General features: G+C 32.6%; 6 protein-coding genes across 11 annotated transcripts in view; 4 read left to right on the forward strand and 2 right to left on the reverse strand.

Annotated features, from left to right (window-relative positions):
- The window catches only part of LOC114173970 (Early-responsive to dehydration stress protein (ERD4)), a 5,636-nt gene extending 5,362 nt beyond the window's left edge, over positions 1-274 (reverse strand). The window contains exon 1 of the mRNA XM_028058680.2: positions 1-274. This exon is cut by the window's left edge and continues 134 nt beyond it. The gene's annotated coding sequence lies outside the window, so the exon portion shown is untranslated.
- Positions 275-13,808: 13,534 nt separating this feature from the next.
- Positions 13,809-21,268, forward strand: LOC114173836 (vesicle transport v-SNARE 12-like). 3 transcript variants are annotated; one of them, XM_028058478.2, is made up of 10 exons: positions 13,809-14,078; positions 14,171-14,278; positions 14,962-15,020; positions 15,113-15,301; positions 17,578-17,684; positions 17,979-18,008; positions 18,254-18,355; positions 18,744-18,851; positions 19,735-19,789; positions 20,780-21,268. In XM_028058478.2, the coding sequence occupies exons 2-10, from the start codon at positions 14,179-14,181 to the stop codon at positions 20,846-20,848; spliced, it is 819 nt and encodes a 272-aa protein (XP_027914279.2). In that variant the 5' UTR covers positions 13,809-14,078; positions 14,171-14,178; the 3' UTR covers positions 20,849-21,268. The 3 variants fall into 3 exon arrangements, with proteins under 3 accessions (XP_027914279.2, XP_027914280.2, XP_027914281.2); XM_028058479.2 differs by lacking the exons at positions 17,979-18,008; positions 18,254-18,355; XM_028058480.2 differs by lacking the exons at positions 13,809-14,078; positions 14,962-15,020; positions 15,113-15,301 and having other exon boundaries at positions 14,165-14,278.
- Positions 21,269-23,051: 1,783 nt separating this feature from the next.
- On the forward strand, positions 23,052-28,526 carry LOC114173821 (vesicle transport v-SNARE 12). Its single transcript, XM_028058447.2, has 6 exons — positions 23,052-23,285; positions 23,371-23,478; positions 24,163-24,221; positions 24,314-24,502; positions 27,703-27,873; positions 28,131-28,526. Exons 2-6 carry the CDS (start codon positions 23,382-23,384, stop codon positions 28,281-28,283), a joined length of 669 nt encoding a protein of 222 aa, XP_027914248.1. The 5' UTR covers positions 23,052-23,285; positions 23,371-23,381; the 3' UTR covers positions 28,284-28,526.
- A 915-nt stretch (positions 28,527-29,441) lies between these two features.
- Positions 29,442-31,662, forward strand: LOC114172137 (plant/protein). Its single transcript, XM_028056800.2, has 5 exons — positions 29,442-29,901; positions 30,272-30,371; positions 30,466-30,604; positions 31,200-31,295; positions 31,383-31,662. The coding sequence occupies exons 1-5, from the start codon at positions 29,613-29,615 to the stop codon at positions 31,518-31,520; spliced, it is 762 nt and encodes a 253-aa protein (XP_027912601.1). The 5' UTR covers positions 29,442-29,612; the 3' UTR covers positions 31,521-31,662.
- Positions 31,663-33,142: 1,480 nt separating this feature from the next.
- LOC114173063 (serine/threonine-protein kinase VIK-like) lies at positions 33,143-39,723 on the forward strand. Of its 4 annotated transcripts, none has more exons than XR_003602449.2 (12): positions 33,145-33,624; positions 33,744-33,818; positions 34,091-34,210; positions 34,642-34,736; positions 35,024-35,144; positions 35,253-35,332; positions 36,883-36,942; positions 37,094-37,215; positions 37,760-37,845; positions 37,951-38,066; positions 38,647-38,946; positions 39,239-39,723. XR_003602449.2 is itself a non-coding variant. In XM_028057280.2 (11 exons), the coding sequence occupies exons 1-11, from the start codon at positions 33,355-33,357 to the stop codon at positions 38,671-38,673; spliced, it is 1,164 nt and encodes a 387-aa protein (XP_027913081.1). In that variant the 5' UTR covers positions 33,143-33,354; the 3' UTR covers positions 38,674-39,230. The 4 variants fall into 4 exon arrangements, 2 of the variants coding, with proteins under 2 accessions (XP_027913081.1, XP_027913080.1); XR_014991271.1 differs by having other exon boundaries at positions 39,345-39,722; XM_028057280.2 differs by lacking the exon at positions 39,239-39,723 and having other exon boundaries at positions 33,143-33,624; positions 38,655-39,230.
- Positions 39,724-40,078: 355 nt separating this feature from the next.
- On the reverse strand, positions 40,079-41,900 carry LOC114174676 (transmembrane emp24 domain-containing protein p24delta9-like). The gene is made up of 4 exons (XM_028059503.2): positions 41,670-41,900; positions 41,030-41,245; positions 40,627-40,703; positions 40,079-40,536 (listed from the first exon to the last, which is right to left on the reverse strand). The coding sequence occupies exons 1-4, from the start codon at positions 41,883-41,885 to the stop codon at positions 40,392-40,394; spliced, it is 654 nt and encodes a 217-aa protein (XP_027915304.1). The 5' UTR covers positions 41,886-41,900; the 3' UTR covers positions 40,079-40,391.
- Positions 41,901-62,476: the final 20,576 nt, after the last annotated feature.

Raw genomic sequence — 62,476 nt, forward strand, 5'->3', positions numbered from 1 at the left:
GAGAGTTGGAACGAATAACTGGTACTATGTGGCAAGTTTTGCTGCGTTGACTAGAAGTACAGAGTGAGAAGAACAGAAAAATTGTGGGAAGAGAACAAAGATTACTTAAATCTCGTCGTGTTCACAGAAGAGTGGAGAACACGCGTCAAAATAATACGTGTGTGAGAAGAACTTTGGAACATGAACCGGTTATGCCAACTACCAAATTAGGAACATCCTCTTCCATCATTGTGCAACTACTTCCACCGATAGTTTATTTACCTTAACTCCACCAAAAATAAATAGAGTTTCGTGAAGATTCTTTACCTTAGCACAAAAAACTAGACTCTTATATGAACAAGGAAAAAGAATAAATCTAACAAAAGATGCACGTGTATTATTTGAAGCAAATTAAAAATACATTTGAGAAATGAATACAAGAGAATTATTCATTTAAAGATAATTTTTAGAAAGAAAAGTCGAGTCGGTACTCAATTATTAGCAACTAATTAACCATATTGCAAATGTCACTCTCAACATAGCATTATAAAAACATTAAATTATACAAAAATTTAAATTATAACTTTCAACGTAACATTGTAAAAAAATTAATTACACAAAAATTTAGAAAAATTTAGATTACAGGTAATGTTTTAATTAATTAATACTACCATATGAAGTTTGGACATCTCACATGTTAAATATAAGATAATTTACGTAAAGTTCAGTCAAATCTCAGTTTAGTTTTGTAAAATTAAGTTACATATAAATTTATTTTCTTGATATGATATCATAAGTTATTAAGAATTCATTTTATTTTATTTTTAAAATTATTATATTATTGGTTATCAAATATTTCTCGATTTCCATATTTGATATCTTTAATATAAAAATATAAGAGTGTGATGAATATTTTATATAGATTTAAGGTAAAACTAATTTATAAATATGTTTGAAAGACTTACATGTCATTTGATATCAGATCTCTTTCGTTTTCATCCTCATTATCATCGTGTTGAATATCTAATTAGTTAAAAATAAAAACCAATTTTAGAAACAAATCTTATTTCATGTATATAATTTTTGAAAGGTTATTCTTAAACCCACTATCTTAATATCAGTTTATGAAAAATTAATTTAATAATATATTTTACCATTTTATTTTTTTTCATGAATTTTACATGAAATTTTCCTTTTTTTTCAATTTTTAACTCAATTGTAATTTAATTGATCATAAATACATGGAAATTGAAATAAAATGATGCTAGAAAATATTGAAAATTAACTAAATTGAAAAACTTTAAAATAAATGATAAAATAAATTGTTGAAGGTCAAAATTTTGTTGAACATAAACTAATCATGTATGACAGTGATGGACAGGTTTTTAATTCCAAGTTGGAAACGTTATATGATTAATTGATTATACATTTGCGAATTCATATTTTATTTTGGGTTGAAAGGTTGTTATTATAATTATGGTAGAGCGGTCGACCAATGGCTTCCAATTTTCACTCATTGACTGTTTGTTTAAATGGTTTTTGCAAAATTGTCATTTTCATAATTTCTGACATTTTGTGAAATTCACTTTTTAAATGTATGATTTTTTTTTTTATAATTTTGGTGGCTTAATTAAAAATAAAAAACAATTTATATAAACATACATTAGAAATTAGGTTGCAAGTGTGAATAGCTTTATGAATCTCTTGTTTGATTTCACACCTCAACTTTTTGAAATGTCTTATTTTATTAATATTCTTACACACAACCTTCGTTTTATTGTTTTTAAATTTCAATTCTAAAACTACAAAACAATTTGACTTTCATCATTTAAAATTTGAAAATTAATATTTTAAGATTACAAAAAGTTCACGTTTCTTTAGTTTCGTTTTTGGACTAAAGTTGTATTTTTGGTTCCGATTTAACACCCAAATCGAAGATCAACCCAAAACAAAATGTTACGTGAAAGGATATTTTATTTATTTATTTATTTATTGTGAATTGTTTTCTTAGACTAATGAGATTAGTTGGTAAAAAGGGCTTCTAGAATGTTAAGTATAAGAAGATTGAGTTTGAAAATGGAAAAGAGAAAAAGAACCACAAAACATAATTATAATTAACATAAAATACATTGTCATTGGCCCTGAATTATTTGCTAGAATAATTAATGTTCTAAAAAAAACGGAATACGAAACGAGATGACATGCAAATATATTTAGCTAAAAATAATACTTTTTTAATTAAAAGTTATTTCATTTCCTCTTTTTACAACATTTACTTATTATCTTCTTATAAAAATTAAAAGAAAACTTCTAAGAAGTGATTATTTTATTGAAAAAATTCAAAAAAAATTACAAAGAAATTCATTATCATATTTATGATAATATTCACTAAAACAATAGTCGATAAGCTTGTGCTTCTTTCATTTTTTAAGAAAAAAATTTGTTTTATCTAACTTGATTCATTTTTTAAGAAAAAATTTTGTTTTATCTAACTTGATTGTCTTTTAGTTCCTACTAAACTATTGATTAAAAGATAAAAGGTAAAGAAGAGTACATATATGAAGATAAAAATCACATATTCATCGACGAAAATCATTCTTAAGACATTTGGTTTCATTATTCATGTTAACTATTAATAAAGTTGAAAAAGACAAAAGCTAAAAAATATTGATACAGGTCACGAGCCAACCCGTTTTACTTGATGTTGACGGGCCATGGGCCAACCGATAACCAGCTTGTCTTGTAACCCAACGGGTTAACGAGCCAAATAGGTTGGGTTAAGACGGGCTAAAGGTTAAAAATCCTGGCCTACTCAATCCATTTTGCCAACCCTAAACACATTGCCATAACATTTTCATAGATCTTATTTTTGAAAAAAAAAACTCCTTTTTTGTTGGTTACACATGAATTACATACAATATGAAAGATATAGAAGTATAGAAAAACATTTAAACTATATGTTTTTATAATGGTTCATCACAAACTACATTCAACTATTGATTAACACAATCAAATTTTTACTATGTAGATTACTGCTACAAGATACAAGGCGACTATTATTCTTTACACCCTAACAGCTCCTAGCTAAATACTTGGTATTATTTAGACCACAATTTATTCTTGGATCAGTTTGGATATTATTTGGAACACAACCACTATTTACTAAGTGATAATGTTAATTTTTACCATTATCCAAGCTACATTTTCATAGCAAAATCATCTCTTCCAAAACTTTTAACCTATTTAATCCTCAATTTTACTTTACTTTTGTAAACAAATACATTTTGGGTTACATTGATCTAAATATACCACTAATCCCCACTTTTGTGTCCTTTTTGTAGATGGAAAGCTTTGTTCCAACAATCTAAATTAATGAGTGACCTGGAATAGCAAGGAGAAGAAGGAAAATGTCAACAGGAAGTGTCAGGCGACACAATGCCAGCGCCTGGCGGTAGAATGACGACGCCAGGCGACAGAGTGGCTCACCGCCTGGCGGCACCCGTACACTATCGGGCGGTAGATGCAGAGGTTGGCCACTGTTTTCTCGCTAGCGCCTGGCGGTGAGAAGCTTCCGCCAGGCGCCAGTTTTCGCTGATGTGGCAAGTTGGCTCTTTTTCTTCTGTTTTCGCGAGGGGAAACTCATCTTTGGCATTTTGGAGGCACGAAGAACACATTTGGAGAGCTTGGAGGAGTGCTAGGGCTTGTGGGAACAACTCCATCTTCCTCTTTGTATCTATTTCTCTTCCATCTCTTTCATTTGCATGCTTGAGCTCTCCATGACAATGGAGAGCTAAACCCATTTTTGTTGGGGTTAGATGTAGCCACGAAACTCTTGTGTAAATGCAAATGTTTTGATTATATATATGACTCTTTCATTAATTTCTAGTCTTCTTGTTTCTTCACTTAATGCTTGCATTGATTTAGCCATCCATTGCATGAATTTTGGTTCATTGGGTGTGGAAATATCTTTTGAAACCTAGATTTGGAATAAGAAAACTCAATGGAGCTTGTACCTAGGAATGGGGCTTGACCCATTGGTTGTCTTAAACCTTAGTGCATAAAGCAAATTAGCTTATTAAGAGTTCAAGGAATTGACTTTTAATAAGGAAATTTAGGCTCAATCCATTAAGGAATTAGGGTTTGAGAAAAATTGTGGGTTGACATTAGCATATTAATGAAGATGATGTTAAATTGTAGTTGCATGAGAGCATAGTTGGTGAATTCTAATCCCGGCAATATCAAGTCATTTCATTTCTAATCTTTTCCATTCACTAAGTGCCTTTAACTTCCAAAGTTCAATTTTAATTATTTAAAATTTAATTTCATACATTGAAACTCAAAATATGGATTTATTCATTAGTTTAAATTAGTCACTAATTACGCAATTAATTAGTATACACGAGTCTCTTGGAAAACAATATCCCGGTCTTACCGGTTATTACTTGCGCGACTTGGTACACTTGCCAAAGTCTTAACACTAAGATCAAGTATTTTTTGGAGTGTTGACACCCTTGCCTAAAATCAAGTGTTCTTTGGAACAATGTCACTCCTGGCTAAGATGAGGTATTATTTGAAACATAGTCGTATCTCTCTAAGATTGGATGTCATTTGAATATAACCACTTCTAACTAAACAACTACAGTTTACAAAGAAGTGTAATCTAAAATATGATAGGGGTTGCTCATCAATAATACTAGTTATTTCATTCTTCTTTTCTCTCTTCTTCATGAAACATGTTGAGTCTGAATTACTACAATGTATCTATAGTCTACAACTATCTTTAGAAGTTTTATTAGCTAACTTTCCAGTTCATAAAATTTCTTTTCACTATCATATTTTTCAACTACTGAATGCAACATACTTCTTTTCATTTGATTGCAACATACTCGGAACATACATATATTAAGTATAGTATAAAGTCCAATTTTTTAGTTATTAAGGTAAATTCTATAAAAAGTCTTTTACTAATTTAATGAAGAGTGTCCTTTAACAAATATAACAACATATAAAAAGAGAGAAACATTATTTATTTTATGGGTGCTAATGTATTATACTTACAAATTCTTCTAACTTAAACTATATTACAATAAGGCCAAGGCATTCAATTGGTTGAATTCATTTAGAGCTTTTAAGTATAATTAGATGGAGTAACAAGTTCACGTGTTTCATAACTAATGTATTTTATTTTATTAGAAGTTATGACATGTTAAGCATCATTATAAGACAAAGACATATCAAGTAAGTTGACACCTTTTAATTCACACATCACTTTGCAATATATTAACATCGAGCAAAGAAAAAATAAATACAAGCATGAGGGACTAGACTACGACTCACGTAATCGAGAACAACTTTGCAAATCTAACAACAACTAAATCAAACCCATTTCTAAAACAAATCCATATCTAATGAAATTTGACAAATTATTCTACGAAATAAAGTTTTGTTTATAAGTCACCTCATAGTTGACTAATAAATCAACATAGACATTATCTTCCCTACAAATACAACCTTTTAAAATGTAACCAAAGATAACAACATTACAAAAATATTTTATAACCCCTAAAATTTCATAAAACTACAAATTGACCCCTATATATTTTCTAATGATTGCAAATTGATTCTTAATTATTTTTTAATCTTTGTAACTTAGTCCTTGAATATTTTTCATGATTGCAATTTAGTCCTTTACACATTTATGATATTTGCAATTACGTATCTAATAAACTAATTGTATTACTTTTCTTTTTGCAAAATACTTCAAAATTTCAATACAAATTATTCAATATACAATTCTTAAATTTATAATGACCATTGTTCCTTATTTGATTTCTAGTATGAATTTAAACTAAAATTTCTAATATTTTTGGATTTTGTCGATGTTAGTTCATCTTATATCTTTAAGAGTGTATGATGTTTGTGTTAATGTTGTTTGAATCTACAAATTTTTATATACAATATATTTATTATTTTATTTTTCAATATCTCTTTTATTACAAATATAAAAGTTATCTGTTTTTTTTAAATAACAAAATTATTTGTAAAAATAAGTTGTGATGATCTTTTGAAAATCCTAATGAAAATTTAAACTTATATGTGATAATCTTTAGACATGAAGATTAAACTTACACTAACCCATCTTAAATATTACACCCTTAACTCTGATACCAAAACATTCAAAACCAAGAAATCCTAAAATCGTTTTTTCGCAGCAAAATTGATAACCCAAGATTGAGAGCCCAAAAACCATCGTTGTCCACTCCACTCGCAGTTCGCAAGCACATTTTGGTTGTTTAAAGTATTTCGTCACCATCTTCTTTTTGCAGGAAAATTGATAACCCAAAATTGAGAACCCTAAAATCAAGAACGCCTACCATCTCACACCAAGACGTGCTCACCCTCATAGCCATTCATCCTCAACCAGCCGTCGCTCAGAGATATTCGTCAAAAGCCACCATCGTTGTCCATTCTACTCATAGTTCCCAAGCACATTTTGGTTGTTTAAAGTGTTTTGTCACCGTCTTCAAAGCAGAACGGCGTGCAAGAGCAAACTTTATCTAGATTGGGGACAAAGGGGGTGCGTGGGACGTCAGGTATTTACCAGCTCTACGTTCTAAGGTTTTAGGGTAATGTGTGTTTAGTATTTTGTTGAATGTTTTATGCTTTGTGTTTATTTATTAATCATCCACTTATCTATGAATGTAAAGCACGAATCTTTCCTTTCTTTCTGGATATGAAATGCTTAATGCTTATGTATAAGAAGATGGTTGGAAATAGTTATGCAATTCAAAATTTCATTTTTGGATAATCGGGTTGTTGGATTGTGTAATATCTAGAACCAATAAGACATCATCTACAAGAAGCTTAGGGATGTCAACATCGATTACCAAGGGGTTAAATTGATGGTCTAGAATTCTTTCATCTTAACAATATTTTCATGTCTCACTTACACTTACACTGTAGCTTAGAAACACTTAGATTGTAGCTTAGAAATGCACATCCTTTGCTTCCCTCTTTTTCCCTGATCTGGTTCCATAGTTATTTTTATTTTCTGATATATTCCATAACCGTCAATGCAAAAAACTTCAATGTATTATGTAGGGCAAAGTGTTATGGTACCATTAGCAAACTTTTCAAAGAACTAAATTCTATGTTGGTTTTAACTGGTATCATTATTCACAAAAAGCAATTTGATGTATGACATTGGTAATTAGTTGAATCATCCACAAGGACAACAAGAAAGAATATTTCTTTGGTGTTACTATCAAAATAATAAAGTAGAATGAGATATTAGTAATATAATGATAGTTGAATTTTCTTTACATAGACAATGGTGTGCCTTTGGGTTGTATTGCTGCCTCAACACTACCGCAGCCAACTCAATGTCATGCGTCAGGTAATTATTCTTATGCACCTTCAACTAATGAGATGCATATTTCATTAACCTCTTTTCTTGTAACATGTTATAAGTACAATAACAATGAAAATGAACAATATTATCATTATGAAACACATTCAACATGAGTTTAAAATTACATCAAAACTAAAGTGTAGACCAACTAACTTAAAAACATGTTCAACGACAACAACAACCTGTAACTCATCTTCAAAGTTGAATAAACACCAATATAAGTTGAAAAACATGTCACAAACTCACTTATAGAAACATAGAAGATGCCTTAACTAGTCTCACGTATTGGATCAACTTTTTGAAATTCCATTTGTATTAGATATAAAGATACATGATTTCATTAATCACAAACTAACTTGACTGCACTTGGAGGAAAGTTTTGAATATGTGTTGATCAATAAATATTTCAAAATGCAAAGTTGTAAATCCAGCCACCTACATGGCCTTTTAAAATGTAACCAAAGATAACAACATTACAAAAGTTTGTTATAACACCTAAAATTCCGTAAAACTACAAATTGACCCCTATATATACATTATAATGATTGCAAATTGGTCCTTAATTATATTTTAGTAGTTGCAACTTAGTCCTTGAATATTTTTCATGATTGCAATTTAGTCCCTTGTCAATTTCTGATAATTGCAATTAGGTTCTCAATAAACTAATTATGTTACTTTTTTTGCAAATACTTCAAAATTTCAAGACAAATTATTCAATATACAATTATTTAATTTATAATGTTCATTGTTTCTTATTTGATTTCCAGTATGAATTTCAACTACAATTTCTAATATTTGTTTATTATGTCGATAATTGTGTTGCAAAATCCATTACTAATGATGTTAGTTCATCTTATATCTTTAAGGGTGTAAGGTATTTGTGTTAATGTTGCTTAAGAAAGCCACAAGGAAAAGTTTGACTAAACATTAAGAAAAATCATTAGTGTGTCTTCAGATTAGCAACTTAAGCTTTTCGAATAGTTGGTTCATGATAGTAACTGTATTACCTTTAAGGCGATTTAAATGAAAATATTTTGGTCAAGGGACAATTCTCAATTTTTTGATCTTTCAAACTGAATAAAAAAATCATACCTTCGGAGACACTTGTCTTGCAAACTTTGTTCCACAAAGCAATTACTGCTCTTTTCTTTCTCTTTAGTAAGGTTTATGACCATATGAAACTATCTCTCTCTCTCTCTCTCTCTCTCTTTGTAGTATCTTCAATGATCAGTTATCTATTTTTTATTTTTTTTAAAATGGTTTTTTATGAAAATAATGCAAAGTGTTTGTTGTAAACATTATTTCAATAGATTTGTTCCTTGTCTTCCATACTTGATAAAATGCTCAAATGAACCACAAGTTAGGATATGTTTATCTGTTATTTGTTGATTGGTGTTGGGAATTTAAGCATGAACATATGTGATATTGTGTGTGCATTTTACTAATATAGCTTACAATTTGTTGTTGGCCATTCCTTTACTCTCCTTTGCATTCTATTTATTATTTTGAAACAATGTGTATGAAATGTTTGTCTTACCAAATGTGTTTTTTTATCAATAACCTAAATCCTTTTAATGTGAAATTTATTTGTACATAAGCTATATAATTAATTCATTCTGTATAATAAGTAATTTATGTGTGTTTTTAGGTTTTTTTAGGTCTAAAATTTAAGTCTTTGAAAATGGATTTAAAGTAGTTTTATATGTGCATGACTCAAATTGTGCTAATGGTATTTACTCATTTTCTAATGTCTTTATTTCAAGGACAAGGTTTTTGAACAACAAAAAATTTTGTATCCTTTTTAGGTTCTATGCATGCAACTGGGATCAGTTAATAACCTTGTAAGACTGAAATATCAACACAACAACTTTATGTATCATTTATTTCTCATAAAGTCTGTAGTAGTATTGAAAGTTCAAATCATGTAAATCTTAGTTATAGGCTGAACTAAATTGGTGATTAATCTGCATCTAATGACTAACACCTAGAGGTCAAAACAAATTTTTACGTTGTTATATCACTTGACTTGTTTAGTAGTGCTGATATGCGAAGAAACATTGAAAACCTAGAGAAGAATAGTGTAACCAGTCTAAGAACTTTGGCCAATATTGGGTCTGAAGTATACCTGCAGGAAGAAGTGTAAGTCATTACAATTTTAGTTTTAGCATTGGCTACTAATAATGTTATTTTTTTCTCAATTTATTTTTAAATTTTGTTATGGGGCACTTATATTTTATCACCAGTCCATATGAATCATGATCAAACATGTTTTTCAATTGCATATCTTATCTTTGTAGTCAGTGGTCATAGACATTTTTGATATATTATCATCATCAACATCAGTCATCATCATCATCATCTTATCAACCATTAGGATTTGTGCTATATGGCCAACGTGGATGCAGACACCGTTCTACTGCCACTCCCCTCCTTCTCTTGGGTACAATCAATGGACAAAGATTTAAACTCAAGGAAACCCCTCACCCAATAGTACAACTAGTTCATTTTATTTGTGCATTATAATTTGTGCATATTTGTTTTTGTCTTAAGTCCATTGAAATGCACATCTCTTATATTTCATGTATTTTATTTACACTTTACAGGCCAGATACGCAACGCAAATTTGTGGATGTAGGATATGGATTCCATGTGGAGTTTACCTTGTCTGAAGCTTTGAATTACATAGAAAAAGGGAAGAAAAGATAACCAGGTACAAGTTTCGATGCAACATAATTTACTCAGTTCAAACTTGAAAACTAGTATCTTTATTATGACTTTTCAGTCTATTTGTTATGTTGAAACTTACTTTAGTCAACTCATTGTCAAGATCCGTATATTTCCTGTTGACATATTATGTATCATTATTCTCCATGAGTTTCATTCATCCATGTACATGTGTTTTTCAAAAATGAACTGAAACACTTTGTTTTCTTTAGTTGTAGTTTGGTATTTCTTTGGCTAAGAGGTATAGTAAATGATCGTATTCTATACTTTTGTAGAATTCTTATCTTTCATATGATTGAAATTAGAAATTTTTTTTGTGGTTTTCCTTTTTAATCTCACTGACTTCCCCTGCATGTGTTTTGGACATGGATAGGCTTAGAGTTCATGATTGATGTATGTGTAACTTAGGTTAGTGAACTTTTAGGATGGTTTGTGGGTCATTACACTAAACAAATTTGACTAGTATAGAAAGATAACATAGTTTAGGAGGCTTTATTATAATTATTAAAATGTGTGCTTAAGCATTTTGGGTTATATGGTATTAGTCCATCAATTGGTTCTTTGATCCATTATGAGATTAAATGTGAAGATACAACTATAGAAGTTTTGTCAAACGTCATTATGGAAACAGTTAATAGATCCTAGTTTAAATTATGCATTTAGCCCTAGAATTGTGACTAGGTCTTGAATTTTTTGGTCTATTTTTTATCTTTTGGCCATGAGGGTCAAAGTTATTTTCATTCTGTTCTTCTTTGTCTATCTTTCTACACGTGGTCATGTAATTTTCTTTTTGTTTATTTCCTATTCATTTTAAGATTGAAACATGAAAATAATGTTGCATGTTGAAACTTAAGGCATGCTTATATGGCAGGCAGATATAAGAGTACATTCGGTTGATTGCATCAATTAAAGCCCAAATCAAGCTTGTATGTCCTTAATTCCTCTGCTTCTTATAATTATTCCTGCGTAAGTGGTGGTGATTGGTTAGCATATCGTACACAGCCTAAGACCACATGAGACAGATAAGAAGCTCAAGCCAAAGAACCCTTAAAGGATCTAATGTCCTTGAGGCCAAAAGCCTATAAGGCGTGTAGGTTATGACTTATTTATGGGTAAGCTCAGTAAGAAAAATAAAACACCCTACCTCAAACTGGGTTTGCTTTAGCATGAACTAGTGCATACCAAGAGAATTAACTATGGACATTAAAATGTAATCTACATTACCAAATATGTTAATTGAAACAAAATGCATGGTTTTGTTTTGAATAGTAGTGGTAATGTGTTGCTACGCTTAAAGTTTTATTACCACTCGTGTATTCTTGTTTGACTACGTTAGATTAATTGTCCAAATAATGTTATAATTAGTTATAAATTTAGACATCCGTATTGTGAATTTTCTAGTCATGGGACATAAACACATAGACAATAGAGTTTAACATGCATGAAGATCAAGTTGAAGTCAACCAAGGATTATTATTTGTTGTCCTTTGTGAAAAATATTTATATTGTTCGACTTGGAAATGTTGAATTAGGTGTTTAGATATAGAGATAAGCTATATGCATGGTAAAACTTCACCTTATTGTCCCCAAGTTATGGGCCTTACTATCATTTCATAGGATTAGCATATATGAGAAGTGAGCTAATCTTTAATGGACTGGACTCAACCTATTTAGGTTTGTCCTTTTTTGCGTTGACCATTGTAGGTGAGAGTTGACTCAGTTGAGTGGATTTGCCCAAGTTAGGTGATGGTTTTTTCTAAAAAAAAATGTTGGGTAGTGTTAAGATAATTTAGTACTAACCAAGGATTGAAATTTCCATCAAGATATATTAGGAAATGTTTTATCTATTTCTATGCAATAAGAATTCTTTTATTGTAGAGTTCCATGAACTTTAAACTCTTACAATGCAGGTTTGTGAAGTGATTCTAGAATTACTTCAACTTCCAGTTGAGAAATCCTTACCACGATAGATATTTTGATGTTTAACAACAAGTTGCTCATTGTAGTGATGAGAGCCATAAATAGATGGTAGTGATGAGAGCCATAAATAGAAGAAGAGTCATGTAACTAGTCCTTGAGATTGGTGTGGTGGCAATGTTTTAATAATGGGAAAAAAAGAGAGAAAAGTGGAGGTAGGCTTGAGTTGCATTAAATGATAGGGTATATAATGTGAGTTACCAAAGAGGTATTGTCTTTATGTAGTTTGCAATTTGTTTGTGTAAGAGTGTATGAGATGTTAAGGGCATTTATAGCATCTTACATAGTCCTTCACTCATTGTCAAACACTCTAGTCTAAAGCATCATCATCCTTATGGTACCATTATCAATGTTGTATTTATCTCTTACCCTTATCTGATTTCTTTTTGTTATGTTACCACAAAAGAAAAAAAAAATTTCTTTTGTCTCATTTGGCAGTGAATTGATTATTATAATTTTTGTTAGTAATTATGTCTCTCAATTATTGATTATATTAGGATAAATTATTTTTTAGTCTTAAACTTGTTTTTTAAATAGGTATATTGACGAAAAACAAAAGAATAAATTTATTTTTTATAATTGATAAAAGATGAGTGAAGATCAAAACATGACAATATGGTTGCTCATCGCATAACAATGAAATAAAATGCAACTTTTGAATCGATATGTACACATTAGAAAAATAGAAAATGAATATTTTGTAGATAATGTGATTATTTATATTGAAAAAAAAAATATCTGAAAAATTTAATTATGATTGAATTATTTGATAAGTTTAAAAATATAAAAAAACGATGGACAATCTGTTAGATAGTGTAGTTTGTTTTATAGTTATAACTATACTAGAATATTATTCATTTTTATTGAATGAGTGACAATAATATTAAATATGTACATTTTAAGTATATTATTTTGACCCCTCCAGAAATTTTGGTGAAAATCCACCACTAACTACTGTTAAAAAGATTAGAAGGTAATGGATAAAAAATTTATCGCTTTATCCGTGTTATATTTAATGAAAATAGTAAGAAAATGATTTAATTTATTATAGTCTTTTAATTTTGATATGTTTTTTTTATGTGTCATATAAAAATATTATTTACTTTAAAAATTTTAGATAACTTAATTTATTAATATTTACCAATTTTAACTTTTTAACAAATAAATATACATAATTTTAATTTTAATTTATTAATAAAAATAATTAATAAACATCTAAAAATCTAAAAAATAAAAATATATAAACAACATATAATTCTATAAAATTTGAAGAAAAGAAAATATATTTATTAAAAACGGTTACCTATATTATTAACAAACAATCAAATTAAAAATATATTCATAAAAAAAATGTATACTTCAAAGATTTAAAAACAATATATATATATATATATATATATATATATATATATATATATATATATATATATAAATAAAGCATAAATAAATTATTTTTCTCGTAAACATTAAATTAATAAATGTCAAATTTAATTTTATACCAAAATATTTTATTATTTATTTTCTTATAAATAGATTTTTTATTATTTCAAAAATAAAAATTAAATAAATTATTTTAAATAATTTTATATAACATTTTATATTATTTTTAATATTAAGGATATTTTAATAATCTTATTTTTTCATTTATTACATATTTTACGAATTTTACTATCTAATCTATCCTAAAATCATTCTCTAAACCCTTAAAAAACAACATCAATTTCGATCCTTTCTTTCTCTCATGGAAGCTTTGGTAGAACCAAAAATTGACTGTTTACTATCATCCATACCAAATCGTTCGAAGCCCAGGCGATCCTTCCCTGCGGTTGGTGAAATTACAATTCATTCAGTGCAGAAGGAAACTTGTTTAGTCTTCTCCTTCCACACCTCACATATTCCACGAACATATTTCACTGTCAACACCAACAACACACCCAAAGCCTCAATCTTGTTCAGATCCCTCGCACCCTTTTCCATTCAAATTAGGGTAAAATCGAATCATCCACCACTTTGCTCTCATGCAGTTTCTATTTCTGTTTTCCAATTCTCAATTTTAATTTCTTCATCTTTTCGATCAAGGGTTTGGCATGATGAGTGAGGTTTTCGAAGGGTACGAGCGTCAGTACTGTGAGCTCTCTGCTAATCTCTCCCGCAAATGTAGTTCAACCTCGCTTGTTTCTGATCAAGGTGCCTTCAAAATCCTAATTTTATTTTCGTTTAATCCACCGCTTTTCTCGTTTACCACTTTTTTATGTGGTGTCTTGAACTGCCCCTGTTGTTTTCTAGCTCTGATTGGCACGGAGTGCATCATAGGATGCATATCAGGATCTAGAGTTTGTCTTGGGAAGTAGATTTTCTCATAGTTGAACCCTTCATAAACCATGTCTATGAGAAAGGAATTTAGGTTTTATAATTCAAAGGTTGTTGTACTTGGTTATTTAAGTTTCAGGATTTGGTCAAAGCTAGTAAAAGTCGTTGTTTTTTCGTGTACACTGATTTTTGTGTGACTGCTATGTGATTTGATCTATGTCATTCGATGAAGTTTGCTATATTGTTCGTCAGTTAGGTTAATTATACTACCGAGACTAGTCATGTTCTTGGATTTCTCAGATGTTCGCTTGTTGCTGTTGTCCTAAACGGTGATCCTTGGTGACATCGATGGTTCGCGTGTTTCTTTTGTTGATAATAGTGTTTACGTTACATGATGAAAGTGAAAACTTAGACAAATTTGTGGAGAAGGCGGAGGATTTTATTTACTGTGCTTCGTGCTAGACATTTTCTGGATTCTGTTTATGTAACATGAAGATGTATGATGACTTATTGTTTAATGTTAAATTTTATTTACTGATTTTTTAATCAACACTATTCAGAACAGAAGCTGCAGAAGTTTTCTGAGATCAAAGCAGGCCTGGATGACGCTGATGTCCTGGTACTAAGATGATTGTTTCTTATGTGTTCGTGGTTTACTTTTATTGGTATTATCTTCTATTCATTTTTTATATCACTCTTCTCCCTCTCCAGATTCGGAAAATGGACCTTGAGGCAAGAAGTTTGCAGCCAAGCGTAAAGGCAATGCTTCTGGCAAAGTTGAGGGAATACAAATCTGGTCTAAGCAACTTGAAAAAGGAATTTAAAAGGCTAACATCACCTAATTCTGATGAGGCTGCCCGTGAAGAATTGTTGGAGGCTGGCATGGCAGATACTCATTCGGTATATTTGGGGCCCTAGATTGTATTACTTTATGGCATTCTTTTCTTAGAGCTATGAAATATCTTCATTTAACAGTTTAAACTTTTTGGATAGTTAGTCCTTCCTTGACATGCTATCAAAGCTTTTATGACCAAGTGGTCTAGAGTTTGATAAAAAAAGTTTAGTTTCAGGATGAGATAGTTGCATTATCTTTGCTTCAAACCTGAGGGAATATGTTAGTAAAATATAATGTAAAACTATAGGAGATCCCATGTTGGCTAGAGATATGATCAAATTTGTAGGGTTGAGTTAGGCCTATCCCACTTTCTAAGAAAAATCATTAGTGTGCCTTCAGATAGCAACTTAAGCTTTTGGAATAGTTGGTTCATGATAGTAACTGTATTACCTTTAAGGCATTTGAAATGACAATGTTTTTGTTGAGATATTTGTTGTTACAATTAGAGAATTTTTGTCCATTAATGTGATTAGGAAAATTATACCGTCTCTTTCTTATTCTATTATTTCTATAGGTAGATTGATTTTTGTCCTTGATTCTAATCCCTAAACCTATGAGCTTGATTCTCTTAGACCTGTATATGAATATTGTACTATTATCGTGGAATAAACACACTATTCTTTAATTTCAACGTTGTATTAGCGCAACACAGTCCTTTTGACCTACCCATCATTGTTTCATTTCTATGCTTCTTAAAATTCTGAGTTCTGCTTTAATCTCATGATTATTCTTGCAAATTAATCATCTTCGATGCTGTGTCAAATTCCAACCTGTTGTGACATTTTAAACCCCTTTGTTATGTTATTGATTCCTACAAGTTCAGCCGTTTTCCAGCTGTGTTATTCATTCCAACCACATCTTCTGCCATCTTAGCCACCACCATGCATATTATGATATTACCAGTGTGTTTCAGACAATTGTATTGCAGCGCATTCTATTGCCATATTTCAAACACATTTTCACATTTTCGGCTACGTTTGTCTTCCTTTTGTTCTTGCTGTGTTCTTTGTTCTGATAATCTTTTTCATCCGCCGTGCTCTCGCACTCGTGTTTCTGTCTTAGGTCCTATCTGCTTTGCCTTTCATACTTTAGGCATGATTTGAATAATTTTTGGTCATTGCAACCAATCCCCTATTATGTCATTGTTCCGATATATTTTCTCTTTTGTTTCAAGTCATACACTTTGAGATCAGAGACATCTATCTACTCACATGACATTACCAAAAGTATCAGTTGGCCCTTCTATAGTCTGAAAGAATCGTCACAGTCCCTTCATTCTCGTATCTCAAATTATGTAGTTTGATTTCTTTTATTTAAAGGGGTTATTTGTTACTAGCTTAGATCTTAACTTGAGGGGGTCTGCTGAGATATCACAGGAAACATTTTTCAGATATTTGTTATCATTAAGGAAATGATGTCCTAAATTTATGAGATGGATTCTACGTATTATGTATAAAATATAGGTACAGTGCTGTCACCATTCTTTCGTTTCAACAGTTTTTTATTGGTTGAATGTTTGTATAATTACAGCATGAGATAGTTGGACCTGTGGATTGTCTACACTTCAAGCCCAAAGGGTTTTGCATGAAGGGACGTGCTTGGAATATAACATAGTTTGTCATTTTAGAGTCTTCACTTAATATCTCTCTCTCTCTCTCTAGATATATATATATATATATATATATATATATATATATATATATATATATATATATATATATATATCGATGTAAATAATAATTAATAAGTGATATGTTCAAACTCAGAAACACAACAAAAAGTGAACGATACACCGATTTCTTCTGTGACATGGGATGTTATTGCCCCCAATCAGTTTATGGATCTTTAAAATATGAAATCGACATAGTCACGGGACACTTCTCAATTTTTTGATCTTCCAAACTGAATAAAAAAAACCCTACCTTTGGAGACACTTCCCTTGCATACTCTGTTCCACTAAGCAATTACTGCTCTTCTCTTTCTCTTTGGTAAGATTTCCGACCATATGAAACTCTCTCTATGTAGTATCTTCAATGATCTGTTATCTATTTTTTCTTTTTTGTAAAAATGGTTTTTTATGAAAGTAATGCAAAGTGTTTAATGTAAATATTGTTCCAATAGATTTGTTCCTTTGTCCCCCATACTTGATAAAATGCTCAAGTGAACATCAAGTTAGGATATGTTTGTCTGTTATTTGTTGATTGGTGTTGGGAATTTAAGCATGAATGCGTGCATTTTACTAATATAGCTTACAATTTGTTGCTGACCATTCCTTTACTAGGACTCTCATCATATGGAGGACAGCGCACGCCGAGAGAAAGTTAGAAAGTATGAAGAATTTGTTGACAAACGCTTGAAACCTGATCTTATTCATGCAATTAGTCAACGGTATGATGTTCTCTCCTTTGCATTCTATTTATTGTTTTGAAACAATGTGTATGAAATGTTTGTCTTACTAAATGTGTTTTTTTTATTAATACCCTAAATCCTTTTAATGGGAAATTTATTTGTACATAAGCTATATAATTAGTTCATTCTGTATAATAAGTAATTTATGTGTGTTTCTAGGTTTTTTGAGGTCTCCAATTTATGTATTCGAAAATGGATTTAAAGTAGTTTTATATGTGCATGACTCAAATTCTACCAATGGTATTTACTCATTTTCTAATCTCTTTATTTCAGGGACAAGGTTTTTGAACAACAAAAAATTTTGTATCCTTTTTAGAGTATGTGCATGCAGCTAGGATCATTTAATAACCTTGTAAGACTGAAATATCAATACAACAACTTTATGTATTATTTATTTGTCATAAAGTCTGCAGTAGCATTGAAAGTTCAAATCATGTAAATCTTAGTTGTAGGCAGAACTGAATTGGTGATTAATCTCCATCTAAGGACTAACACCTAAAGGTCAAAACAAATTTTTACATTGTTATATCACTTGACTTGTTTACTAGTGCTGATCTGCGAAGAAACATTGAAAATCTAGAGAAGAATAGTGTAACCAGTCTAAGAACTTTGGTCAATCTTGGGTCTGAAGTGTACCTGCAGGCAGAAGTGTAAGTCATTAGAATTTTAGTTTTAGCATTGGTTACTAATAATGTTATTTTTTTCTCAATTTGTTTTTTAATTTTCCTATGGGGCACTCATATTTTATCACCAGTCCATATGAATCATGATCAAACATGTTTTTCAATTGCATATCTTATATTTGTAGTTAGTGGTCATAGACATTTTTGATATATTATCATTATCAACATCAGTCATCATCATCTTATCAACCATTAGGATTTGTGTTATATGGCTAACGTGGATGCAGACACCGTTCTGCTGTCACTCCCCTCCTTCTCTTGGGTACAATCAATTTGACAAAGATTTAAACTCAGGGAAACCTTTCTCCCACTAGTACATCTCTTATATTTCATGTATTTTATTTAAACTTTACAGGCCAGATACACAACGCATATTTGTGGATGTAGGATTTGGATTCCATGTGGAGTTTACTTGGTCTGAAGCTTTGAACTACATAGAAAAAAGGGAAGAAAAGATAGCCAGGTACAAGTTTGGATTGAACATAATTTACTCAGTTGAAACATGAAAACCAATCTCTTTATTATGATTTTTCAGTCTATTTGTTATGTTGAAACTTACTTTAGTCAACCCATGGTCAAGATCCGTATATTTCCTATTGACATATTTTGTATCATTATTCTCCATGAGTTTGATTCATCCATGTACATGTGTTTTCAAAAATGAACTGAAACACTTTGTTTTCTTTAGTTGTAGTTTGGTATTTCTTTGGCTAAGAGGTATAGTAAATGATCGTATTCTATACTTTTGTAGAATTCTTATCTTTCATATGATTGAAATTAGAAAAATTTTCTATGGTTTTCCTTTTTAATCTCATTGACTTCCCATGCATGTGTTTTGGACATGGATAGGCTTAGAGTTCACGATTGATGTATGTGTAACTTAGGTTAGTGAACTTTCAGGATGGTTTGTGGGTCATTACACTAAACAAATTTGACCGATATAGAAAGATAAGATAGTTTAGAAGGCTTGATTATCATTATAAAAATGTGTGCTTAAGCATTTTGGGTAATATGGTATTAGTCCATCAATTGGTTCTTTGTTCCACTATGAGATTAGATGTCAAGATACAACTACAGAAGTTTTGTCAAACATCATTATGGAAACAGTTAATAGATCCTAGTTTAAATTATGCATTTAGCCCTAGAATTGTGACTAGGTCTTGAATTTTTTGGTCTATTTTTTATCTTTTGGCTATGAGGGTCAAGTTATTTTCATTTTGTTCTTCTTTGTCTATCTTTCTACACACTGGCAAGTAATTTTCTTTTTATTTATTTCCTATTCATTTTAAGGTTGAAACTTGAAAATAATGTTGCATGTTGAAACTTAAGGCATGCTTATGTTGCAGGCAGATAGATGAGTACACCCGGTTGATTGCATCAATTAAAGCCCAAATCAAGCTTGTATGTCCTTAATTCCTTTATTTCTTATAATTATTCCTGCGTAAGTGGTGGTCATTGGTTAGCATATCGTACACAACCTAAGACCACATGAGACAGATAAGAAGCTCAAGCTGAAGAACCCTCAAAGGGTCTAATGTCCTTGAGGCCAAAAGCCTACAGAGCGTGTATGTTATGACCTATTTATGGGTCAGCTCACTAAGAAAAAAAAAGCACCCTACCTCAAATTGGGTTTGTGTTTGCTTCAGCATGAACTGGTGCATACCAATGAATTAACTATAGGCATTAAAATGTAATCCACATTACCAAATATGTTAATTGAAACAAAATGCATGGTTTTGTTTTGAATAGTAGTGGTAATGTGTTGCTATGCTTAAATTTTTATTACCACTCGTGTATTCTTGTTTGACTATGTTGGATTAATTGTCCAAATAATGTTATAATTAGTTGTCAATTTATACATACGTATTTAGAATTTTCTAGTCATGGGGCATAAATACATAGACAGTAGAGTTTAACATGCATGAAGATCAAGTTGAAGTCTACCAAGGATTATTGTTTGTTGTCCTTTGCTAAACATATTTATATTGTTCGACTTGGAAATGTTAAATTAGGTGTTTAGATATTGAGATAAGTAATATGCATGGTAAAACTTCACCTTACTGTCCCCAAGTTATGGGCCTTTTCATTTCATAAGATTAGCACATTTGAGAAGTGAGCTAATCTTTAATGGGCTGGACTCAACCTACTTGGGTCTGTCCTTTTTTGCATTGACCATTGTAGGTGAGGGCTGACTGAGTTGAGTGGATTTGCCCAAGTTAAGTGATGGTTTTTTCTATGAAAAAAGAATGTTGGGTAGTGTTAAGATAATTCTAGTACGAACCAAGGATTGAATTTTCCATCAAGATATATTAGGAAAGTTGTTATCTATTTTTATGCAATAAGAATTATTTTATGGTAGAGTTCCATGAACTTTAAACTCTTACAATGCAGGTTTGTGAAGGGATTCGAGAATTACTTCAACTTCCGGCTGAGAAATCCTTACCAGAGCGGATATTTTGATGTTTACCAACAAGCTGCTCAAGAAATGATGAAGAAAAACAGAGATTGATATTTATCCACCTCAGTACATGAAGATACATAAAATTTTGTTAGGTTTTTTAGCTACCCATTTTCCTTTAGTTATGGTGTCCTGTGTTATTATAGTACAATTGTGATGCCTCAACCTTCATGTAATATTTCAAGGCAAGATTTGTTTTTTAGCCATTGGGTTTAAATTGGTTGGCTTAAGAATTTTCAATATTAGGCTTCAGTTTTTGTTTTTTGGGTCAGCAGAGTAGGCTTGATTTTATGACAGAATGTTTGTAAGAAGGGCTAGGTTTATTTTGCATTATAAGAATTTGAAAAACTAATGCAAAATAAAGGCTTTGTCGATGAATATTAGGGGAAAGTTTGACAATTGAATTCCTTTTCTGGTCCTAATGTGTTCACCTATAATAGTAGTTACAATCGAGCAAAATATAAAAAAAATCAATTCATATAAACTAGTCTATTGTGTTAGTACCATCACATGTTGCAAGAACGAGCCAAGCCATGTGGTTAGTACCATCACATGTTTGTTGTAAAATCATGGATGCATTCATTGAATTATAGTATACAAAGGAGTTATCACAAAATGCAACAAAGTTGGAATTCCAATTTCAGATGCAAGAATCTGATTTACTAATTTTCTTTATGCAGTTTGTAATGTGTCTGTGTAAGATTATATGAGATGTTAAGGACATTTATACCATCTTACATGGTCATTCCCTCATTGTCAAACACATAACCTAGTTGCTCTCTAATTTTTCATCCATTTGTGGTTATGGGGATTGGGTTTTCATCTTCCATTTGAATCTTTTTAGTTACATTTTGTCTCTCCTTTAAAGCATCATCATCCTTTCACTATGTCAATGTTGTTGTATGTTTTTGTGCAAGCTTAAACCATTTTCATGCATTCAATTTTCAGCTTCCTCTGCACTGCTAATTTCATCATCACCACAAACACTCTCCTTTCATATATCCTTCATTTTTCATAATTGGGACCACTTTGTAAAGGACTTCAAAATGGCTAAACATGTGATAACTATATTGTTTAAAATAATAATCTTTTGAATGTTATATAATGAACAATCAAAATGTTCAAAGGGATAACAAGTTTGAAAAATAATGTACATGTAAAGAAAATTTATGATGTATGGTGTCTTATCAATTATTATTGAATATATTCTTTTAATAAGTCACATAGCATATTTTTTATTATTATTGGAGATGCTCCTTTGTTGGGTAGAACTAATCAAATACTTTCTATTTGAATATTTTTACTTAATTGTATATCCAATACTCGAACTTGATACCATCAATTAAATTGGAATAGCATCATACTAATTTACTCATGTGCACAAAGATATGGTTTCTTGATATCTAAATATGGTTCTTATTATGCTTTTCAACTTTTCTGTGCTTTTTTCATAAAAAAATAGAGTTTATCTATCTTTACAATTAACGAAATAAATAAGAGAAATATGCTAAATATTGTTCACTAAAGGAGAGACTTCAATGACCATATTGATTTTTGACTAAATAAAGATGATAATAGTATTACATTTTGCTAATATTGTTAATCAAAAGTCTATTTTTTAGTGGTGAATCCATATAAAGATAAAAGTTATTCTTAATGTTATAAAAATATAGATGATGTGTGTCATTACTTGAATTAATAACAAATAATGGTACAGGAATTTATAATAACACATTAAATATAATGATGATTAAGTTTTAGATATAATATATATGTACAATTAAATTAATTTTTTATGATTTTTAATTCAAAGAATTCATGAGATAGTAAGTTAAGCTTATTTTTTACTATTATTAAGATTTTTCAATTTTTTTTCTCTTTTATTACCAATGATGGAATGTCATTCCCTCGATACAATAAAAAGCAGAGGTTGTAAAATTTTATCAATCTACATTTTCCAAATAACAAATAATCCAAATTGTAGTATTACGTTGACATGTAACAAATTTTCACATATATTTTACATTTACTATTTTATTCTTTAATTTCTCTTGTTTTTATGATACAAAAGTTAACTTATTTAATAATTAAATAATTTTTGAAATAAATTGTCAACTATGTAAAAAAATATTGTCCTCATCCAAATCAGGCAAAAGAAGTGTTTAAAGAAAAATTTAGTTTGACTTCTGGAAGTTTTGGTAAAACCAAAATTGACTGTTAGACTTGTATTATCATCCATACCAAATTGTTCGAACCGCAGGCGATCCTTCCCTGCGGTTGGTGAAATTACAGTTAATTCAGTGCAGAAGGAAACTTGTTTGGTCTTGCTCCTTCCTCACCTCACATCTTCCACGAACGTATTTCACTGTTAACACCAACAACACACCCAAAGCCCCAATCTTGTTCAGATCCCTCGCACCCTTTTCCATTCAAATTAGGGTAAAATCGAATCATCCACCACTCATGCAGTTTCTATTTCTGTTTTCCAATTCTCAATTTTAATTTCTTCATCTTTTCCATCAAGGGTGTGGCAAGATGAGTGAGGTTTTCGAAGGGTACGAGCGTCAGTACTGTGAGCTCTCTGCTAATCTCTCCCGCAAATGTAGTTCAACCTCGCTTGTTTCTGATCAAGGTGCCTTCAAAATCCTAATTTTATTTTCGTTTAATCCACCCCTTTTCTCGTTTACCACTTTTTTATGTGGTGTCTTGAACTGCCCCTAATGTTTTCTAGCTCTGATTGGCACGGAGCGCATCATAGGATGCATATCAGGCCATAAGTTTGTCTTGGGAAGTAGATGTTCTCATAGCTGAAACCTTCATAAACCACGTCTATGAGAAAGGAAACTAGGTTTTACAATTCAATGTTTGTTGTACTGGGTTATTTAAGTGTCAGGATTTGGTCAAAGCAAGTAAAAGTCGTTGTTTTTTCGTGTTCAATGATTTTTGTGTCACTGCTATGTGATTTGATCTATGTGATTCGATGAAGTTTGCTATTTTGTTGGTCAGTTAGATTAATTATACTACCGAGACTAGTCATGTTCTTGGATTTCTCAGATGTTCGCTTGTTGCTGTTGTCCTAAACGGTGATCCCTGGTGACATCGATGGTTCACGTGTTTCTTTTGTTGATAATAGTGTTTACGTTACTTGATGAAAGTGAAAACTTAGACAAGTTTGTGGAGGAGGTGGAGGATTTTATTTACTGTGCTTCGTGCCAGACGTTTTCTGGAGTCTGCTTATGTAATATGAAGATGTATGATGGCTTATTGTTTAATGTTAAATTTTATTTACTGATTTTTTTAAATCAACACTATTCAGAACAGAAGCTGCAGAAGTTTTCTGAGATCAAAGCAGGCCTGGATGACGCTGATGTTCTGGTACTAAGATGATTGTTTCTTATGTGTTCGTGCTTTATTTTTATTGGTATTATCTTCTATTCATTTTTTATATCACTCTTCTCCCTCTCCAGATTCGGAAAATGGACCTTGAGGCAAGAAGTTTGCAGCCAAGCGTAAAGGCAATGCTTCTCGCAAAGCTGAGGGAATACAAATCTGATCTAAGCAACTTGAAAAAGGAATTTAAAAGGCTAACATCACCTAATTCTGATGAGGCTGTCCGTGAAGAATTGTTGGAGGCTGGCATGGCAGATACTCATTCGGTATATTTGGGGCCTAGATTGCATTACTTTATGGCATTCTTTTCTTAGAACTATGAAATATCTTCATTTAACAGTTTAAAATTTTTGGATAGTTAGTCCTTCCTTGACATGCTATCAAAGCTTTTATGACCAAGTGGTCTAGAGTTTGATAAAAAAAGTTTAGTTTCAGGATGAGATAGTTGCATTATCTTTGCTTCAAACCTGAGGGAATATGTTAGAAATATAATGTAAAACTATAGGAGATCCCATGTTGGCTAGAGATATGATCAAATTTGTAGGGTTGAGTTAGGCCTATCCCACTTTCTAAGAAAAATCATTAGTGTGTCTTCAGATAGCAACTTAAGCTTTTGGAATAGTTGGTTCATGATAGTAACTGTATTACCTTTAAGGTGTTTCAAATGACAATGTTTTTGTTGAGATATTTGTTGTTACAATTAGAGAATTTTTGTCCATTAATGTGATTAAGGAAGTTATACCATCTCTCTGTTATTCTATTATTTCTGCAGGTAGATTGATTTTTGTCCTTGATTCTAATCCCTAAACTTATGAGCTTGATTCTCTTAGCCCTGTATATGAATATTGTACTGTTATCGTGGAATAAACACACTATTCTTTAATTTCAACGTTGTATTAGAGCAACACAGTCCTTTTGACCTACCCATCATTGTTTCATTGCTATGCTTCTTAAAATTCCGAGTTCTGCTTTAATCTCACGATTTTTCTTGCAAATTAATCGTCTTCGATGCTGTGTCAATCTCCAACATCTTGTGACATTTTAAATCCCCTTTGTTATGTTATTGATTCCTACAAGTTCAGCCGTTTTCCAGCTGTGTTATTCATTCCAACCACATCTTCTGCCATCTTAGCCACCACCATGCATATTATGATATTACCAGTGTGTTTCAGACAATTGTATTGCAGCGCATCCTATTGCCATGTTTCAAACACATTTTCACATTTTCGGCTACATTTGTCTTCCTTTTGTTCTTGCTGTGTTCTTTGTTCTGATAATCTTTTTCATCAGCCGTGCTCTCGCACGCGTGTTTATGTCTTAGGTCCTATCTGCTTTGCCTTTCATACTTTAGGCATGATTTGAATAATTTTTGGTCATTGCAACCAATCCCCTATTATGTTATTATGTCATTGTTCTGATATATTTTCTCTTTTGTTTCAAGTCATACACTTCGAGATCAGAGACATCAATCTACTCACATGACATTACCAAAAGTATCAGTTGGCCCTTCTATAGTCTGAAAGAATCGTCACAGTCCCTTCATTCTCGTATCTCAAATTATGTAGTTTGATTTCTTTTATTTAAAGGGGTTATTTGTTACTAGCTTAGATCTTAACTTGAGGGGGTCTGCTAAGATATCACAGGAAACATTTTTCAGATATTTGTTATCATTAAGGAAATGATGTCCTAAATTTATGAGATGGATTCTACGTATTATGTATAAAATATAGGTACAGTGCTGTCATCATTCTTTCATTTCAACATTTTTTTATTGGTTGAATGTTTCTATAATTATAGCATGAGATAGTTGGATCTGTGGATTGTCTACACTTCAAGCCCGAAGGGTTTTGCATGAAGGGACATGCTTGGAATATAACATAGTTTGTCATTTTAGAGTCTTCACTTAATAGCTTAAGATTTTTGGATTGTTCGATCATGTCGGTAGCTACCATTAGAGCTCTAAAACAAGTGATCATTTGATTGATTGAAAGATGATTGACCAAAGTAGGGGACATGTAGAAACTATGTACCAAAAGGAGGCTGTTTTGAAACATATTACCAAAGTGCGATTGTTTTGACTGTTTACCAGATCAATTCGCTAGTCAAAATAGCAAGTTCAGTGCCACATCAGTATTTATATATTCTTTTAAATTGGACAGACAGTCTATGTAACGTGCCATGTTGGAGTTGCCTGCCAAAATGGCAGTTTTAGAACATGCAAGTCTGACTGACAAGTTCAACATAGCATGTTAGATGGATCACTAGTCCAATTTTTTTAAAAACATAAAAATGCTGTAGTGGTACTGAACTAGCTACTTTGGCAGCTGGATTGACCTCGTCAATGGCCAAAACTGTCCCAGGTTGGTAACGAATCAAAACAGCCCCATCTAATAAATAGTTTCTGTAAGTACCCTACTCTAACCAATTAACCATTGATTGAACATTTCCATAATTACACTCTAATTTTTGCCTCTGGTTTACTGCTTATTTTCACTGTTATGTTTCCTTTTTTTTAGTACATCATGTTGGGGTATTTAATGTTTATGTCTGTAGCCTGTTTAATTTGCTATCCGATTAGTTCCTTAACACCGTTGATGTTTTAAGAAATAGCTGTGTGTGAATGTCGGTTTGATCAGTTACCTTTGCCAGTTTAATTGCAGGCTACTATTACTTGAGTTTTTATAGTAGAAGTCTTGTAGTTTGCCAGTCTAATTGTTTTTGTTGTTATTGTTAAGCATGTCATATGTCTGATTACTAGGGGTGGCAAATTGGATGGATAGATATGTTTTATTTCAGATCATAATGGATCAGATGAAAAAAAAAAATTCATTAATCCATTTTGAGCTATTAAAAATTTAATTAAAAATCTGATCCATTTTATAAAAGTCAAATTCATCCATCCATTAACAATTTTTTCCTGGATGGATTAAAATAAATTTTTAAAACAAATTAAAAAATGTTTTTGAATTTTTTTTTTGCAAAAATTAATTTAAGATAGATTTAATCATGAAAAAAATTAGGTGGATTGATTTTGATCGTATTTATAGATATGGTTCCTTAATCCCATGAAATTAATTTGATCTAAACCATTTTTTGTTTTTATATTTTTGTAATGGATGGATTTGATGGATTTTCTTGTGGATGGATATGATGAATGATGGATAAATGGTTTTTTTTGCCACCCATAATAGTCATTGAGAGTGTTGTTATGCTTGTGATGAGAATAAGGTTTGCTTGTTTCTTGCAAATAAGGTTGCAGACGTGTGCATATGCATATCTTGGGCCCTGTTTTATAAATACTGAGATTGCAGCTTAGATGCATATTATGTTTGGCCTTTTACCATGTTTTTGTTTTCTGAATTTTGAAATTAGTAGGCTTCTGCAGTTGGTTCCACTTGTAAGCCATGTAAGCGGTTCTGATGTTGTTAATCTATTTTTTGGTTGGGAAATATGGATAACATTGCAGGCTTCTGCTGATCAGAGAGAAAGATTAACTATGTCTGTGGAGAGATTAAACCAGTCCAGTGAGAGAATAAGGGAGAGCCATAGAACCTTACTGGAGACTGAAGAACTTGGTGTCTCCATCCTCCAGGATTTGCACAGTCAGAGAGAGACTCTATTGAACTCGCATAAAAGGGTATGTTGACATGTATAAGCTTTTTTTTTTCTTTTTTTTTTTAAATTTGAATTCTCATTATGTGAACTTTAGGTTGTTTTAGTCCTTTTTACATGCACTTGGAAAGAATCATGAGATGATCTTTATTATGTGAGAAGTATTAAAACCAATCATAACACTTCTTTGGGGAACAAGATTACGAACCTCCTTCAACTTAACAAGTGCAATTGTAGAAGTTGTGATGATTATTGGTTGATGCATATTTCCCTGTGTTGCAGCTTCATGGGGTAGATGATGCTATTGACAAGAGTAAGAAGGTTTTAACTACCATGTCACGGAGAATAACTAGGAACAAATGGATCGTTGCATCTGTGATTGGAGCTCTTGTTTTTGCTATAGTTGTTATTCTTTCATACAAGCTATCTCATTAGCTTATAAAATCATACAAGATATGGCAGAATGGAAGCAATGTTTAATGATTTTATGTACTTGGTTGTATATAGGAAACATATGGACATAGGTGGCGTTATCATATCTCCCTGCAATTATTTCGCCGCTGTTATTTTTAAGATTGGAAAGTTTTCAATGATATACCTTGCTTTTTATGCCCTTAATTATGTTTTTCTTTTGAACTGTAAGAACATTTATTTAATTCAAGTAATTCTGTTCGAGTATACTCTTTTTATGACATGATGCTTTTGTAGTAGTATTTCTGAAGTTCATGAGTTCCAAATCTTTGTGCTAATGCTGTGTGCGAGTACCTTGTTCATTGCCTTTGCTTCAGTTTGATGCAGCTGAAGTGTTTTTACCTGAAAAGAAAGCAAAAAGAAACTTTGCGGAATATGCAACTTCTATTATCTTCTCTAAGAAGTTTATGGTGGTAATACTTGTTTTTGTGAAAATTAAAATAAGTAAAAAAGGATTTATAGAAAATGTCAAAATCATGGTACTTAATTTCATTCATAAAGCAAAGAAATCCATATTTGTAAAAACTCTTATTTATCAAAAAATCACTCTTTTTGTTCAAATATAAACGAAAATAACTACTTTTTACAATTAATGAAAAAGTTAATATAATTCAATTCTATTAACCATCATGTTTAAGAAATAAACTTTCTTTAAAGGGTCTTTTTTAAAACTTGATAAAACAAAATAAGAGAGTAATTAAGAGTGTATGTTTATGATACCATTAAATAAAATAAAATAAAACTTGTTAAAGGTTGTTTATATTTAAGTTTATTAAAAATTTTGGTCTATATAATTGAGTAAGCAGAGAATATTTTATCTCGAAACTAAAATATAAACAAAACAACTAAAGTTAACATTAATTAAGAAGGATAATATTTAATTCTAATAATTACATTTGATTAAAACGTTTTTCACTTATACTTGATACTAGAGTAAGACTTTAAATTAATTAAGAAATACTTTTATAATTATGTCACTAAGTGAATAAAAATGGTTGAAATATTTTGAGCATAATTGTTGGTAGGAAGAATAACAAAAAAACATGGATCCAGAAATAGCGTGTAAGTTATAGTAGCGGCGATAGGAACCACGTAGTGTATATGTGTGTAGAGTACAAAATGATCACGAACTGAAGTATGAACTGAAACTTGGAACAAGTAAGATCCACGTGGACCCCACTTAACAAAAAATCTTGTTTCCAATTTCACAAACTCAACTTCAATTTTTCCTTTGCTTTTCTTTTCTTCCTTCCCAATTTCTCTTTTCTCTCAATCCAATCGATTCGGATTCTCATGGATTCCCTTCCTTCCGTGTCGCCTTCCATGGTGCTCCCTCCCAGCCACCCTTTCCGCCGTCTCCCTCCGCGGTTCCTCTCCGCCCGAACCCGGAGCCGCCGCCGCCACCACGTCTCCGTCTCCTGCACACTCGCCGGCGACGGCGCCCACGACGACCTCGACAGGGCTCTCCACATGGACGGCGCCATTCCAGGCACCTCCAACGAGTTTGTCAAGCGCGTCTCCTCACGCGCCTACGACATGCGCCGCAACCTCCAGCAGTCCTTCGATTCCAGCAGCTACGACGGTACTATACACACCTTCCCTTCCCTTTTCTTCCATAAACATTGGTTAAGATCATAGACGCTATCTTTTTTATTTTGCATGTAGTAATTGAAACATATTTCAATTGTAATAGCTAAAATGTATAACTAACCGTAGTGATCTATGGATAATTTATCCTTATTCTTATACCTCCGAAATTAACGTTTATCTATGTGTAGGGATTAGAATTTACAGTTGCATAACCGTAGTCGTAAGGACTGAAACTTGAAATAAAGATCGTCATAATGACTAAGTGCATGGTTTAATGCTATAGTTGTTGTACATTTAAAAATTGAAGGGAGAAAGCAAATTGTTGTTAATGTGTTGTTTATATTTCTTTGATTTTTATTCAGTTTTAGATGCCAACCCTTGGAGAGAGACTTCGAAGCCCGTGTATGTACTCACGCAAAAGGAAAATCAATTGTGCACAATGAAGACCCGCAGAAATAGAAGGTTGGGTTGATTAGTGATTCAATGTGTTGTGTCCTTTTTCTTGGTTATTGTGGTTGGCATTTCTCGTTGCTGAGTGTGCTTTTTCCTGTGACAGTGAGGTTGAAAGAGAACTGGGATTGTTGTTTTCTAAAGGAGGCAAGTGGGGATCTGGAATTGGAAATCAGTCCAAACAGGCGAGGGGAGGAACTACCAAGTTTCAAATGCTTGTGGAAGATGTTAGAGAGGGAGTACTGGTATGTGTTCCATTACACATGATATTGTGACTTAATTTATTTTCATCAAACATGTGATGAACATTTTTTAATGTGAAATTCACGCGAAAATATCTTAATATTATGATATATGTGTTTTTACCTTTTGTTTGAATTCAATCGTTATATGGTTACTTCAATTTGAAGCCAATTTTTATATGGTACTTCAGCTACTTTGGTTAGCGCAAACCAGGATCGATGCACCTAAAAAATGCAGTTCTTTATGTACTTTTGGGACTATTCACCTATTAGAATTGGAGTATGGTTTTAAGAAAGGATCTGCAACTGAAAAGCCTCAACCTCAATGTTAAATGTCTTGATGTGTCCACTGTGGCAATTGTGACCCCATCAATGTTGAAAACATACACGGATCTCTCATGTAACTTTCCTATACATATTATAAAGTTGAAACTCCAATTCTGATTGAAGAACAACAGAAACAATATCTGCAGAAATGCATCTCTAAGTTATGTCCCTAAATGCAATGAAACAATATTGTGTCCATAACTTATTGCATGGTTTATTGTAATTTTTGATCTATTCGAACATTATTTAATCACTTAGAATATGGTTGCAGGTGTTTGAAGATGAAAATGAGGCAGTAAAGTATTGTGACTTGCTAGAAGGAGGTGGTCAGGGTTGTGAGGGTGTTGCCGAGATAGAAGCCTCATCGGTACAAATAACTAACCGATTATTATTTGTCACTGTTCTTTCTGTTGCTTGGAAACAATGCACCACAACAATTGCTTTGTTCTTGCAGATATTTGATCTTTGCCAGAAAATGAGGGCTCTTGCAGTTCTATTCCGCAGAGGGAGGACACCTCCTCTTCCTGAAAGTCTTAAACTCAATCTGCGAGCTCGTAAAAGGTCCCTTGAAGATCAAGATGATTTGATGTGAAATTCATATTCCCTTTTCATGAGGGAAGCATCTGTGCTAATTGCTAATATTCTTAGCCCCCTAAAGGAACAAAATATGTATATTCATAGAAATTCATTCATCATATAATTGAAAATAATATAGCATGTATATGATTGTTCAATGCTTATGCTCAATGCATATGGTAACAAAAAAAAATGTATACGGTTGTCCAATGCTTGTGCTTGCTTAAAAAATTAAAGTATTTTGAGATTTGATTATTGTTAAATTAATTTTTGTTTAGATAAGTTATGAAAAGATGTTTTAAAATAATTAATTTTGTTCGAATGTAAGAAAACCATAAATATTTGGAATATGTATTAACCTGAAAGAAAAAAGTAGTTAAAAAGGTAACTATACATTATATAAGCAGTTTATTTTTCATAAAAACAACTGAAATTAAAGAAAATTGTCTTAAGCATGTTGTTAGAGGTGACCTTGTATGGATTATGGATGCAATATTAAATCCACATTATGTCTATAAAATGCTTCCATGTTATGAATCTCTTGGATGTTGCTTATCTGTTGGAACACTAAATACTATTGGTTAAACTCTAATCTAGTTCTTTAAGTATTAATTTTGAACATAGCTTATTTAGTTCCAGAACTTTTAGAAAATAAAATAATTGCTTTTGACATAAAATCGATGGTTTGTTTTTATATATTCATTTATATATAAGCTACCTATCACTACCATGTACACTGGGTGCTGGTCCTATTTTTTAGGTTTATGAAAGATATGTGGATAAGTTTCTCAATAAAGGAGATAAAAGAAAAACGACAAAAAATGAAATAATTTTTCATAAGCTAAAACTTACGTATAAGTTAAAGAAAAAGAAAAGAAGAGAATTTAGATAGAAAACTTCTACTCTTTTTTTTTATATAATTTTAACATATAAAAAAGTATATTTTTTTTCTCAAAAAATATTTATGCTGAACTTTGTCTAAAAAAACACTAAACAAAATAATGAAGGGTTCTCCACAATACTTTTATTAGATACTTTTCATTTTGATTTGGCAATAATATGATAAAATGAAAGAGGAAATGTTTAGAATTCTAAAATATTTCAAAAGTTTATTTAAACTTTTTTTTCTTAAATTTATAGAATAGTATAGCGACAAACAATAATCTCAGAGACTAAATTAATTGTTTAGTCTAAAATAAAAGCATGATTTGATCCCCTTTGTTGGATGACCACGAGCCATTTTTTAATGCAGTGTGAACAAAAGTTCTCCACTGTATATATAAAGTATAAAATTTGATATGCACAATCTGAGTTGAACTGTGGCAATCTATAAAGTGTGGTCATACACTAAATTAGTACAAGGAGCACGAAAGGTGTCATACAAAAACAGGATATACCCCACACCTGATCCTAACGAGAAAAACAGAAAAACAAAATTCTTCAAAGTGAAGATAATATTTAAAAATAGAATTCGAGTATGGAATTTAATTTAATCACGTTACAGTTGATTAACTAAAGTGTAAAGCACTTGAATAAATAATATTTAAGTTCCGAATATAATAATTAATTCATTTGAAAAAAAAAATTACAGTTGAATTAGTAAACGCAGAATAACTAATAAAACTGATAAGAGAGCAAAAACTTCACAATCACATGACACCAACAAACTAGAAAGGAGAAGAAACAAAGCCACAAATTAGCACATTACATACACATTACACATTACAGCGAACCGTTTTCTGATCTTCAATTTCATTTGCATGTGAATTTTGCAGCATTTGATTTCCTTTCGCGTTGCATTTCGCGAGTAGTCATCGAAACATAGCAACTGAGGTGGGCGGCAATCGGCGATGAGCACCGGCAGCAGCAGATCGTCCGCCACGGCGGCGAAGGAGAAGGCTCGGGTGAGTCGGACGTCTCTCATTCTGTGGCACTCGCACCAAAACGATGCCGCGTCTGTGCGGAAGCTTCTTGAGGAGGATCCATCGCTGGTGAAGGCAAGGGATTACGACAGCCGCACGCCGCTGCATGTGGCTTCGCTCCACGGCTGGGTCGAGGTTGCTAACTGCTTGCTCGAATTCGGTGCTGACGTCAATGCTTTGGATCGTTGGAAAAACACTGTACTCTCTCTCCCTCCCTATTTATGTCGTGTTATGATTGATTCATTGATTAGAGTTTTTTTTTTTTTTTTTTTTAACTTCTTCTGACGAATAATTTAGTGTTGTTTTGTTCTGGAAAGCCTTTGGCTGATGCAGAAGGAGCTAAAAAAATGCCGATAATCGACCTTTTGAAGTCAAATGGAGGCTTGTCTTATGTAAGTATATTCAATGGAGGAGGCATTTTTTTCTCGCAACGAAAATAGAAATGTGAGCACGTCGATTAACTGACACTGACATAGATTGTTCGAGCTTAATCAAATCGTCTTTAGTTCTAGTAATGTTGCCTAATGGGGAGAATGATACCTGTTGTCTCAAACCAAAAGATAAAATAAAAATGTATTTTCTATTGCATTAAAACGAGAGAGGAATGAGTTAGTGATAATGATGTGTGTATGTGTTGCAATGAGTTTGATGTTTGATTACGCAGGGCCAAAATGGAAGTCATTCTGAAAAGGGCCAAAATGTTCTTCCCCCATTGCCTAACAAATGTGACTGGGAAGTTGACCCATCTGAGCTGGACTTCTCTCATTCAGTTTGCATTGGAAAGGTGTTTTCTTTATTTTCTTGATCTCGTTTGCATTGTGCTGTATCAAGATCTTACTGTGAATTTTAGAACTTGCACTGTGTTTATTGTGGTAGAGCTGTGAGTATGAAATTGTGTCTTCATCGTATAGACTGGATGTGAGTATGAAATTGTCGTTTTCATCATAGACTGTATCGTATGTGAGTACAAATAGTTGTGAGTCTTCAATTGTTAATCTTCGTGATGATAATCTGGTCGTTTATTTATTTATTTTTAATTTATTTTGTCTTGGTTTTTCTAAGTTTTTTAATTTCTTTATACACTCTGTTTCTCGCTATCATTTCTACGTGATTGCTTTACTGCTCATATCCTTTTACTTTTACTTTGCATTCATACAGTTGATGAACCAAATCTGATCTTGAGGTTTGATCTTATTGTGGGTGTGTTTTCTGAAGGGATCTTTTGGCGAGATCGTAAAAGCCCATTGGCGTGGAACGCCTGTTGCCGTCAAACGTATTCTTCCATCTCTGTCAGATGATAGATTGGTGATGTAAGATCCTTTATTTAATTTCTAGAATTTTAGACTGTTTCTTGCGGTGATGTTTGTTCTGTTTGAATTAGCTAACTCTTTGGGAAAAATGGTTTACATTAAAGCTCATGTATAATCAAACCCCTTAAAAATGAAATAATGAATAATAAAAAGGAGAGAGAAGGCAATACACAGACAAACTTGTGATTAAGCTTGTGCATTTTCAGAAATCGTCCATTTTTTCTATCTATCTTACACTTTTTTCAGTCACTTATCCCTTTATTTTTGTTGATCACTTTTCAATACAGTCAGGACTTCAGGCACGAGGTTAATTTACTTGTGAAACTTCGACACCCTAATGTTGTTCAATTTCTTGGAGCTGTTACAGACAAGAAGCCTCTTATGTTAATTACTGAGTATCTAAGAGGAGTACGTGAATGCATATAAATAGACACCTAGGTTCAGATGCTCTGAACTCACGAAATCTTGTGCTTTAAGATTAAACTTTCTTAAATTACTATTTCGTGTCTTTTATAGGGTGATCTTCATAAGTACCTCAAGGACAAAAGTTCTCTTAGTCCATCAGCAGCTATCAACTTTGGCTTGGATATTGCTAGGTATGGTGTGTTATTCCTGATGTTTCCTTTGTTTTTCTTTTTAAATTTGTTTGTAAAGAGAACAAACAGAAAACCTCAAAACAAGAGAGACATTAACCCCCTTGATCTTTTTAACCTCTCTGTAAATCTGTTATATAATTATAAATTATGAATTATAAATCATACCTCAAATGGATAAGTCTCGTGGGACAGCGACTGAGAAGCTGAAACAACTGTTAAATTTGACCCCACTAAAGACCTGGGATTGCAAGGAGAGCACTCTTGCATAGGACAGGACCTTAATCTGTTGCCTTGTTCTACGTTTTACTGAAATGGATGGACGGAAGATGTTCCAATTTCAAAAGAAGTTTGCCATACCTACTTCTAAAATATTTCCAGAAGTAATTTCCTAAGCTTCCAGGCAACATCAAGATCAATAAAAGATGATTGATTGTAATGAACTCCCAAAGCTCATAACTTGAGCATTGGTATAGAAAATAATGCTTTACCGTCTTGCTTTACAATCTAATTGCTATGGGATATTGTGAATTACTATGTCCGTGACCTAGTAAAAGTCTTATATCTTTATGGGTGTCTCTTTGCTTCTCGACTTACTTTGAAATTCTATTGGACTCTGCTTGTGGCTTTCTTTGGTGTTCTTATGGATGCTTCAGGGTGATGGATTGGGAAGTTTACTGCTCTTTTCCATGCTCTAAGATATTCCCTCCCCTGTTTTAGACAATGTATTCTACCCATGTCATAGATGTACTTTTCTTAGGCTTCTACAAAGATAAAATAGAAAATCAAACATTGTCGGTGTTATAAAGGAATGAAAATAGTTCAACTCAAATAACTCAATCATCTTTCTCTGAAATCTGACTTCCTCGTTGCTGATAAGTGAACTACAATGGAATTGGTTATAGCTTAAAAGTATCGGCTCTCACGCTTTTATTAATATAATGTATTTAAACGGCTTAAACTTTGTTGGAGATAAGGTTGCAAAGATTTGGAACCCCATAAAAGCAGATTTCCACCGTACGAAGTCTTCGTGCTTGTTTACTTCTCACTACCATTGTTGCGATCTAATGTTTGTCTTGACTTAGACTATGACCCAAAGTTTCCTCATAAGGTATAAGAATACTGGTTTGTGCATGTAATGAAGAAATTACATGCAGTAACACTTTTAAGCATATATATGCCATTTGATATAATTTTATACGTGATGTTTTTTTTTTTTTTTCTGATCATGGTCAGTTTTGCTGTCTCTGAGTATGAGGAAATGCTATCCTAGCTTGCCATTTTTGTTTAAAACAAAAACTGTATTCACAAACTCACTAGAAAATCGTTTAAGATTTCTGTTATTTTTGTTAAAGAAACTGATTAGTTCTTTTTGAGGTAAGGGAAGAGCTTCAAGAATGTTGTCAGATGCATAACTAAGCTCATCACAGAGCATCATGTATTCCTAACGATGCTGATAAAACATTCCTAGGAAATCTAGAAACACTTGAAAGCATGCAGGTTCATTGAATCTAACTATTTTTCTAATCTATATTTAGTAATACTGTTTGTAGAGGGATGGCCTATCTTCACAATGAACCAAATGTTATCATCCATCGAGACCTAAAGCCAAGGTAAATATGTTATTCTTACAAATTGATCTCAATTTTTCTTTGTCCTAGATTTAGAGTATTTAACATGATCTAGAACATGATAGGAATTTATTTATATGTCGATGCAAGAATGCACTACAAGTTGAAATCTTTTTCACCCCTAAAATTTCAGGAATGTTCTTTTAGTCAATACTAGTGCCGACCATTTAAAAGTTGGTGATTTTGGACTTAGTAAGCTTATTAAGGTCCAAAGTTCTCATGATGTATACAAGATGACGGGTGAAACTGGAAGCTGTGAGTATGAGAAATTCTTTCAAATTAATAGGACAAAATGCATAGACATGGCATGAACTTTACCTTGTTTTGAAATATCCATCTTGAACTTGCATAACGAGGTGAGTGCTTAGCTTTCAAACTCTGCTATGAGACCAATCCGCTCAGTAATTAATTAAAATCACTGATAATATGACTTGTATGAGATAATATCTATTTTTTTTTTGTTTTATTTTTAAGTTCCATAACTTAAAAAATGTAGAATAAAAGGAACATAAAGAGTATTTTAAAAAATAAAATAAAATCATGAGTTACGTTACAAGATTATCAAATGAATGAATCAACACCCATGTCATATGATGAATGGTTTTTGTTACGCTTATGCATGGAAGAGTCTATCTAATTGAGGTTTACGAAAGGTCAATCTAAAATTGGAATTTTAATATGGCTATTTCAAAATGAGGTAAAGTTGAAGGAATGTATGCAATTATTTTAATTAAAAGTAGTAAGATTTGAAGGATTGTATGCACAAAATTGAAATTTGCTTCTTTTGGGGGAAAAATAGACCGCTACATGGCTCCTGAAGTTTTCAAACACCGGAGATATGATAAGAAGGTTGACGTGTTCTCCTTTGCAATGATTCTGTATGAGGTAATTCCGCCCTTAAGACTTAGATTTTTGTTTGATAAAATGGTAAAAAGTTGAAGATAGTTCTAAACTTCGAATTCACTATTCTTGAAATCTTCTTTGGCTCAGATGCTTGAAGGTGAACCGCCTTTTTCAAATTATGAACCATATGATGGAGCCAAATATGTGGCAGAAGGACACAGGCCTTCATTTCGATCAAAGAGTTATACCTCTGACCTGCGAGAGTAAGTCATTTCTAATTACCCTCTCAAATCCAATTTCTTCTCCCATTCGCGTTTGCTATCTGTCAGAGACGTAAATCATTCTCTCTCTCTCTCTCTCTCTCTCTCTCTTTTTAAACTGATGAAATCAATATCAGACGTAAATCATTCTTTACCTTTGAAATTATTAACTTAGCATCCACTTCCCCTCTTCTTTGCTTTTACACCAACCCAGCGTCTATACTCTTAATGTGTGAACAGTAAGCCATAATGAATGAGAATAAGATTTAAGTTAAGAGAACAACAGCGAGACATTTATTTTTATCCTGCTTCTCTGTCGTGCTTGGAAGAAAATTTTACAACTATGCTTACCCTTAAGGGTGCCGCTTGGTAATAATCCTAGAGTTCTAGTGTGACATGACAAGCATAAATATGAAATCTCTCATTTCGAGATCACTTGGTAGTAAGTTATGAATGCTTTACAATTAGGCTGCCAGAATTCCAGTCTAGTCAAATACTCATCTCTGTTCTATCAACTATTTCTTAGAGCAGCTTCAGGGCTGTAATTTGTAATCATATGGAATTTGACCTTGCGTGTTCTTAGTTTAACAGAGGAGTGCTGGTCTTCTGAGATAAGTCAAAGACCTTCGTTCATAGATATCCTTAAACGGCTTGAAAAGATCAAGGAAAATTTGCCTTCAGATCATCACTGGAGAGTGTTCGCTTCATGAATTATAAGAGCATTCCTGTCCAGATATTCAGGTGATTATCTGCTGTTACCATTCCAATGCTGCTGCGAGGTTGTCAAAGAAGCCAATTTGGAATACCTAGCTGGGGTCATACAAGGTGTTTTGAACTTAAGTCTCAGATGAGCGTAACTGGTTGATGCTGATTCTTTTAACAGGTTTTTACATTCAATTACTTTTTTGTCTCATTAAAATTCTTGGCTGAGTTCCATTCAGCTATTGTTGTGAGCAGGTAATAGTGGTTGTTTCGAGTGTAATATGTTGTGTACAAAACCCTTTTAAGGAAAAATATAACAATTCTAACTAATGTTTAAATTTTATCTTATGTTCGAAAACTTTTGGTAGTTTTCATTTCTTGAACATTGTTTGACCAGTTCATGTGTTAAATTCTATCAACTACTATCAGATTTCCTTCCCAATTTTTAGGTTGTTCTTGTATTGGTTGTGAAGGTTTAGTTAGGAATTGTCCTCCTATGTCAGCAAATATTGGACCTGTCCGAACCTATTCTGTCAGCTTGATCCCCTATGAGAAGAGGTGATCCATTAAATATTTTAGGTGCAGGAAGAAACTCCCTTCAAGGTGATGATCTCTAAGGAGAGAGACAAAGTGGCAGGCTGCTCAATCCAATTTTATCTGTATGTGAACATGGTGATATCACCTACGCCTAAATTATCCTAGATTAGTTACTCCATCATTCGGTGTGACATTTATGTTTATAGAGCGTTGAGGTGATTCTTGGCATTTGTAGCCAAATTATTGACTAACTTTACAGCATTTTGAGATCCAGATGCTACCAAATGATTATGTTTTAAGATGTGAGAGTATTGTTAGCTGGATTATTTGGCCAAGGGCATAAGTTCTCTTCTCATAAATTTGTTAAGGGAAATGATACTTTTACAAAGTTTTGTTTGACAAACTTTGACAAACAACCATTTTTAGTAAAAAACCCTAAAATTTTATTACTTTATTCTTGTAAAGTGAAATTAATTTCTCCTGCAAACTGAAATCAAGTGATGGGCATTACAAATTAGAAATTAAAAATTATGTGCTACCACTACCAAAGCCATGTTAATTTGTTATATCCAGGGAAATTTTTGCATAATCAGATCTATAAACATTGTTCATTACCTGAATTGTACATGACATACATATGGTTTGCATAATAAACTTTTAATATGTATGACATATTAAATATTCATATTTAATATATATATATATATATATATATATATATATAATTAGCGGACTAAATCCCGAATTAGATTAAATAAATGTTGTGGTATTATTCACACCTTTTTCTCATCAGGGACTGTCATCACACCATCACTCAACCAGAGTGCTATGCTATGAATAGAAGTGTATTGTTTGAACACATATGTGAAAAGAAGTGCATTGTTTAAGCACACAATACAATAACCTATCCATTTTTTCTGTTTTTTGAAACCCAAACTAAAAAACAACAATAGTTCCTTATGAATTTATCTATTTTCAACAAAATAACAGGAACAGTATTGCATAATTTAGAGGTCTCCACATGTGTATATGCTATAGACTGATGCTCTGGTATGCTCATGAGCACAATATAAAAGAAATGACAAAATTTCAGAGGATTTTCTTCTTCTCAAAGAAGGTCTTCAAGTGCCGTAGTTGCAACCCTGCTACTGACATGCAGACAAAAAGTGAAAGAAAGCACAGCCACAACATACTGGTGTTGGTTTCCCAGTTGTGCAGTTCCATTTCTTCTTCTCTAAAAGAAAATATGGTGAATAGAAGAAACATTAAAATCCTCATAAAATTTGAATTAAGAATTCAGATACAAACTAATGTGCATGCTTACTGTTTTCGAAGATCAATAATCTCCTCGTGAATGGAAGAGACAACTTCCTGTAAAATCTGTAGCTGACGTACCATTCCCTGCAAATATGAGACAAATCAGTGTATGGTAATTTAAGGGTTGAAAAATTAACACTATTTGCATTAGACATGTATGAAGGGTGGGGATAAACAATTGGATTTGAATTATATATGTTTCTTTCAATAGATCCTTAAATTGCATTTCACTATTTTTTTTTTATCTCACATTTACCTTTCTTGGTGTTATATATAATAGTTGTATGACAAAATGTAAATATGAATTTTTACTCATGTTAATTTATTTTACATCAATCTTTGTCTCTTGTTTTGTGTAGAAAGTGTTTAACAAATATACGTCCTTAATACTAATACAAACACTCACTTACATCTATATTGCTTTTCTTTGCAACATTGGACCAATCTTTTGCTGCAACACCTGTTCTCCAATCGAGATCAATTGTGAGAGTTATCTGGGGTTTGTGATGGCCAATCCGGAAACATGCCATGTGATCACCATTTTCTCTTGCCACAAATGCAAACTGTCCTGAATGAACATATTCACTCTGGTGATAAATATTGTTGTTCCCTCTCAGTGAACCCACCTGACAAACCAAATAACCCATCATTCAAATTTACCACTATATTAATTCAGACACAAAAATTATAAAAAAAAAAAAAAAAAACATCAAAGCTGAATTTTCTACTCCTTGATTCTCTATCTACCTTCCTTCTGTTGGATCCCATTCAGTGGGTACATTTTTCGATCCTTCAAGTATATTCAAGACTTGATTTCAAAACTACAAGTTCAACAGAAGCAATATATTCCACACTAATCCACCCACTCTTGCATCTTATCATGAGAGTGAAAATGAAAATCACTACATGCATTGGTGAAATAGAAATGAAAAGGCACACCCCAGATTAAAAAGAAAAAAAGAAAAAAACTGATAACCATTGCATCAAACAAAAATTACTGTATCAAAACCTTAACCTAAACAAGTGTTGAGAAATAACCAAGAAATTTACCCGAACACTGACACTATGAGAATCAGGCAAGGGTTGATCAACGTGGGGATTAACGACACTGTAATTGCCCACTGCCATTGAATTCTTCCTTATGTCTTCGGATATACATTTGGTCTGACCTGATTGCAATTCAAACCTCAGTGATTGAACTGAATATGAAAACACTCCAAAAATCAGAAGAAAAAACCAATGGGGTGGTGGGTTTAGTTTAAACATAGTATTCAGTGAGTGACGAGGTACTACAAACCATGAAACGTGTACGGTGAATTCATATATATACTATGTGTCATTATTACAAAGTTGGTCAAATTTTGATTCTTTCCGTGTGTCTTTCACTGGAGCATGCACGTCAAATTTGTTTCATAGTTCATCGTGGTTGGTTACTTTGTATTTCTTTCCTTGTTTGTGCTGTTTAACAAATTTATAATATTAATAAAAAAGATATTTTAGTGTAAACAAATTCTTATCAATTTTAATTCTTTGAAATAATTATTTTTTTTAAATTCGATTGCTTTTTCAATTTGACTTTTTTTTTAAAAAAAATTTAACCTTTTTTTAAAGGAAAATAAATATTTATAATAAAAGAACTATCTACAAATAGAAAAATAAAGTTATCTTCTAATTGTTAGTAGAGAAATTGAACTCACAATTTTCTCTCACTCTCTTTCCCAACTTTACTACTAAATCATCTTTATATCCCTTGTCATCATAATACGAAATAAATAATGTTGTTCTAAATATATTTTTATAAATTTTCATCATATATATATATATATATATATATATATATATAATTATATTACAATATATTTACATATAACTAAAAATTTAAATTATCAATTAATTTAAAAAATTAGACAAGATAAATTGATACTCATTTATTTAATTATATGTTAACTAGTTACTTGCTAAGGTATCATCCACTCGTAAATTTCCTACATAGCTTAGCATCTTTTTATAAATTTGCATAATTTTAGACATGATTAACTTTAGTGCTTTAATTCACGTATGGTTAAAACATTAAACTAAAACATTAGATTTTGTACTGATCAAGGCACAGACCTCCATAGAAATTTATATCTATTTTAGCCTTCAGCATGACCCATATTGAAGAATGGGGCTCATGTACTGATCAAAGCCGAATAGTACTCGACCTCGAAAGAAACTCTGGACCGAGAGTTAATAGCTCATTTAGTTCAACTTGTAACCAGTTTCCACAATTCGGTAACCATTTCTCTTGGCTAGGTATTATAAAAAGATTCAAAAAATAATTCGGATATATTATTTCAAAAAATATGGTACCATATATATACATACAAGGGTGTTATTATTCTTCATTTATCAAAGGAATGACAGCTGCACAGATTTGTTGCTCATAGAGATAATAATGCCTAAATTATAGCTAACACAATATTTCATTGCATAATATTTGCTAATAGAATATTAGGCATATCTTAACACCCCCACTCAAATTGGTGCATGGATATCACACATTCCCAACTTAAAGACTCATTAAACACTTTGCTTGACACCCCTTTAGTGAGAACATCAGTCAACTGCAATTCTAATCTTACAAAAGGAAAGGAAATGATTCCAGCTTCAAGTTTTTCTTTGATGATATGTCTATCAATCTCCACATGCTTTGTTCTATCATGTTGCACCGGATTGTGGCAATTGCTATAGTCAATGTATTATCACCGTACAAACTCATAATTTCATTTTGTTCAAAGTTCAAATCTGATAGCACATTTTTAATCAACAAAAGTTCACAAACACCTAGTGTCATGCCTCTGAATTCTGGTTCAGCACTAGATCTTACTACAGGCTATTTTTTACTCCTCCAAGTTACAAGATTCCCTCCTACAGAAGTAAAGTATCCAGAGGTAGATGTTCTATCATCTTTTGAACCTGCCCAATCTGCTTCAGTGTACTCTTCTACTTTTAAGTTTCCATGATTTGAGAAAAAAAATTCCTTTTCTAGGAGCGGACTTTAAATATCTCAAAATTCTCTCAACAACATCCAAATGAAGCTTTCGTGGGTCATGCATAAATCGACTAACAACATTCACTGCATAGGTAATATTTGGACGTGTATGAGACAAATAAATTAATTTTCCTACCAGTCTTTAGTATCTCCCTCTATCTATGTTTGTTGAATTTGAGCATTGAAAGAGTTTATGATTTTGTTCAATTGGTGTATCAATTAGTTTACTCTCAAGCAGTCCAATTTTCGATAGTAATTCAATAGTATATTTTCTTTGGCATAGAAAAATACCATGTTTTGATCTAGCTACTTCAATACCCAAAAAATATTTGAGGTTTTCAAGTTGTTTCATCTCAAATTCAGATGCAAGGTATTATTGTAAACTAGAAATCTCTGAACACCTCTTAGCATCAAACACTCTTTCTAGATTCTTCATCCACTAATCCGCCTCATCTTGGATAATCTTTCCATCAAACTGTTTAGGATTATGCTTCATAAAGTCCTCCAGCTTTGGGGTTGAGAAGCCCCAATTGTGGCCCTAATGGAGTCTAACTATTGCAAAGCAACAATATGTTGTTGTTGAGAGGCTTCAACTGCTAGCCTCACTACCTCTATCTGTTGTAAAGCAACATGATGTTGAATCTAGTAGAATATAAGGATAACATTCAAAGGGTGTCCTTAACGAAGGCATAACACTAGACTCACACATCATATTTCCTCCTTAGGAATGATACAACTACATAATTCACACAAAATAGAAATATCATAATCTTCTCACCATAAAACATCTCCTTGAATCATTCTCATACCTAACATGGATTAGCTCCTCAAATTATTCAAATATGAAAACCATAGACTTGCCCAATGAGCACATACAATTACTCAGCGAATAACCCCTGGACATTCATACGCCCAACAATTGAACGTTTCACTTAACAAGTTCAACACTGGAACCAAATTCAAATTCATTAGCCTAGCGAGACAGGGTTGCTAAGTGAATCCCAATCCTCCTGACTCTCGGCAAAAATCAAATTCAGTATTCGCTTAGCGATAATCTTTTCACCCTGCGAGAAAATCTCCCTTGACTCTTTGTCAAATTCAGTTTGCCTAGCGCCCAACGAGTCTGCAAAATTGCAGACAACATAAACTTGCAATTTGATAATTCCCAACACAACCTAAATATTTCTCACAAGTCTCAAACAATTTACCAGCACGCCAATGACAATTGAAATCATCAATTCCAATCATAACAAGCCAAAATCACATATTATACCATTTAGAATTCCAATTTTTACAAGAACTTGAAATTTAACATTCCTTCATCTCATAAATTCAATTTACCCCAAATCAACTTACCAATTCAATCATATAATTTCAGTCTAAAATCAAACAGTAAACAGAAAATTGAATTTCAGAAATCATAGAATAGTTACATCATCTTCCCTCACCTTAAATGGAAGTTCCTCAACATCATTCCCTAGCTTCCACTCATAGAAAATCTAACTAGACTCACAAGAAGACCAAATCAATGATTTAAGGATTACACTAAAATCATCAACATGCAAGGACTAGATTGGGTAGAGTTGGACTACATGCAACTTAGAAAACCCAAGCTTAACAAAAAATTACAAATTTGACTCTAGAACATGGGTTAGAAGGGAAACTTACTATATTCACGATTTTGATTGACGAGATTTGTAGAGTTCTCTACAGTGGTCTTGACGATATGCTCTGATCAAGAAACAAATGAACTCTAAATGATATATTCTCGAGATAGGATAGAAATATAAAAAAGGAAATTGTGTTTTAGAGATATAGCCAGCTTTGCATATTGAATTCTATAGTTGGAGAACCTACTTATCCTTTTATTTTACCTTCTACATTAAAGATTTTATAAATTAAGGGTTTCACAAATTGACGTGGAATACAATGATAATTATGTGAGACATAAATAATATAAAAATAATCTTTAAAACTAGTTTTATTTTTAAAAAAAGTGAGTAGTTGTTCCTATAGCAACAATACGAGGTTATTTATGAGACCAAACCAATATCTTACTACAACTTCTAGGCTTCTCAATGGATTCTTGTCTTTGGGTTGGACCGTCTATTAAGTATTTGTCCTCTTTCTTCTTTGTTGCGAATGGAAATTGTACCTGCAAAAGAGACTTCAACACTCAAGTCAGCAGAGCTTGCTCCAAAATTAAATCACATATTAGTTTAATGAATTGTGTACCTTAAATTGTATGGGTCCACTTGTATTTATAGTAATTATTTGACTTACCTTAATTACATGGTTTGAAGGCTTTTGGATCTCTATTTGAAGGTATTTGGGCCTGGGCCTATCCCTTAAGGCACAATTTCCATCAATGACCATCAATGAGTTTCATTGAGAATTTCCTGGGTTTTGTTTAAGTTATTTTGAAGGTGAGTTTGTGTGAGTTGTGTACATATCGGTCTATCATCATGCTATCTTACCTTGTTTTGATGTCCGCTTACTTTACATTAGTCAATTACTCAGGATGTCTTTTGACGTGGTGTTTATGTAGTCAACTTTTTATGTCGTTCTTAAGGTTACTTGGACGCTAAGGGGTTGACTAATTATTCCTATAGGTGTTATGTGTCCTGCCGGAAAGTAACTGACATTGTTTGAGTTATGCAGGAGGTGTAAGACCTGGGAAAATTAAATAGTTATTTAATTGATTATTTAAAAAGGACGAGTAATGAAAATATTTAAAGTAATAAATGTGAGGAGCTGTGACGTGGAAAAGTACTAGCTCAAGTGGTTGAGAGTACTTTATTGTGTGTGAGGACTTGGGTTCGAGTCCTATGTGTGCAACTTGGATGTTATTTAAATTATGCATTTTGTGTACTCATTTATTGAATGCGTGGTGTGATGATAAATTCCTAAAATTGTAAGAGTTATCATGAAATCTAGATTGGTTGAATGGTTTGGCCTTGGCTTGGTATGTGCATGAGTGTGGGTTCAAACCTTGTTGAGAATTAAATAGTTTATTTTTGCTAAATTTATTTTGAGCATGAATATGAAAGGATTGGGAAACCTAGCAGATACTGGAGAGGCAATGTGGGGGGCTGAAAAATAATGGGTGATAACCATTGGATGGCCTTAATCACATTTTTATTTAATAAAATTCGTTTTAGTAAAATGGAGAATAATTAGGGCACATTAAGCTTGGGAGAGAAGAGAGAAGGAGAGGAAAAATCAGTCTGTGAAAGGTGCAAACAGTTCTGAGAGTGAGAAGGGACAATTCTGGTGCGTGAAGGGGGCCAGCGAGAGAAGAGTTGGAGTGGTTCTTTTAGCAAAGGGAAAAGGTATGCAAGGAGAGTGGGAATCTCAATTTGGAGCGCGAATTTCTGGTAAAGGGAGTTGTTTTCGATGCTTTAGATACGTATACGTTGTATTATGCTTTGGTGATTGAAACTACATGTCTTTCACCTGTTTTTCTGCACTGTTCGATTGGGTTTCTGGGTTTTTCCCAGAAACCGCCTGGCGGTTTGATCCTTACCGCTAGGCGGCTCATCAAAGGTGAGCGTATGTTCTTGTTTTGGTTTGAGTCGCCTGGCGGCGATGAGTTCCTGCCCGGCGGCGCGACCTTGGTTGTGTTCTGTTTGATGATTTTGATGCTAAATTGGGAGAATGTAATGAACTGTTGAGTGTCAAATGATTGTATAAAATTGTGAGATGGATTATTGTCATATACTTCTTGTTGGAATGTTTGTGATCATATTGGGGTTTTGTATATGGGATGGTTGGGTTGATTAGGAATTAACTGGAATTGAGGCATGTGATAATTATAATATTATTGAGTTTGGGTGCTGAAAAGGTTGTAACTGTATGTGTGGTGGTTATCGGAGAAGGAGAAAAATAAGATAGGTTTGTGGGGAGTACAGAAACAAAATGCAGATGGTCTGATACTGGTGTGCCACCTGGCGGGGCTGTTCTGTCCGCCAGGCGATGATGTGTGGCAGCCCTGTTTGAGTGTTGTACTGGGGATTTCTGCGAGAGAGAGAGAGAGGGAGTCTTGGGAATTGTGAAGGTTGGTGTAGTGGAAAGGAGAGAATTATGAGTGAGAGGTTGGAAAGGAGAGGTGGCTTGAAAGGAGGCAAGGTAAAGGGGATAGGAAGTGGATTAAGATTATATGTAGTGTAACGAGTGAGAGGAAAATGCAGTTGGAATGTTTTGATGTTTAATAGAATCTGAACATGACCCTAAATTGTTAGTGGATGTTGTGGGTCAATGATAGGGAAGAGGAGTTGGTTGAGTAGAATGGTAGTAAAGTTGGAACTAAGCATTCGCGTGAGATGGGCAAGAGGAGTGGGAAGATAGAGTGAAGGATGAAATGATACATGAACTGTCAATTGAGTATATGGGGTTTATGAATGAGTATGATTGTATAAAAGGGAGATATGGGAATAGGATCCGTTCTTTCTGAATTAAGACCTGATGGCATGACTTAAGAATGAATAAATCTCTAGTTGAAATGTGTGAATGATGAGGTTGGGCTATAACGACTTTAAAATAGGTTGGGAATTGGCAATAAATCAGAATGGGGTACTGAGACCAAAAGGTGAGTTGCTCTTCGAATAACTTGGGCTGTAGAATTAACTAAAAGTGAGTGCCAAATATCAGCTGCAGAATGCCTCTGATATGGCGCCTGGCGGCTTGTTGATCACCGCCAGGCGATAGACGTAGCGTGAGTGAACCCTGCACCGAGAGGCGCCTGGCGGGAAGGGTCGAGTTCCGCCAGGCGGTGACGAGAAAACAGTGGGTCTGGGAGGACGTTGGCGCCTGGCGGTGAGTGAATACCGCCAGGCGGTCTGGAACAGTTTCGCCTGGCGGCGTGTGGACCGAGCCAAGCGGAAATGCTGATGTCCTTTGCTTTCTGATGTGTTGTTCTAACTGACAATGATGCTTTGCTTGGATCGGGAGATGCTGTGCCATGAGCGGGTAGGTTCATGGATGGTGTTTGACATGTGATGATATGAACGGGGAGGTTCATATCTAGTTACTCTCACGTGGGGATACGAGCGAGGTAGGTTCGTATGTTCCGTGCTCACGTTGAGAGATGCCACGTGCGGGGAGGTACGGGGGCTGGTGGATCACATGTGTTGGACTACGGGCGGGCAGGTCCGTAGAGTAGGACTACGAGCGGGGAGGTTCGTAGAGCAGGACTGCGAGCGGGGAGGTTCGTAGAGGCAGGACCACGAGCGGGTAGGTTCGTGTGAGCATCAGATTCCCGAGTTCAAGGCTAACAAATTGTATGATTTGAAGACTGATAAGTCTTGGGGTTAAGGTCTTGGCCAAGAATTTTAGATAATGAATAAGATGGGTAAATGATCTATCTTGTGTTTTATATGCTTGTTATTTTATTTTCTCAGCTCACCCTTTCTGCTTGTGTTTGGCGATGATCGTGTAATTCGTTACACAGGAGCAGATGTTGATACAGGTGGTGCTGAGGATGTTCAGATGGCGGAGTGAGGGCTAGCATGGGATTAGAGCTAGAGTTTTACTCATATGTATTTTATGTTTTAAATACAAATTTTGGGAACTTGTAATATTTTATGAATTCAGTTATGAGTTTTGGCGCGCTATCTTAATAAATTGAATTTTTCCCGCGTTGGGATTCTTACCGAGATGACTATTAATGAATTTATTTCTTTTATTATTTATTTTTAAGTAATATTCCCTAGGGATGTTACAGGAGGTACACGACTTATCTTTCTTTTTGTTAGTTCAAGAAGGATACGACCTATCTGGCCTTCACAATATAGTAGTTAATTACCTGTAACATGGTAGCAATTAGAAATGAATGTTGACTACTTACAAATTTATTAAGTTTTCCTTTTTTATAGTGAGAATGATGTTTACTTAAATATAGGGCTTGGGATGTAAAAATGTTTGTCAGGACTAGGGATGACAAAAATATTCGTGCTCATAGGTATCCATGAATAAAATATGCAGTAGATAATTAGTACTCATAGGTATTTATTATCCGCGGGTACAAGTATTTTAACACTCATTTATAAACGGGACAGATGTGGGTATCATACTACCCATACCTGCGGGTATTCGTTACTCACAAACAATTAAAATTTAATTTAGATTTTACAAAGTTAAATTTAATTAAAATTAAAATTTAATTGATATTTTATTAGATAAAATTTAATTAAAATTAAAATTAAAATTATATTTTAGTTTACATTTTTTTGTAATTTTGTTTAAATTTATTTTAAAAATTTATAAAATATCATTTTTAAATATTTACAAGTATCCATGGTTACCCGCGGTTTTAAAAAGTCCACGAATATTTTTTAAATAAGTATCCAGCAAGTAACGAGTATATTCTTTTGTTACGGGTCGAGTAGCATGTAGACATTATTTATGTCTGACTCGACCCGTTGTCATTTCTAGTCACAACATATATTTAGTTTTTGACTATTTTATTTATTATTTATTTATATTTTATTTTATTTTTTGGAATTTTTAGTATTTTACGAATTATTTTATTTTTTTTTTAAACATTTGAAACCCAATTTAATTTGTAAAATTATCCAAAAAAATACTTTAAAATAACATTAATATTAGTTTGAAGTAAAATTGTATGATTCAAATTACATTATTCAATGAGAAAATTAAACAATAGCAAATAAAATAATATACCAGTTATACTCAACTAATTTTTTGTCATACAAGTCATTAATTATAAACAACAAATATTTTTTTCTCTAAAGTTGAACCACAATTTTATTATCAAAGACTCATAATTGAATAATTGAATGGTTTTACAATATGTTTAACAAGTAAGGGGGCAATAATGCGTAAACAAGTGGATTTTTAATTATTTATATATTATATTTGATATCTTAAAATATAAATGTTAAGTTAAATTTAAGTTCGTCTCCAAAAATTAATAATTTGACAACTTAAATTTATTATTACCGAAAAAAATGCCTCAAACATATATATATATATATATATATATATATATATATATATATATATATATATAAATATAATAAACTTAATTAAATGAAACACCACATAGAATAATATTAAGAACATTGTCATGGAGTAGAAATGTCACTCCTTACCGTTATCCAAAATACTTGGAGAGAAAAACTAAGGCATACCATGATGCCATTAACAAAACGAAATAAAGGTTTAACAGTATCCAAAATATATGCTCATGGAATAAGATAGTACATAGGTCATAGTGCCTTAAAAGAAAACTCGGAGTAAGGGGATCCAACCCAAGATAAGCTACGCAGCGGAGTTTCCATCACCCTAATGACCACGAGGAGTTCCCACATCTGCTCACATCAGTAAATTGATGATCATCACAAAAGGAGAAAACCACACACAAAACACATAAGCAAACAGAAAGGGTAAGTTAGAGTAAAAAAGTTTTATCATACAATTGAGCATGCAATTTAAAAGTCAATAATACATGAATCAACCAAGCATGTGATAGCAACCAAGCAAGACTCTAAGACGCAATTATCCGGATACATATAATCAGTCAGATTCACTAGATGCTTACACTTGTGGTGGCCTCTACTGCTCTGTAGAGTCATTGCCAATGGGTTTCACCCTACCACGCACAAGATTAGCCTTCAAACATCTAAGGCCATTATCCTGCCAAAGACTAGGGCCTTTTACTACTCTCACCACTTGAGTCAGTACGCTCTACTTGAGAATAACTAACTCTTTAGAGCTTCAGGATGCAATCCTTACTTAATTATATACTGAGGCACCACCATGAAACCTTACTAAGAGGTTCGTGGAATTACGTCTATTGCCTGAGGCACCACCATGAGCTCTCACTAAAAGGGTCATGGAATTACGTCCATTACATGAGACACCACCATGAGCTCTCACCAAGAGGGTCATGGAATTATGTCCATTACATGAGGCACCACCATGAACTCTCATCAAGAGGTTCATGGAATTACGTCCATTCCATACCATAGCCATGTCTCACCAACCAAATCAAAGATTTATCATACATACCAATCTCATACCAATATTCTACCAACCATCCATCATGTTTCATACGCATAATCATACAAAGGTCATAAATTCAAGTCCATAAATCATATAATACAAGCATATTCACATACTGCATACTTTAAATAGGATAATCCAATTAAGCATACAACCAACAACCAAAAACATAGGAGAAAACAGCCATAGAGCAAGTTCCTGCACCAGTCTCGCTCAAGCCATGGACCCTCGCTTAGGCGAAAGTGGTCTTTCGCTCAAGCTATAGGCCCTCGCTTAGGCGAGACTGCCAACAGAGAGGCCTGTAGGATTTCGCGAGCTCTCGCTTGGGCGAGACCTCCTCGCTTGAGCGAGACTGCTCTTCACCCAAAGGTGAGGTCTCTTGCCTAAGCTCAACCATGCGAAACACAACAGGCACCCACGAGTTCTCGCTTAAGCGAGACCCTCTTGCTTGAGCGAGATGCTTCATCGCTTAGAACAAAAGCTCTCCGCCTGAGCGAGAGCGCGAGCAGGAACCAGGGTAAGGTTCTGTTATTCTCGCCTAGGCGAGACAAGCTCGCTTGGACGAAAATATCAGCCATCGCCACTGTTCAAACAGAAAACAACTAGGCTTTCAACATCAAATAACATTTAAGGTTTTCCAGGCATCCACAATAACATATAAGTCATATAAACACGAAATAAAGCTGAAATAAGCAGATTATAGTAAAAACATGTGAACCCTAGCTTTCCTTACCTGGAAAAGGCTAACAAAAGACATAGACTCCCAAATAGCTGAGCACTATAGCTCCAGGAGCAAATTCGTGAGCTGCAACATTGGTACAAATTGAACACGAAGTTACTAAGGTGAACCCTAACATGAACCACGAAAAATCAAACCAGAGGAGGAAGAGTATGAGTTGGGAACCAACTTACGTGGAAGAGAAATGAGTTTGAGCTAACTGAGGCCAAACCCTAGCAGAGTTCGTTGTTGCAACTCTAAGAGGGAGGAGAAGAAGAGTTTTCTGAAAAGTGGCAGAATGAGAGGGTTAGAACTGGTTTAAGAGTTTTGGGCACCCTATGGACCAATCTTAGGCCCAACAGATTAAAATAGACCCTTAAACCTTGGGGAAAATAAATAAATGGGCCTTACAATTATTAAAGACTCATAATTGAATGGTTTTACAATATGTTTAACAAGTAAGTGGGCAATAAGGCGTAAACAAGTGGATTTTTAATTATTTATATATTATATTTATATCTTAAAATATAAATGTTAAGTTAAATTTAAGTTTGTTTCCTAAAATTAATAATTTGACAACTTAAATTTATTATTACCGAAAAAAGATGCCTCGAACATATGCGTGTTTACTCATGCCTCTTTTTTTGTGTTTGTGTCAATTTCTATTCAATTGCACATGAAATTGGTTATACAAAATCCCACCTACCTTATAACAAACATTTAAACTAACGCAAAATTTGTTTAAACAACCACATTCATCCTCTATGATTTTTCTCATAAATAATAAACAACTCACTCCTAAAATGAAGAGAAAAGAAAAGGAAAATAGTGGAGAGGTAAGGACTTCCTATTGTCTCACAAATTTTAACTAATAATATTATAATGAAAATATATTATGAAAAAAATATATATTTCAACTAAAGAAAATTTTAAAAATTAGTAGACATTATTAATAACGTGTATAGGATAAACAAATTGTATTTTATAACTTATCAAACTTATATTTTACATTTTAAATTTAATTTAAGAAATAGAAATAGTATATATGAATAATATCTAATAACATATCCAATTTAAAAAAAATTAAAATATGTATAATTAGTAATAATTTTTATTCGTGGAAATGAACGTTCCTGACTCAAACTCATGACCACAAGTTCAACAGCCTTGTGCTCTACCAAGAAAACAAACAACGTACTGCAGAAGTGTTTAGGAGAAGAGTGCATTGTCCACCATAAGGCTCAAACCCATGACCACAAGGTTAAGAGCCTTGCATTCTACCAATTGAGTTTAGGAGAAGAGTGCATTGCCCACCATAAGGCTTAAATCCATGATCACAAGGTTAAGAGCCTTGCACTCTACAAACTGAGCTAGACGGGTTTGATACAAGGTACAATTTACAATTGAAAATTCAACTAAGGGAAGTAGACAGTTTCGCAAGCACACAGTTTAGTTTCATATGTGTTTTAAAAAATCAGAGAAAAAAAAAGAGATGAAAGTAGGCATATGTAATATTAATTGGGATGATTGTATATATCCAACCATAAACTTGAATAATGTTCACATGAATAGATCATTTATTAGCAAAGACAAGAACATCTTAATTAACGAAGATTTGACGATTTTAAAGATAGTTAAATTTGGTTACATTAAGATTCCAATTTAGAAAGCTATTCTTACCGTTTGTTTATTAATCACTTAATTTCTTATTATTTTTTAAATTTGCTTTCCATGCAATGTGTCAACTAGGGATGAGGGATGGTCCTTCCTAAGGACCAAGGGAGCCAAGACTCCCCCAATTTTATTTTTTCATTTTGTTTTTTAAATATATTTTAAAAATATTTTTATATTATTATTGTTAAATATAGAAAAAAATTGTATAGAGTTAATTTTTTTTTGTCTAAAGTACACATTGGATGAAATATTTATAATAAAGAGTGATACAAATATATATAATAATCAAACATAAATATGGTAAATAAAAAATATTGTTATAAAAAAGGTCAATAATATCTACCGATATCAAACAATGTTTTCCTAATAAACAATAGATGTTATGTTTCCCCAATTAACATAAAATGTAATATATCTAACAATTATATTATTTATATTAAGTTAGTTTAAAAATTTTTTTTTTTATTTTTTAAACTTGAAAACAAAGTTTTCCATTCTATACTTTTTTTTTGGTTTCTTTGTCTTCCATACCTCTATCTCTCTCTCACCTCTCATTTCTAACTTAATTTTCAAGCTCAATCTTTCATTATTTTAAAATTTAAGTTCCATCACATTGAAATTGAGGATTTAAGGATTATTTTGGATCGAATAATTTTTTCTTTTGAGTAAGCTCATTTTCTAATTTTGTTTTTTTTTAAGCAATCTATTTTCTTTTTACGTGTGGTTTTGGGTTTAGGGTAAAAGAATGGTTTCTCTTAACAGGGAGGTTTGCGATGAAGATGAAAAAATGCATCTACATCAACTAAACTTGAGAAATTTCATGAGTTCAAAATTTAAAGAAAAGGAAAAACAACTCTCTAAAGTTCATAGAATTATAATTAATGAATTTGAAAATTCTTTAACAAGTAGTATGATAGTATATATTGAAAAGAATATTGCAATAAGTTTTAGTTCTTGTTCAATTATCAAAGATTTTAAGTCATTGAAGAACGCAGAGGAACACTTTGATTAAAAATAAACTTTAACATTTAATGATAGTTTTTTATGGTTATTTTATGATATGATAATAAATGATAGTCATATATTTTTTGATTTTACTATTATGTATGTTTGTTTTGAGTAGAAGAAATAAAAAGAGGAAAAAAATATATCTTCTTAATTAAAATAATAATAATAATTATGGCACCTATGAACTTTTTGTCCAAGTTTTGTTATTGGGGTTAGGTCAAGCACGGATAATACCTACCCATTACATAAAAAAAAATTCAACCCCTTGCACGTCCCTTTATCAATCCAAGTTTTATAATTTTTTTAAAAGAAAATTACAAAAAAATAAACAAATTATTATCTATAACAATATAAAAAGAAGAATCTCTCTTTTGTGTCCATATTTTAAAATACCAATTTTACCCTTTAAAATATAATTATTTATTACATTTTTGAAAATTAACTATTACTTTTACAAACATTTTTAAAAAATTGTCTATCTTTGCTTCTTCTCTCTTTCTCTATTTATCAACAATTATGCTCTTATCTTTTTTGATATATTTCTCTTTATTTTTAATAAATATAATTTTATTTTATATATTAACTTAAAAACTTATCATCATCTACTAATATAATATCATGCATATTTAAAAAATGCGTACACACAGGCGCGACAGCGCTTGTATATAATCAAATATAAAATAAATTTTAATTATAATTTAATTTAACCTAATAAAATATAAGTCACGACTACATGTTAAGAGCCTTGCGTTCTACCACCTGAGTTAAACGGCTTTATGCAAAAATTTAATGTAGAATGCTTGAATTGAAATATTCCTCTGAGGAAAGTCAAACTATAAACTTGAATAATTTTCACATGAATAGATAATTTATTAGAAAAGAGAATGACATCTTAATTAATAAAGGTTTGACAATTTTAAGGATAGTTAAATTTTGTTACGTTAAGATTTCAATCTAGAGAGTTATTATTACCATTGCTTTATTAATTACTCAATATCTTATTACTTTTCAATTTGATTTCCATGCAATGAGTCAACTAGAGATTACAATCGGGCATAGAAAATGCCTACTCGCAGAAATAAAAAATTCAACCCGTTATCCATCTCGTTACCCATAGGATTGTCGCAGACATTTAAAAAAAAAGTTGTTTTACAATTTTTTAAAACAAAATCTAAATAAAATTATAAAAAAATATAAATTATAATATAAATTAAAATAAACATAAATTAAATTTTAACATTAACTAAATTTAACCTAATAAAAAATAAAATAAATTTTAATTTTAATGTGTCAATACCCTATTTTGTCCAGGTTATAATGTATTTTACCTTTTTTTTCTCATAATCTTATTTTACTTTTCATCTTATTTTACTTTTATTTATTATTTATTATTATTCTATTATTATTTTATTTTATTTTATATTTATATTTTGTTTTATTTTTATTTTATTTTGTTTTATTTTTTTTTTGTTTTAATCTTATTTTATTTACAATTTTCTTTATTTTCCTTTTTTACTTTTTATTATTTAAGAAAAAAAAAATGAAATGAAAAAAGAAAAAAAGACCAAGAGGTTAACGTAAGGTCTCTGATGGCTAGCTGGCCATGATCACTGAAGAAGGAGGGAGCAGGAAGCAACATCTGCTTTCAGCCTTATCACACGTCGTCTTGAGGTGGGAAAGGAAGAGAGCAGAGACACAACAAATATCACCAGAGTCCCCCTTTATTCATGGATGAACCTTCTTCACTCAAGGGGGCTCTTTCTCATCCTGTTCTCTGCAAAACAAAAAAACACCTTCGTCCTCAAGATTCCAACAAAAACACCATAATCCATTGACGCCCCCTTTATTCACTCAACAGATTCTCCTCCTCCCATTCCCTCCATTTATCCCTGCCTTCTCCATCCCAATCTCGCAGCATTCCCATTCACCTCAACATCACAATACCATCTCAACCTGCAAACAAAATACACAAGCAAAAAATCAGAATCACAACTCCATCCCCGCAATACATCATCACACCGGGTCAGAATCCCATTCCTGCACAAAGCTCTCACATTTCATCTTTCCAAATCGTTTACACCCAGCGCAGAACAGTGAAACAAAGGAAAGGATAAAGACTTTCGCCAGCGATTTGGGGTTTAGGACACAAACCTGTGCACGAATCGAGTTTATGTTTGAGTGATTGGCGTCTCCGGCAGTGTTCTCAGCAAGCAGTGATGGCGTCGCGGCGGCAGTCCAGATCGTGACTGTCTAGGTTGGCAAATGCGAACGTGAGGCTGGAGAGGTGACAGGAGCGGCGACAGCTCCGTCGACGATGGTCGTCGTCGTCGCTGGCGTTTAAGGTGGAGCAGACGCGCGTCCCAGGGGCTAGAGCGGCGTGGTGGCCGGAACGGGTGCAGCGTAGGTGGGTTCGTTTTGTTGGTGCTGTGAGGCAGTGGGGTTGTCTGGCCGTGAGTGAGGGTTGGTGGAAGGAGAATAAACTCTCTTTAGGGTTTTGCTTTCTATGTTTAAGAGTTATTTTTGGGTTTAGGTTTAAATTTGCTCCCATTAACTTCCTGCACCACCATTTTTAATATTCTCACCCTTCTGTGTATTGTTTCAGGTCTTACTCTGTGCACTCCTTTTTCCTTTATCTTGCACCCCTGTTTTAATTTTTGCTGCGAGTACCCCTGATATTTACTAACCTCGCACCCCTGCCACACTTGTTTCATACTTTACTCTGCGCACCTCCTTTTTTCTTTACCTCACACCCCTATTTTAATTTTTGTTGCGAGTACCCCTGATATTTCCTAATCTCGCACCCCTGCCACACTTGTTTCATACTTTACTCTGCGCACCCCCTTCTTCCTTTACCTCATACCCCTGTTTTAATTTTATCTGCGAGTACCCCTGATATTTACTAACCTTGCACCTCTGCCACCTTTGTTTCATGTTTTACTTCGTGCACTACCATAATTGATAACCTTGCACCCTTGTTTATGTTTATCTTGTTTTGGGCCTATGTTTTATGTTTACTTCATGCACCTCACATGTTACACATGCACTCTATTATTATTATTATTATTATTTTCTCACTTTTGTCCTTTTTGTTATTAAATTTTCTTTTATCCTTTTTTTGTTATTTATCTATTATTTTTTTCATTCTAAAAAAAAAAGAAAACAAAAATGTTTTAAATTATAAAAATTACACAAAAATAGAAAAAAATCTAAAAAATAAAAATATTCTCTTTTGTTTTATTGTGTCTGTCAGATCGCCCGCACCGTTTGACACTCTTTTTTAAAAATACCAAAAATAGTTTTCTTTTCCTTTTAGTGTCTGTCCGACTACCCGCGTCGTGTGACACATATTTTCAAGTAATTCAAAAATACAAAAAAAATACAAAATTTTCAAAAATATAAAAATATCAATATTTCAAACAATTACCCTTTTTAAGAACTACGTGATCCTTGATTCTCCATTGTGAGATACGTAGGAGCAAGGTCAGTCCTTGTAAGGTTCACCTCCAAAAAATCAAATCATTTTCCAAATAGTTTTTTTTTTTAAATATCTTTTTAAAGAACTACGTAACCCTGATTTCTCATCTTTAATGAGGATACGTAGGATCAAGGTCAATCCTTGTCGGGCCCAAAAAATTAAAAAAAAAAAATTTTGTTTCTTTTAGGATTTTTGTCTTATTATTTTTGGAAAAAATTAATATTTTGAAAATCACATCAACTTTACATTTTTAATTAAAGGTACCGCCCTCGGGCGGGCGCGATAGGGTGTTAACACCTTCCCTATGTGTAACCGACTCCCGGATCCAAAATCTGGTTTTTTGCAGACTTGTTTTATTTTTATGGTTTTCTATAGTTTTCCAGAATAACTATGGTGGCGACTCCAAATCTCTTTTTAAACCTGTTTTCTTTTTCGGTTCGCCTTCCCGTCGCGATTCCGGTTGCGACAGCTGGCGACTCCACTGGGGACCTAGAGAGTCAAGCCATTTAATTAGATATACAAACTTGATGTGATTTTCTTAATGTTTCTTTCCCCTTTTGTTTTATCTGTGTATTCTTGTCTTTTTATGTGTTTGTATATATTTGCTTCTTGGATTAATTGTTTTATCTGTGTATTCTTGTCTTTTTATGTGTTTGTATACACAATCACGCATAGCATTTTTATATCATACATCACATCTCATGAAAATAAGCGCCTCGTGAGGCAAAAATAGGCATTTCATTATGTCACTCTGCATTCATGCATTTCATTATGTCACTCTGCATATCATGCATGATGTTTCCAAATACTTGTATCACATTTCATCATCATATCATGGGAATAAATGCCTCTTGAGGCACATGCATTACATCTCATGTAGGTTTTTTCAATTAGTTGCATATCATGCATGGTACTCTTTAATCGCATCGACATACAAGTGACTAAGTGCCTCTTGGGCACAAACTTGCGTTGCAATTGTTGTTTTTAGTCATAGTGACATGTACATAGTTATTTTTAATCCATATCATGCATCTCACCTCATATGAATAAACCGACTCTGCAAAAGAGAGGAAGGAAATAAAAAAGGTTGTTACATTTTGAGTCACTTGTTTTTCTCGCAAATCATCAAATTCACTTCTTGAAAAAAGAAAGAATAATGGGGTGTCACGTTTTTCTGGGATCAATTGTTTAATCAAGAATAACGACTTGGCTTTTTTCTTTTGAGACGTTCGTGTGCGCATGGTTTGAAACAGTCTATCCTTCGGCTTCCCTACAATGAAGGATTTGCCCTATCAACATTGGCATTACCCAAGTTGATAAACATAAACCCTTAGAGTTGGTAGATTTTCTAAGTTTATCCTTGTCTACACTTGTTGGGTGGTCCTTGAATCCATCGAGACCAAAAAAAAAAATTCATTAAAAAAAAGGAAAATGAGAAAAGAAGAAAATAAAGTTTGGTAGACTGAAAACCAAAAAAGGCAGTTTTGGCAAAAAAAAACATGCTTTGGTCAAATTAGTAGGTTGAATGAATAGATAATGTTTGATATCATATCTTTTGAAGCATTTGTTTAATCTGCATAACATGAGATTTTCAAACTCATCCTTTTTTTTCATTACATTTTCACCATAAAGCCTACATTTTGAATTTCATGGACGATCAACATAAAAGGGGCACACTGGCCTGGATAGACTGCGAGCAAATCTCTTAGCATGAAAATAAAAATAAAAAATGTCTGCTAGACTGAAAACCTGAAAGAGTGGTTTAGGCAAAAAAAAAGAATAAAAAAATAAAAACAAGGGACAAACTTTAACATGAACCAATTTGTTTTTCTTGAGTTAAAATTTCTTGAAAGAGAAAATAATCATGTTTTGGAAATGATGTGTGGCCATGTTTCTTTATCATAAAACACAAAATGTGATCCTTTGTTACCCCTTTGAGACTTAAAAGATAAAATATTTTTCTTTCAAATTACCTTGAACAAGGGTCATCTCACATTGATGGTTTGTACTTTTGTTTAGCAGACGGTTCACCAATAAAAAATTCCATCAAAATAAAATTTTTTGAAAAAGACAAAAAAATGATGATGATGATTTGGTTACATCAAGAATAAAAAAAAAAGAATCGATGTTTAGAGAAAAAAAAAAGAGAAATGGTGAACACATAAGAGGCAAATGAATTTATGATGCAACATTATTCAAAGATCATTGTTCCAAAATACCATCACATCTTTTTGAGTTTATATTATCCACATTTGTTTTCATACCCATAGCTTTGACCACGATACAAGCATAATAAAGCCCACACAAATCCAAGACTGATTGTTGGTACCTTTCAAAAAGTTTAATTCATGGAAATCATATTGACGTGCTGAAAGGTTTGTCCAAAATTAAAAAAAAAAGGGAAAAATAAAAATTGAAAAATATGTTTTGAGATTTGCTTTCAATGATTCAGACAGTTTTTGATAAGCCTAGTTAATCAATTAGATAAGGGGCATCCTCCTTCGTTGTTTCATTCTCACCCTTTTCATGGATTTCATCTTCATCCTCTACTCTCAGCCCAAACCTTGTCCAACCTTTTCATACAATTGTCCAACCTTTTTCTCTAAAATCCAAACTAGATAGTTGCTTCATATCACCATTCATATGACCAGTCATGGTCACGCTAGGGGCAACTTTTGATGTCCCCATCTTTTTCAACCACTCCATGCCTTACCATAATTGAGGCAGATCAGACACAATTTGTGCATCAATCCAGGTCCTCAAATCAGAGAAATCTTTGAACTCCCCTTAATTTGCCTAACCCTTTTCATCATAAATGGAGCAAGTCAAACACATTTTGTACCCTGAGGCCGATCCGTACTCTCACACTTGGTCAACTTTTGAAGTCCATATCATTTTCTTCATGTCATCAATAGCTGGAGCAAGCCCAAACATACTTGGTGCCCTAAGACTAAATCAAACCAGGTCAGCTCCCTAGTCGGTCCTTGTCATCTCATCCAACCCCTTCCAAGCCATCAAAAATTTCATACATGTTGTTTAGATAATGCTTCAAAAGAAATAAAAAAAAGGTTTTTCAATAAATTGATCAGACCAAAGAGTTGATTTCAAAAGTGAAGAAAAAATGAAAGAAAAATAATGTCTCATGAAGAAGGGAACACCCTATTATCTGACCGAAGGCAAGTGAAAGAAAAATAAACCAACTGGGGCAATCCTTTTCACCTAATCCTTTCCATTTCCACTACCCCTTTTGAAACAACATCCCTCGTTCATTCAAATTCTTCTCCAAACAACAAAACTGGGGCAATTTTGTGAGTCTCACATGAATTTCTCACCCCCAATGCTTATAAATTCCCATCTTCTGAAATAAAACACATTGTTTGATCAAAATCTTTTGTGTATACCAAAATTGGGGCAGTTTCGTGGGTTTCACGTGAATATCTCACCCCAACATTCATTGATCGATATCCTTATACCTTTTTTCTCATACACCATAACTGGGGCAATTTTTAGGATTCTTGTGTTTTTCAACCTGATATTCACATATTGCTTCTCCTTTGAAGGGTGTGTGGAGACAACGTGCCTGCACGACTATCTCAATCTCCTTCAAACTCTTCCCAAACATTTCTAGCGTTCACTCACTTGTGAATTCAAACATGCGTGCACTAATATCATAAAAGAGAAAGTCAAAAATATACTCATTTCAGATGTTAGACCTCGATAAATGTGACATACCTCACTTTCATGAAACATTGAAAATAAATATGAGTTTGATGATTGCAAATGAAACAGTTGGCTCATACTTGCATAGAATAATCAAAGGACAAAACACAACCAACATTGTTTTCATCAGGCATTCATCTTTTCATGTATATCTGGGTTTCGACACCCTCATCCTTGCATCAAGGTTTTGACACCTTGTTTCT

Source organism: Vigna unguiculata, chromosome 2 (assembly GCF_037176805.1).
Source record: "Vigna unguiculata cultivar grain cowpea cultivar isolate G323 ecotype 2 chromosome 2, ASM3717680v1, whole genome shotgun sequence".
Lineage (NCBI taxonomy): Eukaryota > Viridiplantae > Streptophyta > Magnoliopsida > Fabales > Fabaceae > Vigna > Vigna unguiculata.

Bases quoted from the DNA above. Each gene is read 5' to 3' on its own strand.
- LOC114172137 (XM_028056800.2), top strand. From the start codon at position 29,613: ATGGATTCCCTTCCTTCCGTGTCGCCTTCCATGGTGCTCCCTCCCAGC. The intron at 30,372-30,465 runs GTTGGGTTGATT...TTCCTGTGACAG, and splicing joins AAGACCCGCAGAAATAGAAG to TGAGGTTGAAAGAGAACTGG. The intron at 30,605-31,199 runs GTATGTGTTCCA...ATATGGTTGCAG, and splicing joins ATGTTAGAGAGGGAGTACTG to GTGTTTGAAGATGAAAATGA.
- LOC114173063 (XM_028057279.2), top strand. From the start codon at position 33,355: ATGAGCACCGGCAGCAGCAGATCGTCCGCCACGGCGGCGAAGGAGAAG. The intron at 34,737-35,023 runs GTAAGATCCTTT...TTTTCAATACAG, and splicing joins TCAGATGATAGATTGGTGAT to TCAGGACTTCAGGCACGAGG. The intron at 35,333-36,882 runs GTATGGTGTGTT...TACTGTTTGTAG, and splicing joins TTTGGCTTGGATATTGCTAG to AGGGATGGCCTATCTTCACA.
- LOC114173821 (XM_028058447.2), top strand. From the start codon at position 23,382: ATGAGTGAGGTTTTCGAAGGGTACGAGCGTCAGTACTGTGAGCTCTCT. The intron at 24,222-24,313 runs GTACTAAGATGA...CTCCCTCTCCAG, and splicing joins TGGATGACGCTGATGTTCTG to ATTCGGAAAATGGACCTTGA. The intron at 24,503-27,702 runs GTATATTTGGGG...ATAACATTGCAG, and splicing joins GCATGGCAGATACTCATTCG to GCTTCTGCTGATCAGAGAGA.
- LOC114173836 (XM_028058478.2), top strand. From the start codon at position 14,179: ATGATGAGTGAGGTTTTCGAAGGGTACGAGCGTCAGTACTGTGAGCTC. The intron at 14,279-14,961 runs GTGCCTTCAAAA...AACACTATTCAG, and splicing joins CTCGCTTGTTTCTGATCAAG to AACAGAAGCTGCAGAAGTTT. The intron at 15,302-17,577 runs GTATATTTGGGG...TTCCTTTACTAG, and splicing joins GCATGGCAGATACTCATTCG to GACTCTCATCATATGGAGGA.
- LOC114174676 (XM_028059503.2), bottom strand. From the start codon at position 41,885: ATGTTTAAACTAAACCCACCACCCCATTGGTTTTTTCTTCTGATTTTT. The intron at 41,246-41,669 runs GTAAATTTCTTG...TTGGTTTGTCAG, and splicing joins CTCATAGTGTCAGTGTTCGG to GTGGGTTCACTGAGAGGGAA. The intron at 40,537-40,626 runs GTAAGCATGCAC...ATTTTCTTTTAG, and splicing joins ATTATTGATCTTCGAAAACA to AGAAGAAGAAATGGAACTGC.